The following is a 61,268-nucleotide window of genomic DNA, read 5'->3' as shown; positions in this document are numbered from 1 at the left end:
TGACAACAATTACATTAGAAATCTGGGATATTTTGAAGAAAAAAGTGGTTTATTTTTATTTGGTTTTTTACTCTTTGCCTCTTTCCAATGGACAGAAATGAACGGGCTTGTTTGGCTTGATGGTTGGACTGAGGACCTGGGTTAAATTTGGATTTTTTTTTTTTTTTTTGATGTTAAACTTCGACTTTGTTTATTTATTTATTTATTAAATTATTTATTAAATTTTGCTTGAACTTGGGATTTTGGAGGGATGAAATATTTCTTGACGGTATTTCATCGTATGTCGTACGACCTCAGATATTCATCCGCCGTTCGTTTAACGCAGCTTTAAATGCAGAGAAGTCCAGGCTTCAATGATAACGGAGTCATTGGAGGAGAGGAATGAAGATGAGGTCATTCATGGATCGTATTACTAGCTGCTGAAAAGAACTAGAAATTTCAAGATTCAACTTTCCTGTCAAAAAAAAAAAAAATCAAGATTCAAGTGAATAAATTATGGAAATGGAAGAACGTTTTACTGTGATTGTTAGTGCACATGGAAAAGTTCTACGGGTTCACCTATTGCTAACTTGGCACTTTAACATTCAACAATCTCCTGTGTTAAGAAATTACATCCTACACAGTATGCACCACTTGGTTGTGCATGCTGCCAATCACTGCACTTATTTTTATAACAGTGCATCGGGTGAGCGCTAGATGGATGAGATCTATAAAAATAAATAGCTATAATTGGCAGCATGTATGATCATTTGGTGCACTTCATATAGAATATAATTTCTTTTATATATTTATACTGATTTCAAGCCATTAATGCCATATGATAAGTTGAAATTCTTATATGCATATTAGCACATACCATTTTTAGTTGAAACTCACAAACTATTGAGTGGTTGAATATCAGGACTCGTTGTATTTTTAAAAACGTGGAGGGTATCAATAGTTTCACATTGATTATGAGTCAAGAGGGATTCGTGCTTATAAAGAAAATTTTTTTTTTTTTCATGCTCTTTACTTTTTAAAAGGCAAAATCATGAGACCCATGGGTCAAAGTGGACAATACCTAACGTGACGGGTCGAGCTCTTGTCCATAATAATGGTGCACCAAGAAGAGGTCTTTTAGGACTGAGATCCGTCTCGACTGACGGTAGAGCTCCTCGAACTGTACACATTATAGTCCTCTTTGACTGGAAGGCTCTGTTGTGGTTCTAATAATATGGAGAGCACATCGAAGTTTCTTTTGGTTGAAAGGCTCTGTTGTGGTTCTAATAACGTGGAGAGTATTAATAATTCCACATCGGTTGCAAGTCAAAAAAGACTTACATTTATAAAAACAAAATTTTTTTTTTCATGTGAAGCACTTTTAAAGAGTAAAATCATAAGGTCCATAAAGCAGAACGAACAATGCCTCATTTAACAAATTGAGTTCTTGTTCGCAACATGGCTTATTCTTATTTGTTTCTCCAATGGTCTCAGCATACTTTCTTCACTGTACAATAATTACAAGTTGGACAATTAATGGATATTTTTGAATAATGATAATATTATGTGTTTCTACCAACGTACATGTTCAGGGACACCCATGCGCCAGTAAGACAGAACAAGTTCTTGGCCGTCGAATTTTGAATATTTTATTAGTTGTAATAATATTTTAAAGTTTAAATTCTAAATTTTGTTTTCTTATTTACTGACAATTTAGCCGACATTTCTGGTTTAATTTAAAATTAACTTAAGATGTGTTTAAATTTCCACAACATATTTATTATTCAAGATGCACCGGGTATGGTTCGCCGACTTCATCTACATGCTCATCTCTAAAGTCGGCAATTGGTACCAAAATGCATGTCAAGTCGGCAACTTGAAAAGCATGAAAACCCCTGTGATGCTTCTCCCTCTTCTCCTCCGCCATGTTCCGCAATGGCCATCTTCAAAACCCTAAGGTCCCTCATCCGAAACCCTAACCCTAGATCCCGCCTCTCCTTCCACGGCTCCGAGCTTCCCTTTTCCTCCTCCACGCCCTCTCCTCACTCTCTCGCCGCCTTCTCTCCTTCTCCTACCTCTCCCGCCCTCGCTGTTGCCCCCAACCCCTTCTCCTTCGTCCTTCGCCTGACCTCCTCGCACCCAACCTTATTCTCGCCGCTTTCCCAATGGGTTCCCTTCTCCGGCCCGCTCTTCCTCTCCTCGCCGCCGTGGAAGCTCTCGCAGTCGGCTACCCCTCTGTACTTGCGCGGAAAAGAATCGATCTTTCCAAAGGATTTGCTCAAAATTCGGAGCTTCCCGATCAGATTAGGATTCAGGTCGGCAGGGGAGGTTGGGAGAGGTTTTGTGGATGTGATTGGGTGGAGGCAAGCGCCGAACGTTGATGAAGAGATTGGGAGGGTGGGGATTGGTGAGAGCTTCCTAAATTTGCCGAATTTGATCTCCCTCAGTAGGATGGCATCTGGCCCTTTGATTGGCTGGTACGTGTGTTCTCTCTTTAATTTGATCTCTTTTGCCTAGGGTTTCCGCGTTAACGTGCGTTATTGTCGTTGTTTGGTCTTGTATTGTAGAAGTAGATTATTTATTTTAGAATGATCTCTTAATTTAGGACTGGAGCAAAAACTTTAGGTGCCTTTAAAGGAAAAAAAAAAAATCCTTTTAGCGTTTCTATGAAGTTTCTTGATTTATTAAGAAAGCAGGTCTAAATGGTACAATATCTTAAAGATGTTATCTGGCCCTTTGATTGGGTGGTACGTGTGCTCTTTTTTTAATTTGATCTCTTTTGCTTTGGGCTTCCGCATTAACATGCGTTGTTTGGTCTTGTATTGTCGAAGTAGATGATTTATTTTAGAATGGTTTCTTGGTTTAGGACTGGAGTAAAAAATTTTGGTACCTTTTCATTTATAGAAAATCTTTTTAGCATTTCTATGAACTTTCTTGATTTATTAAGAAAGCAGGTCTAAATGGTACAATATGTTAAAGATGGTAGAATAGTGAACACAACCCGTTGGCTTTTTTAACTCTTAGCTATTTTATATAGTTTCTTCCTTTATTAGTTGAAAGAACAAAATCTGAACATGCTAAATTAATTGAGATATTCTATTTGGCTTTTATGATGTTAGAAAAATTAACATATATGCAACATTTGAATATACGTACATGCATACATGCATACATACACATACGTATTTATGTATGAATATGTGTGAATACATATGCACATGTATAATGCTAGTAGTTGTGTCAAAGGCCTAACATGAAATCCATTGATTTTAAATATTCAAAATATGGAACTTCCACTAGGGATGTCTTTCCCGATCTTTGTCATTTATGGACTTTAACTTTAGGTGGAGCGTACAGCTAACATATAACTGAGCCACCACTCTGTGACATGCACATCCCTTGCGATGTTGTCTTACTTGCACATTTTGTAATATTCCACTACTCTAGCCTCTGTGCGGCTCAAAGAGAGTGATCACGATCATGATGGATGGCGACGAAGCCAAGGACATTAGATTGCCCTGTAGAAAAAACTTAAGGGGGATCCTCCCCAATGCTCTGAATATTGAGCTTATGCTTTCTTTATATTTATGGTAGATGTCCTTCGCAACTGAACTGCTGGATCGGGAAATGAATTAAGTCAGAAGGTAATCCTCAACAGAAGTGAGATTTTTTTGGTAGAGCACATAAGTGAGATAGTTATGCTTCAGTTTCAAACCTTTTCATTCCAAATGCTGGCCCTGCATGCATATTCCTTTTTCATCTTCCACTTGATAGTTTTTCTAGTCATCCACTTTTCTTTATTTTCCACACAAATTTTTTCTATCTAAATACTGTCAATGCCACTTCCTTCTTCAGAAGGTTTTCAAGAGAGTTGATGTCATGTTGACAGCTGCTTGCAGAAGGTCTGATAAGAAATATGTTCTTGTGATATTATCTTATGCTGCTGAGGACTTGGCCCTTGATAGTCATGAACCACAAAGTAGAAAGCTTCCTAGATATCATGATTTGTTGGTTGTCATGGTTGCTATATAGTTGATTTTTATATTCTTCTACTGTTTCTAATAATTGAAGTTTGGAGGCTGCTTCTTCTTCTTCTTGTTCTTCTTTTTCTTCTTTGGTGCATGTGTGTGTGTGTGTGTGTGAGAGAGAGAGAGAGAGAGAGAGCTTATGCTGTTGCAAGTAACAACTTTTGAATCCAAAATACTGACATGCATCATATGTGACACCCATATAGGAATGTTTCTGTTGAGCTTTGCAGATTTAATTAAAAACAGCCTCAACAGAGTAGTCATTTCCTAAGAAAAGAAAAAATATATCGCATTGAAAATACAGAAGTGCTTTTTTTTTTTTCAGAATCATCATTTCTTTCTGTTGTAAGATCTTTTATTTAATAGGAACTTAATTCTACATCTATCATGAACTTGTAATACTTGGTGTCACAATAATGTCTTATGTTCAGATCCCCGTAGAGGTAAAACCCTACACACCACATCTTAGAAAAATTAAAAAGAAAGAATTTTTATATCTGTTTTGATGCCCAATTGGATTTCTAATGACCGATGCACATGGTGTAGGATGATTATGAATGAGTGGTATCTTCCTGCTTTCGGTGGTTTGGTCATCTCTGGAGCAACTGATTGGGTAAGCAATGCTCCTTTTTTAAGACAATGCCAGCAAACTTATCAAAAATCCTCTTCCTGATTCTCACATATTGCTTTTTGTGTTTTTGTTTTCTTATTGTTATAGTTGGATGGGTTCCTTGCAAGAAAGATGGGTATTAATTCTGTGATTGGATCATATCTTGATCCCCTTGCTGATAAGGTCAAATTGGTTGATTAAACTAGCGGTTTATTGAATTCTACACCTTCAGTTGCTAGTGTTGCAGCATAAATCATGTGATCATTTGATGTTCAAATATTTGACATCTTGTCAATACAGGTTTTAATTGGATGTGTCGCGCTAGCTATGGTAGATAAGAACCTTTTACATCGTAAGTACTTTGAACAAACTTGTTTCTGAGATTCAATTAATCTATCATAGTTGAGTGCACATTTTGATCTTTTCTTGTCTTATCGAATTTATTTCAATATGAATATGCCCTTTACTAATGGGCTAGAGCAACTATGCAAACTGATCTAATGTGATTTTTTGAAATTTGATGCTAGCACTGTTTTTTTATTTTTTTATTTTTTATTATCACTAATATGCAGAAAGCAAAAGGGAGCCCTGAGTTGTTTGCTTGTGTTTTCACTCTTCTTCTAATCGATGAAAGTTTTGACTCTGGTGTTTGATTTGATTTCACCTGTACACTTGAGTGGTTTGTTCTGGATGAAAGGTTTGCTTAAAGCAGCACATGCAAATTTTCCTCTTGGCTGGCAGTGTTTATTTTCCATCTTAGTGAATTTCTACTTAAGCATTCTCTCTGATTTTATGTTTTAACTGTCTTGTATCTCAAGAAAAATTAGCATCGGGTCCTAACAAGGAGGTGATAAAGTACAAAAATGTTTTATTTTCAGAGAGGACTTTAGATTGAGGAACTTGGTTTTATCCATCGTGTGCTAATGTCTGAGAATTACTTTGAACAAATAATAGGGGAAAATTCTGATTTGGATTCTGGTTTTTGAAGCTGGGCTTGTTGGCCTAGTGGTGTTAAGAGACGTTGGCCTTGTCAGTGGTGCAATTTACAAGAGAGCTTCTAGCTTGGGGTGGGAGGTGAGGTTCACACATTCAGAGATCAATTGGCCTGCTTTAGTATAATAACATAGTGCCCATCTTTCCTCTTGTAATGTAGTGGAGGAGTTGGTCCGATTTCATTAATGTTGATGCAACTCATCGAGAGAAGGTGGAGCCCCTCGTTATAAGCAAGGTATGCTTTTCTGCTCCAACTTCTGTCACATAGAAAATGGTATTTACTTTTCTTTTCTGAGAGGAGATGACTGTGCAGGTGAATACTGTCTTCCAATTGCTCTTAGTAGCCACTGCTCTTCTTCAACCAGAATTGGGTAGTGAAGAAACCCATCTGTACATAACATACTTGAGGTAATTCACAATTTTATTTATATTTTAATTCTAATATTGCTTCAATAAAGGGCCATTTCTTGGTGAAATGGTAAAACCGCTTTGGTTGACAAGTGCAACAGCAAGGCTTCAAGTCCCGGGGTAGCCACTTTTCTGCAAGAAAGGATATGCCAATGGTTAAGTCTTTCCCCAGTCCGCCCCTCCCAGGACCCTGGATTGCCAGGACTAGAAATGAGTAATGGCCTTTATATTGCTTCAATAAAACTTTAACTCTGCTCCAAATATAAACTCCAGAAAACTTACCTGTAGTTCTGTATTACAACTACAGGCAAATGTTTGGTTAAGCCGGAACTTTTGTCACCATTATAAGCAGCCTACATGGCTTTAAGTGCCCCAATCTAGTACACTATGATCAAGTTGGTGGTGCTGAATCTATCTTTATATTTTTCTTCAGGGGTCTATATAGATGTATCTAAGACTTAGGAATTTGGGTTAAAGATGTATGATTTAGTGTTTGTGTCTAATTTTGTCATGCTGAGTATAAATTTATATACACATACAATTGACTGATATGCCGGGTGAGTCTAACAAGAAATTGTATATTATCAATTAATTTGCTGATATAGCCTATGAAGGTTTACAATAGGACCATGGAGGGTCAGGATTTTGGTCGGTGGACTAGTTGTATGTGTATATGCTATTGATGAATATGCTGGTGAGTCCTGTTAATATGCTGATATAGCTTATGGAAGGTTCATGAATGGAAGGATTGAGGATTGCTCGGTTTTTGTTTGGGGGCAAATTTTGTTAGGAATCTGAGGTTGTCCACGTTCGTTAGTTGATTTCAAATTGAAACAATTGCAGGAAAAAAAAAATGGTCTGAAATCGGAGAAGATGAATAGTGGAAAATATAAATGATCAAGGACAGCATGCTGCATAAATGGTTTTCTTCTTATTGTTTTTTAAGTTCTGATGTGGTGAACTTCTTCAGGAGCATAGATACAAGGTTAGATTATTGGCCATACTTCATGTAAAACTATGCCAAACTGCAGTTGAACTGCGTTGAACCATGTTGAACATGCTGAAACATGCACGAACTGTTCTTGCTCAGCCTATTACACATGTATGCTGTTTAAATGGTTCTGATTATCCAGGAAGCAAGATGCACCAAAAAGAAACAATAAGGTAGCAGTGGATAATTTTGTACTTGTAAATTCCATATTAGTTTGCTTATTGGTGCTCAGTGGTGCTCCAGAGATGAAGACAACCCCATATTCAGAGCTATCATCTTCCCCTCCATTTTCATGTTGAAGGAAATTTTGGATGGTTGCTCCTTCATCCCTTGATCTTGAATTGGGACCTATGATGTATACATGCCTACCCGACGTCTGGTCCAATAGGTTTGATGGGAAGCTCCTCTCTATTATAAAATCTGCTTAATCTTCCTATGGAACCTACTCAATTTTGAATTGTGCTCTATAGCCAACCCCATATTTAATTGGAGAAGGCTTGGATGGATTTGAAAACTTAGGTGAACATATTCTGATATTGATATGCATGGCTCAAAGTATTCATGCATTGTAACTCCAGCTGACACCAGCTAGTATCATTCAATTCTACTTAAGGAATTGATTTACCTGCACCCATGATAGATGGATGACTGTCCTCACTTGGTATGTTACTGGTCTTATTTAACAGGGAAAGACACAGCTATCTACAACACAAAATTCTGATCCAAATTATTTCTGTTTGCAGTTATTTGGTAGCTTCAACAACAGTAGCATCTTCGATAGCTTATGGAGCACAACATCTTTGTAAGAGATCAGCTTCCGCCACAGGGAAATGGTGCAACAGCTCAAGCAGCAAGTCTTTATGATTCCACAAGATCCTTTTCTCAACAATTTAATTAGACTGTTGGAAGTGCGGGTCATGTTTATTGTTCCAAGCCCGTTGCATCTAAAGGTTCTGATATTCGGAACTGTTGTTCTTTAACTGTGTCAACACTGGCCAGCTATGTCTCAAAACAAGGCCTGTACATGTTGCTTGAGGAAATCTCTTTTTTACCTTATTTGATTTGTGAAATTTTGAAGTTCGAGTTCATCACCACAAAGTGGTAATCGAAACCAGGGAAAATTGCAATTTTGATAAATAAGTTTGTCATGTTTTCTGTGAAATAAAATAGTTAATATATTTTGCTTAAGGCTTTTATGGTTACTTGTCTCAGAATTTTATCAAGTAGGGAGCATCTCGTATCTGCAAGGTTGCTTCCTTTGGACGGTAGACCTCTAGCATTGAGAAAATAATAGATTAAATCAGAGTTGAACTCAAGAGGCAGAGATCAAACCGGAGTATTTGCTTAATAATGGGAGGGAGGCTCAAATTTCTATGTACTTCCCCAACCAAAAGAATCATATTTTGTGGGATTTGTATAACCAGCCCTTTAAATTGAAATGCAGTAAATTAATAAAAATTTTTTGTTTGAGTTTAAACTGGAAAGTAATTTCTCATTTAAATTTTAAATAAAAAATATTATTTATTAAAAATATAATTTAAAAATAATTTTTTAAATAGCATAAAATGATCGAATTGTCTCTGTAATTATAAAGTAATATTAAAATAATAATATGATATTATAAAATAATATTATCTTATTCTAATATAGTATTATTTTGATGTAAAAAAAATTATCTTATTGTAATATAAAAATATTATAAAATAATACTGTCTTATTACAAAAAATTTGACTATACATAAGTATTGATTCAATTATGAGTTTTTGTTGTACATATTAGCTTCAATTGATTGAGTTATGTGAGTAAGATGTGTATCTAGAAAGAATTTATTAATCTTGATAAAGAGTAGTAGTCCTATAAGATTTGAGAAGTTGAGTCCATAAGTCTATAACCATTGTAGTATGATTAATAATTTTTTTTTTTTTTGGAATCACTATTGGATTTGAGTTGATCGGATCTATCATATAACTGATAATGAGGTTTGATGATTTATCTATAACCTACCATCTAGGCGAGATTCACAATAAAGGGACTGTATCATACATTAACTATGTCTAGAGTTTCTATTTTGATTCTGCTAGATTGTCATTGCATATTGCTAGATGTCACTGGTGGATTGTGAGAGCTCAATAGGATCATTTTAGATCAATGATCCCTGTCGAGTTAGAATGAAACTGTTCTGACCCACTGAAAGGAGTTTTAGTGATTCTTATGATAGAGATCATGGTATGTCTCATTACCAGACAGAATTGAACTTATGGAGTCACATATTAATGGAAGAAGACCTAGATTGGTTAAAATAGTATTGCCTTATTATAAAATAATATTATCTTATTGTAATATAAGGATATTATAAAATAGTACTATCTTATTATAAAATAGTACTATTTTATTGTAATATAATGGTATTATAAAATAGTACTGTCTTATTATAGAATAGTACTATTTTATTGTAAGGGAATACTATCTTATTATTTAAGGGTATAAGGATATAAGGATATAAAAGTCATTTCAACAAAAAATGGAGAGTTCTTTAATTGATATTTGGAATGGAGAGCTACTTTTATATATATCACACCCCAAATCCAGGATATAATACGGCCATACTATCAAGGAATGCAGTCCTCGATAACACGAAACCAATCAATCATAATCAGCTAAAATTCAACAAATAAAAGATTTAATTCAAATTCTTAATTAAATCAAAATTGATTCAGAGGTTCTAAATTCAAAATCAAATATAAATCCATATCTCTAAGCCTGAATTTTCTTTGCCGGCCCTAGCCTTATTTCTCTGTACAAGAAAAATAAAAAGAATATGAGCTACACTAGCCCAATAAGTAGAACTTGCGCTTCCTTACCGGATCAAACATAAGTTTTTCATGATAATACATTATTTAGAAAATAATAGATAATATAAAATAAAATATTTCATAGAATATATAATAAAATAAGTCATAAACCAATCATGCATGCATAAATCATAAATATTTCATAAACATATTTTATAAATCATTCTTGTCATATGTCCATGTCATATTTTTAAATCTTGCTCACAGATATTCGTACTATGGTCATTTTATACCCATGATAGGGTCAGTGTTTTTAATCGACAAGTTCATATTTCGTATGCCAACTTTATACCTGCTGATAGGACCTATGTTCTTATGGATACTAGCTCCGGATATCGATCTTTCCGAAGGGATTCGTTCATAGCTATCTGAAAGCCTTTAAAATTTTTATATATTTTTTTTAAAATATATATATATATATATAGATGGAAAACAATAAAATTCATGCTTCATAATCATGCTATTTTCATAAGACATATTTATGAAATCAATGCTCATAATAAAAAAATATTTTTCATATAGCATATACTGATCCTTAATTTATAAAAAATATGATTTCATCAATAACAATTCTTTGCATAAAAAATATGATTATTTAAAAATAAATAAAGAGCGTAAGATCTACTTATCTCGATCGCCTTAGATCTTTAGTCTTTCTTAGATAAATCAGATGATCTTATTTAAAATATTAAATCAGGATAAATATTTATTTTATAAATTCAATAAAATTACATAATAACAAAAAATGATTGATTGGGTGATCAGTCCCATAGACCACTCGGGCACTAAATCGATTCGAGGTCATAGATCCCTAAAAAAAAAAGATGGCTTAATAGGAGATCCATAGGTCTTCTTAGAGAGAAAAGAGGAGAGAAAAAATTTTAGAGAGAGAAAATAGAGAGAGAAAGTGGAGAGAGGAGAGGAAAAGAGGGAGAAAGAGGGGAGAGAGGAGAGAGAAAATCCTCTCTCTTCTTCTCTTTTTTTTTTTTTTTCTTTCTTCTTCTTCTTTTTGCTTTTCTTTTCTTCTTCTTCTTCTTTCTTTTCTTTTCTTTTCTTCTTTCCCTTCCTGACCGAATAGAGCATGGACCGAGGGGAGGGGGCTCAATGGCTCGGGCTCCGACGAAGGGCAGCAGCACAATTGGAGGTCTGGTAATAGATGAAGGTGGTGGTGGAGTCAAAGATGGCCGACGATGAGGTTCGATCGGTAGAGATCCGAGAACAACGAAAAATAGAGGACCCACCCTTTTTTCTCAAGTTTTTTGATCATTGGTCGGTCGCCGATGGTCAAGACCTCTGGAGGAAGGAAGATAGGGAGATGGGGGTCCTATCCTAAAGGTGAGACGCCGCAAATGATGGCATCAATGGCCGGAAAGGAGAGGACAAGGGTTCGGCCAAACAAAGCATAGCAGGGCCGCCCCCTTTTCATGAGTTTTCCGACGACATCGACAGCCGACGAGGATGTGCGAGCCACGGGAAGAAGGAGAAGAGGGAGAGGAAGAAGGAGAAGGCTTACCTTAAGCTCCAGCAACGTCGTCGGCTCCAACTTTTGGCGAGCACGATTATGGAGAGGCCACAACTTTAACGGTCGAAATTGAGGAGAAGGATAGGGAGGAAGGCTGATGGAGGTTCTTAGGGAGGGGGAGGACCTATTTATAGAGAGATCTAGGACTTTCGGTGGTTCTAGGACTCCCATCCCATTCGAGATTCACCGAAGAAGAAAACTCCTATCGGGAGTCTTCTTTACGTTTTCTTCTTTTTTTTTTTGGGGCTTAGTGGGCCGCTTTCGGGTGGGCTTGAGGGGCTTTTTGGATAGGGCATTATATTCTACTCCCCTTAAAAAAAGTTTCGTTCTCGAAACTTGGTATATCCTCACTCTTTTATCAATATGGATCTTAATCTTCATATTATCTTTTCTATACTCTTAAATTAAATTCTATCAATCCTAACTTCCTTAAATGAGCAACAAGAATTTTGAGAAAAATTTATCTATTTTTGTTTCATTAAATATGATCTAGCTAAATGAGATCTATCTATCCATTACTAGACTTTAAGTTTATCCTTGATCAAACTTATAGCTCTGATACCATTAAATATCACGTCCCAAATTCGAGACATAACACGGCCATGCTATCAAGGGATACAGCCCTCGATAACACGAAGTCAATCAATTATAATCAGCTAAAATTTAGTAAATAAAAGATTTAATTCAAATTCTTAATTAAACCAAAACTGGTTCAGAGCTTTTAAATCCAAAATCAAATATAAATCCATATCTTAAAATTCATAATTATTTACTATAAGTTCGTGATCATCAAATAACTAAACTTCAGCTATAAAATTTTCAAGCTTGCTTCGCAAATCTCCAAGCCTGAATTTTTTTTGTCGGTGCTAGCCTTATTTTTCTGTACAAAAAAAATAAAAATAATATGAGCTATACTAGCCCAATAAGTAGAACTTGCGCTTTCTTACTGGATCAAGCATAAGTTTTTCATGATAATGCATTATTTAAAAAATAACAGATAATATAAAATAAAATATTTCATAGAATATATAATAAATTAAATTATAAATCAATCATGCATGTATAAATCATGAATATTTCATAAATATATTTTATAAATTATTTTTGTCATGTGTCCATGTCATGTTTCTAAATCTTGCTCAAAGATATTCGTGCTATGGTCACTTTATATCCATGACAGGATCAGTGTTCTTAATCGATAAGTTCATATTTCGTATGCCAACTTTATACCCGCTGATAAAGTCTGTATTCTTATGAATGCTAGCTTCGAATGTCGATCTTCCTGAAAGAATTCGTTCATAGCTATCTGAGAGCCTTTGCAATTTTTATATCTTTTTCTTAAAACATATATATATAGATAGAAAATAATAAAATTTATGCTTCATAATCATGCTATTTTCATAAGATATATTTATGAAATCAATGCTCATAATAAAATATATTTTTTCATATCGCATATGTTGATCTTTAATTTATGAAAAATATGATTTCATTCATAACAATTTTTTATATAAAAAATGTGATTATTTAAAAATAAATAAGGAGCGTAAGATCTATTTACCTCGATCATCCAGGATCTTTAGTCTTCTTTAGATAAATCAGATAATCCTATTTAAAATATTAAATCAGGATAAATATTCGTTTCATAAATTCAATAAAATTAAATAATAACAGAAAGTGATTGATTGGGTAACCAATCCAATAGATCACTCGGGCACTGAATCGATTCGGAGTCATAGATCCTTAAAAGGAGAAAAGATGGCCTAATAAGAGATCCATAAGTCTTTTTAGAGAGAGAAAAAAGGAGAGAGAAAATTCTAGAGAGAAAAATAGAGAGAGAAAGTGGAGAGAGAAGAGTGAGAAAGAGAGGAGAGAGAAAATCCTCTCTCTTCTTCTTTTTTTTTTCTTTTCTTTCTTTCTTTTCTTTTTTTTTTTTTTTTCTTTTTTTTTCTTCTTCTTTTTTCTTTTCTTTTCTTTTCTTCTTTCCCTTCCTGGCTGAATAGAGGACGGATCGAGGGGAGGGGGGCTCGATGGCTCGGGCTTCGACGAAGGGCAGCAGCATGATTGGAGGTCCGACGACAGGTGAAGGTGGCGATGGAGCCAAGGACGGCTGGTGATGAAGTTCGATCGGTAGAGATCCGAAAACAACGAAAAACAAGGGACCCGCCCCTTTTCCTCAAGTTTTTTGGTCGTTGGCTTGTCGCCGGCAGTCAAGACCTCCGGAGGAAAGAAGATAGGGAGATGGGGGTCCTATCCTAAAAGTGAAACGCCACAAACGGTGGCGCCGGTGGTCGAAAAGGAGAGGACAAGGGTTCGGCCAAACAGAGCGTAGCAGGGCCACCCCCTTTTCATGAGTTTTCCGACAACACCGATGGCCTGCAAGGATGTGCGAGCCACGGAAAGAAGGGAAAGAGGTAGAGGAAGAAGGAGAAGAGATTACCTCAAGCTTCAGCAGCGTCGTCGGCTCCAATTTTTGGCGAGCACGATTATGGGGAGGCCACAACTTTAATGGCCGAAATCAAGGAGAAGGAGAGGGAGGAAGGCCGATAGAGGTTCTTAGGGAGGGGGAGGACCTATTTATAGAGAGCTTTAGGACTTCCTGTGGTTCTAGGATTCCCATCCCATTCGAAATTCATCGGAGAAGAACTCCTATCGGGAGTCTTCTTCCCATTTTCTCTCTCTTTTTTTTTTTTTTGAGCTTAGTGGGCCGCTTTTGGGAGGGCTTGAGGGGTTTTTTGGATAGAGCATTACAATATAAAACTCAAGTGGGGATCTACTTTTAATTTAAAAATAGAACTAAGGATTTACCTCTAGTTTTTTATATTTTTTACATTTAAACATATTTTTGTCAGCACATTCAAGAATTTTTTTTTACATATTTTTTATGTTGTAATTTTAGTGTAAGATGTCATTCTTCTCCGAGTGGAGCGGTTGATTTTTCTACCTTCATACGAGATACATATTTACCTATTCTCCTTTCTCATACACGAAATAGCTCTGAAAAAACTGACAGTCTTGCCTTGTTTATTGACATGAGATACAGAAATTACACATTCTGATATTTTTGTTCTTGGGAATGGTAATTGAATTTCAATTCAGAGAGCTTGTCGTCGAAATGTACTACAAATCTGTATCTTTAGACCATGTATTTACACTTTGACATCCAATTGATGACGTTTCAGCAATACAGAGTACGATATCATTACAAAGGTTTTTTTGCTAAATTGTTATTATGAAACTCCTACTTTTTCATTATATTTCGTAAACAAGAGTGAAGAATATTACTGAAACAAAATATGGTGTATTGTTACAAAAAAAAAAAAAAAATGGTGTACACGTTGCTCAAGAAGGATCTTACCACATAACTGTACGGATCCAAGATGATTTGTGCCAGCGTAGGTATAATCTAACGCTTTCTCCCAGTATGACGGGTTTATGGAGCACAAATTTGTGTTCGAAACTACGATGCTTACAGGTCAGATCGGCCAGGGCACCTCTTACGAGGCCAAGGCACCGTTCATTGTATGATTGATGGCCACGACCGAATTTGGATTGGACGATGCACACCGTATACGATCACATGCAACCATCCATCATACGATGAATGGTGTGCATAATACATCAAACCATGTGGTGCATCGCGGATATGTACCAGAGAACCCACGCTGCTGTGATGCATGATCTGATGTGTTACTATTTTAAACACGTGCAAAACAGTTTGCTACAAAAAAAACACATGCAAAACAAAAAAACAGTTACAGATGATTGTAATACAGAGATAAAGTATATGAATAATGGAAATGCTAGAAGAGTAGACCAACAAAATTGCCATACACACAAATAGAAACATTCATCTGTGTGAAGAAATATAGTGTTCTGCAGGATCTGAAGGTACATATGGCATACCTGTTACTCTCATCAACATAGATTGTGTAACAGTTGGCAATATCATATAAAGCTAATCAACTATAAGCTTATCATGTTAGATTAGAATAATAACTAGAGGGCAACTATCAGCAAAGAACTAATTAGATAAGACAGTAAGACACCATCATTGTCTTTGATATTTTTGACATGTTCCTTCCATGGATGAGAACACACATGGCATTGATGATGAAAAGAAAGTGCTCTTGGTGTATAATGGATATGCTTTGTCTAATAATTTTCTTGAGCTTTTTGTTTCTCTAGTACGCCCATGGATCTGTATTGCTGTTGCATGTGGAATCCTGCAACTAGAGGTTCAGCATTACGTCATACATCCTGACTCAGAGAAAGGACTATAAACGCGGCATGTTCATTATGAACCCTTCATAAAATCATCTGCATAAATATATAACCAACAAAAACATTTTGAATAAGCATAGACTAATGCAGGTTAATGCAGGATCCAACTTGCGTGTGCTTTAATCCTACAAGGTACAACTCTTTGCTTCCTCAGTTACAAATCAAGTGTCGGTCCGTTTGCAAATGACTAACACATAGTGATGGCATGGGACCTGGTGGTTGTGTTTTATTTGCAATTAACCATCCCAACAAGTTAAGATGGGCTGCTGGAATAAGCATTAATAATTATATTTCGACGGTTTATATTCTTTTATCATGTTGAGACCAACCATCTGCACTCAATTCTTTTTTTTTTTTTTTCCAAGGGAAAAGTTTTGCATGCAGTTCTTCCTACTCTAGAATCTGCATTCTGTTGCTGAGTCTTAAATGCCTTTTTTTATCAAAAAAGAAAAGGGGGAAGATTCCTCGAACCAGAGAAGAAACCCCTTTTTCTGTGATCAAATCCAGCCCGTCCCATCTTGATGGACGAGCATGCCATGGAAGTCAACTCAAGAGCATGCTTGCTGGTTTCAGGTTTCTAGCCTGAAAGATAAACCAGAGGTGACCGGGCTGCCATGTCAATGTTATGCCAGATCATTATTTAAGAAATTTATTATGCATCATGACTGTCGTTGTCCAAGTCGATGTCATGACCCGCTTTTCCCTCTGCTTTGAAGACGCAAGTTGGGGTACACCGGAGAGAAGCCAAAACCAAAACTTTAACCACTCGGAACCGTAAAAGAATTATATAATATTATTTAAAAAAAATTATAAAATATCTCTTCAATTTTAATTTAATTTAATTTTTATTTTTTATATTTTAAAAAATATCAAATTTACCATTCTACTTATTGATATGTTCTATGACCCAACCATCAGTCTTTGTTGATGAAATGAGGTCATATCACTGTCATTTAATATTATTATTTTATAAAATAATAAAAAGATCATTATCTCCATCTCTTTTTTCTTCCTCGTCGCTGATTGATCTCCTCTTCCTCTATCGTCGGCGTCCCTCTTTTTCCCTCTTCTCTTTTGTTCTCATCTATTTCTTTCCTCTATGACAGCTCCCTCTATCTTCATCCATTCCTCACCGACGACTCCTCTTCTCCCTTCTCCCCTTCTTATCTACTTCTCCTCATCTTTCTCCTCATCCTCCTCCAAACTAGTGCATGAGTCCTCCTCTATAGTAGCTTCCTCCAATTTCAACTATTTTTCATCAACAACCCCCCATCCCTCTCTTCCTCTTCATTCTCATCCATTTTTTCTGATTATTTTTCTCTTTAAAATTGCCCATGAGCCATCCACCTCCATGATAGCCTCATCCATCTCTATCCTTTTTCGCAGCAATCCATTCTTCTTGCTCTCCTTCTTCCTCACCCTTTTCTTTTTCTTGTCATTCACTTCTCTAAAGCCACCTATAAGTCCTCTCCCTCCATGGCAATTCTCTTCATCTCCATCTATTTTTTGGCAGCAGCCCTTCTCTCATTCTCTCTTTCCTCCTTATCTACTTCTCCTCTTCATTATCTTCCTCTTTCAAGTCCACCTATGAGCCCCATCTCTCTACAGTAGCTCTTCTACATCTGTCCTTTCTCACCGACAATCCATTTTTCCTCCTCTTCTTCCTTTTTATCCTCTTCTCCTACTTGTCATCCACTTCTTCTAAGGCCGCCCATGAGCCCTCCCCCTCCACATCTTTCTACCTCCACTCATTAATTGCTGACAATCTCTTTTCTCTCCTCCCCTTTCTTCTTTTCATCCTCCTTCTCTTTATCTTCTAATCCCATCTATGAGGTCTTTGATGCTATCCTCTCTCCTCATGTCAACCTCCACAATTCCATCCTCTTCTTCTATGATGGCTTTTTCCACATGCATCTCTTTTTCATCGATGACCTCTTCCATATGAATGTAGGGTATTTCTATATCATTTGTTGATAAGTGAATAGCTAGACGGTATTATAATATATTGATAATTAGAAGAATCAGTTTGATATTTTTTAAAATACGTAAGACATAAATAACATTAGGCTAAAATTGATGATGATATTTTAATAATTTTTAATAATTAATATAAAAAATTAAAAAAATGATAATATTTGGGATCCCAGGCATATTTCTCAAATCACATCAAACTAGATCCACACGATAAAAGAAATTAGATGGCAACTGATTCTCCTAACGTGAGCCTTCCTGTAAGGATTCGGGTTTTATCTTTCGCGCGTGGTTGATTTTTTTTTACAGTCCCAATCAATATTTCGTGTGTTGCACAACTACCAAAGTATAATTTATTACTTACTTCTATCTACGCTAAAGATTGTAAGGCTGACGTTGTGTTCGGAAGCTATGCAAAAAGTCATCCAATGGTGAAGGTTAGGAAAGGAGGTCAATCCTTCTTTTGCGCCGAAGATACAACCCGCACCCGCTAAGTAACAGTGTTTATCTGAGGGAAACTAATCCCTTGGGTCAACACCTTGGACAGACTTTAGAATTAAGTGCTCGCACCATAGTTGTCTCTAAAATATGCTTTTTCACCAGTCGCGAGATTTTGGTACCTCACACGCAATATTTTATTCAATTGATGCACTCGTAGATGCGGCCTTGCTTGTTTACCGTACCCACAAGGCCACGACTCTTGTGGGTAGGTATCCAAGAATTTCTCTGTGCATAGATTCAATCGTACCGCGTAAAGTTGCAAGCTAGTTGGAAGACCGACCGAGCAAGATCTCTGTCTTCAACTGTGCAACCGGAGTTTCCCGCAATATGGAGAAGATCGGAATGATGGTCGGAGAATTGATGGTATCCTACGTCTTCAGTAGACTGATTGACAAGATGTTACATTTCAAATCCAATATTTAAATCGGATACGTAATGATCATATTTTTTTTAAAGCAAGTTCTAAAAAATATGCAAGATCAAAATAAATCATTACAATCTTAACATCCATAACAATTAATTTCAATAATAATTTATAAAATCTTGTATAGGTATAAATTAAATTTTTTCAATTCTCTGATCAGATACTATGACACTCTATTTATCCTTCTGTTCATCCGTAAATCCAAGCTATAGCCAATCATAAGCATCCTGTAAATCTGAGAAGAAAAAAAAGATGAAAGAGTGCGAGTTTTACAGCCCAGAAAGACTTTCCATATTACATTGATATAGTAATATAATCTAAAAATAAGAATAAGTAATAAAATATAAAATCTCATGTTCAATGTCCAGAATAATGCAAACATCCATAAATTTTCTGTCTTGTTAAAATAAATGTATCATCATATGTTAACAGGTGAACCACTTTTGTTCAACAATTATTTCATGTCTTATCTTTCATTTCTCTTTTCATAATCATATGATTTTTAACATTTTCTTTCTGGCTCTGGACTATCCAAGTCTATACCTCAGTCATCATCCGGATCGAATCCACTTAAAAAGTCTTTCAAGATTGTCCCAGGATGAGCTCCTGGCCGGCTGTCCCACGTACGGAAGCCCGTGAGAGGCTGTCCCAGGCATAAGCTCCTAGCAGGCTGTCCCAGGCATGAGCTCCTGGCCGGCTGATCCACCTGTAAGCCAGTGGGAGGCTGTTCCACATGACAAGACTAGTCCATACTATATATTTCTTTCTTTTCATTTAATCATTATGTATTGATTTCATCAAATCAATTCCGACTTGTATTATGATCAACTCAGATATGTCATATCTATATAATCATGCCATCAATCTCTAATACATATATATATTGACATAACATACTCATGCTCAAAATCAAATAACAGTATCTCAGATATAATAAATTCATCGATTTCAAATCCGACAATGCAAAATCAATAATGCAAGACCAACAGTAAAATAGCATATATATAATAGTGATCATGTACAGAAATTCTTACCTTTACCAGTGACTGATCCAAGCACAGAAATCAATGTTCTTCTTTGATTTATGAATTTCTCTAATAAAATATTCCACTCGATATCATATGCAGACAATCATCTCTTCATAACTCTGATCAAACATAAAAATCATATACAGAGAAAATTACCGATAATCGATCCTAATAACACAGATCGAGGACCTCTCTTAGGATTAACCAAAATTAGGACTTATCTATGTATCAGGATCTTCCACTGACCTATAAGACTTCTAGAGAGAGAAAATTCATGAAGAGAGAGAAAATTCTAGAGAGAAAAAATAGAGAGAGAAAGTGGAGAGAGAAATCTTCGTATCCTTCAGATGAGGTAATCATGGTCGAGATCATCAGAGGTCCTATCAGTGTGACTCAATATGAATCAAATGTTATAAATTTCGAATAGGATCGAGCTGTAATCAAATCTACTGCATAAATTTCGGAGTAATCTCAAATTATCTTATTTTTATTTCAAATTTATCCTACGGTCTGTGATGTAATCAGAGAGAGAGAGTAGAGAAAGATTCTAGAGAGATAAAATTCACAAAAAGAGAAAAAAATCTAGAGAGAGAAAATAGAGAGAGAATCTAGAGAGAGAAACTGGAGAGAGAAGGTAGTGAGAGGAGAGAGAAAATTTTTCTCTCTTCTTCTTCTTTTTATTTTATTTTTTTATTTTTCTCTTTCTCTTTTTCTTTTTTTTTTCTTTTTCTTTTTCTTTTTTCTTTTCTTTTTCTTTTTCCTTTTTCTTTTCTTTTCTTTTCTTTTCTTCTTCTTCTTCCTCCTCCTTCTTTTCCCGTGGGTTCTTTTGGGGCAAAACAGGGGCATCGTCCCCCTCCATCTCCTCTCACCCTCAGGCGGCCAAGGAGGGCCGACTCCGGCCACCCTCCGACAGCAGCCGACGGCGACGCATCCACAGCCCCGGTGACAGCCCCAACGGTGGCTGTTGCCGGTGGCACACGGGGGAGAAAAAAAAACAAAACATAAACAGGGGTGTCCTTGTTTGAACCCAAACCGGCATCTCGCCGGCTTCCAAGCACCCAAAGGCTGGAGAGATTAATCCGAAAGGGAGGAAGAAGGAACGTACCTTGTTCCGACGGCCAAAAACAGCTCTGGCTGTCCTTCTCTTCCGATCAACCCTCACGGCGCTCTCTTTTGCCAAAAATCCTTCAAATCCCTTTAATTTCTTTGAAGTTTTGTTGTAATATTCTAAGGGAGGAAAGGGGGGTCTTTATAGAGGAGGTTTCCTACCCTAGCCGGACTCCTCGAGTCCGATTTCGTCAGACACGGAAAGGAAGAAGACTCCGGCTAGAAGTCTTCCTCCTCCTCTGTTATTTTTTATTTTTTATTTTTAAATCTGGATTATTACACAAGGTTTTGCTGCTTTTGGAGGACCGGTACGATCAGTTCACTGCTGATAAGACCATGGTGGAGGATGTGAAGGCTAGACTTCCTCGTATCCGTGCCGTGATCCAGGCAGCGGAGGGGAGGCCGATCAGGGACCAAGCTCTGGCCACATGGTTGAGGGAACTCAAAGATGCTGCCTTTGAGGCTGACGATGTGCTGGATGAGCTTGAATTCAAAGAGCTTCATTATAAGCTGCGCCACAAGAGAAAGGTGAGTGACTTTGCATCCTCTGCTGTTAAGCTTCTCAAGCATTTTATAATGTCCGATAATGAGCTGGAAAACTTGAAGAATCTTGTGGGAAATCTTGACAAGATTTATACCAATATCAATTACATAGAGGAACAATTAAAGGACTACGACTCAAAGCAGAGAAGTGTGACCAGAGAGACCAGCTCGGTTATCCAGGACATTGTGTTTGGGAGAGACAGAGAGAGAGACCTGATATTGGATGTCCTGTTGCCTTCAGCGGATGAACCGGAATCTAGCATGACTTGTGGAGCTGGGACTAGTAGCTACCCGAGTCTTGGTGTTCTTCCTATAGTAGGCATTGGGGGTGTTGGCAAGACTACTCTGGCTCAACTTATCAATAATCATGAAAGAGTGGTAAAGCATTTTGAGCTGAGGAAGTGGGTGTATGTGTCCGACAATTTTGATGTCAAGCGGATTTCTAAAGAGCTGGTAGATGGCTTTGTGCATGCCCAAATTTGGGATGATATTAGTTCGGTATATGCCCCAGTTCGGGACGATCTTAGTTTGGATGGCATTCTAGGGACACTTAAATATGCTACGGGGAACAAGAGGTTTTTGTTTGTCCTTGATGATGTGTGGGATGAGACTGGCAGCAAGTGGAAAGAACTGCATGGTGTCTTGACATCTGGAGCAAAAGGAAGCATGGTTCTTGTCACGCCTTGAACCCAACACTCGGGTCGAATACGTGATGGCCGCACACTCCTTAGAGCAAGTCCTAAAGAATATGCAAGGCCAAAATAAATATTACAACCTTAACATCCATAACAATTAATTTCAAATATAATTCATAAAACCTTGCATAATTATAATTTAAATTTCTTCAATTCTCTGATCAGATACTATGACACTCTATTTATCCTTCTGCTCACCCGTAAATCCAAGCCATAGCCAATCTAAGTCATCCTGTAACTCTGAGAAGAAAAAAAAAATGAAGGGGTGTGAGCTTTACAGCCCAGTAAGAATTTTCATATCACACTGATATAGTAATATATCTAAAAATAAGAATAAGCAATAAAATATAAAATCTCATGTTCAACGTCCAGAATAATGCAAACATTCATAAATTTTCTGTCTTGTCAAAATAGATGCATCATCACATGTTAACAAGTGAAACACTTTTGTTCAACAATTATTTCATGCCTTATCTTTCATTTCTCTTTTCATAATCACATGATTTTTAACATTTTCTTTCTGGCTCTGGACTATCCAAGTCTATACCTCAGTCATCATCCGGATCTAATCCACTTAAAAAGTCTTTCAAGACTGTCTCAGGATAAGCTCCTGGCCGGCTGTCCCACGTACCAAAGCCCGTGAGAGGCTGTCCCAGGCATAAGCTCCTGGCGGGCTGTCCCAAGCATGAGCTCCTGGCCGGCTGATCCACCTGTAAGCCAGTGGGGGCTGTCCCAGGCATAAGCTCCTGGCGGGCTGTTCCACATGACAAGGCTAGTCCACACCATATATCTTTTTCTTTTCATTTAATCATTATGTATTGACTTCATCAAATCAATTCCGACTTGCATTATGATCAATTCAGATATGTCATATCCATATAATCATACCATCAATTTCTGATACATATATATTGACATAACATACTCATGCTCAAAATCAAATAACAGTATCTCAGGTATAATAAATTCATCGATCTCAAATCCGACGATGCAAAACCAACGATGCAAGACCAACAGTAAAATAGCATATATATAATAGTGATCATGTACAGGGATTCTTACCTTTACCGGTGACTGATCTAAGCACAAAAATCAATATTCTTCTTTGATTTATGAATTTCTCTAACAAGATATTCCACTCGATATCATATGCAGACAATCATCTCTTCATAACCCTGATCAATATAAAAATCACATATATGGAAAAAATTATCGATAATTGATCTAATAACACAAATCTAGGATCTCTCTTAGGATTAACCAAAATTAGGATTTACCTAAGTATTTGGATCCTCCACTGATCCATAAGACTTCTAGAGAGAGAAAATTCATGAAAAGAGAGAAAATTCTAGAGAGAGAAAGTAGAGAGAGAAATTTTCGCATCCTTCCGATGAGGCACTCATGATCGAGATCATCAGAGATCCTATCAGGGTGACTCAATATGAATCAAGTGTTACAAATTTCGAATAGGATCAAACTGGGATCAGATCTACCACACGAATTTCGGAGCAACCTCAATTCATCATATTTTTAATTAAAATATATCCTAGGGTCTGTGATGCAATCAGAGAGAGAGAGTAGAAAGATTCTAGAGAGATAAAATTCACAAAAAAAGAGAAAAATCTAGAGAGAGAAAATAGAGAGAGAAAATAGAGAGAGAAAATAGAGAGAGAAGGTAGAGAGAGGAGTGAGAAAAGAGAGAGAAAGAAGAGAGAAAGGAGAGAGAGGAAAAATTCTCTCCTTCTTCTTCTTATTTTATTTTATTTTTTTTTATTTTTCTCTTTCTCTTTTTTTCTTTTTTTTTTCTTTTTCTTTTTCCTTTTTCTTTCCTTTTTCTTTTTTCTTTTCCTTTTTCTTTTCTTTTCTTTTCTTCTTCTTCTTCCTTCTTCTTTTCTTCCCGCGGCCTCCCTTGGCTGAAACAGGGGAAGAATTAGAGGGACGTTTGTCCATGGTCCGACGGACTGCGGTGGCATGGCTGGTGGTCGGCCAGCAGCAACCAACGGCGGTGGAGCCAGAGATGGCCGGCGATGAGGTTCGGCCGGTGGGAAAATTAGAAAAATTGAAAAACAAGGGACCGTCCCTTTTTTTCTTAAATTTCTCCGATTATTGGCCGATCATCGGCGGCCATGACCTTCAGGAAACATAGGCAGAGAGGTGGGGGTCCAAACCTGGGGGTGCGGCACCATGGATAGCGGTGCTGGTGGCCGAAAAAGGGAGGGAAGAGTCTGGCCGAAACAGAGCAAAAACAGGAGTCATCTTATTCAGGGATTTTCCGACGATCCTGACGGCCGGCGAGGGTGCACGAAGCCGTGGAAAAGAGAGGAAAGAAGAGAGGAAGGAGAAGACGGGTTTACCTCCGACTCCGGTGAGGTCTCCGGCGAGTATTTGAGATGAACACGATGAGGACATCCGCGGCTTCAACGAAAAAATTCAAGAAAAATAAAAGAAAAATCCGGTGCTCGTCGTGACCAGCCTTAGAGGGAAGGAGAGGGAGTTTTATAGGGTGTAGGGGAGGTCGAATCCGCCTCGGATTCAACCTCTCCACCGGTGATTTGGGTGGAAGAAGACTCCCAGCGGGAGTCTTCTTCATTCTTTTTTTTTTTTTTTTTTGTAATGCTTTGGGCTTTTTGGGCTGATTTGGGCCGGGGTATTACATTCTCCCCCCCTTCAAATAATTTCGTCCTCGAAATTAAGTTGTGCTGTTCTAGATATCTATTTCAAAGTATACATTCTTCATGTCATTCTCAAGCTTACAATAATATCTTATATATTATTTATTTCTCATGATCTTGTTATAACAAAAATTATTTGAAATTTCCAACTCATCCCTTCTTATTGATTTCTCAACTTTTTGAAGAACTGTAACATTTTAGACTTGTATTAATATACCACCATTATTTGTCTAATCATTTCACTCGAAATTCATAATTATCTCAGACTATCCTTGATAGAAAAATAATTAAAGGTCAAACATCGGGCACTCTTCACAATCATCGATTTTTTTCCTTCTCTTGACCTTCCAACAAATTTTATATGTAGACTCTCATCTTAAAAAAAATCTCAATCTTTTATATCAGTTCAAGTAATAATATTAAATTTAAAAAAATATATATGAGATCTATGTCAGGACATTCTAAGTTTGAGCTAATATCAGAACTATCAAGCTGTTAATAAACTTGAGATATTTAGAATTTCTTGGCATTATCTACAATGAAGCAAACTACTGACAAAATTATCCGGCTATGATCAGATTAGATCAAAATTTATAGTATCCTTTCATTATCAATAAAATCCTTCCTTGTTTGCAACTAATATATTTCATCATAATATCTTTTGATTTTAAAGATTAATATTTCTAATCAATTTAATCCACCACGCTTTTGCTGCACACTCTGATCTTAATTTATCAAATTATATAAGTCTATCAAAGATAAAAATATCCTCATATGTTAGATCAATCCAGGATAGATCTAACCTTCAAATTTCATATAAGACTTAGGGCAAAATTTTAAGTTTCTTTATCTTTACTACCTTTGGGTATAGCATATAAAAATTAAATCCTGATCCACTTTCTATGTTTGAAATCATTGCATAAGTTTCATCACTCTTCAAGAATCCAACATATCTAGAATCAATTAGAGTTAACCTTAGATTTACCTTACAATCATTTAGATAATTTCTAAATCAATCTTCCTTTTTAAAAGAATTAATTCTAACTTGACAACTAAAAGAACTTAAGCCAACATCCTTAAGTAGAATCAACTTGATTATTTCTTATAGAGCTCTCTTCATCACAACCCTTAATATTAATCGATACATCCATACAAAATCTTGTCCCTTGTATAAGTCATTCAAAAATTAGCACTAGCAAGATGTCTTAGTTCAATTAAAAAATCCGAACTTTGACTTGAACAATTAGTACACTTCACCATCTTCAACAATCACAAGAAAAATTTAAAAAAAATCTAATACAAAGATGGTAATACGAATTATTAAAGATTTCATCATAACCTGTATATCATACTCTGATAAAATAAATTTTTCTTCTTTAATTTAACAATAATATCAAAATACTTTTGATCTCCTTAGAAAAATAAACTATTGACTTGAAATTCAATGCAACTTGAAAGATCAAGAAATCATATTCAGAATATGATATTTTGAGCAACCAAAGATTTCACCAAAATGTGTATCTCATATTCTCATAATAAAATTCAAGTATATATATATATATATATATATATATATATATATATATATATATATATATATATTCATCTAAATTGAGTTATATGACCTCTTATAGATTCAATGTTCAAAATATTTCTCTCTCATATGATGTAATTTCTTCTTAGACCATACCCTAATTAACTTTCTTTTGATAAATCCAAAATTCATAACGCGTCAGACAATTATCATCGAAATTAGAAAAGTATCATGATCTTCAATCATATAAGTTTTACATTCCAAAATCCTCTAGTATACTTAACATAACTTATCAATACCTCCCACTTTATTCCAAGGTCAACTCCTTTCATACTTAGGTCAACCTTACTAATTGAAATCTAAGATATAACTCGTCAACTCTATTATAGACAACATATGCCACTTATGCATAAATTTCATCTTAATATCTATTGATTCGAAATCTAAATATTGAATCTTCTCTTTTATATCTATCATGTTTCTCATGATTATAACCTAAGTTTAAATATCACTAAAGCCATAATTTCAAATAATTATAATCTTAAGCTTAAATACCACTTAAATCATATTCTCTAATGATCAAATCCTAAATTGTAATACCATTCTATCATACTTTTAATAATCATAATCTTAAACTCTGATATTATCAATCATACTTTATCGATTATAATCTCAAAATTTTGATATCACTTATATGACAATCCCTAGTGACCTTAAACTTGGGCTCTAGTACTGTTCTGTCATATCCTAATCACTTGTATCATTATCTCCAAATAAACATAACCTAAGCTCTAAGCTCAGATATCACTCTGTCACATCCTACTGATCTTACATAAAGTTTTAATATTTTTTTATAATCTCGGGTGACCTTAAATCTGAGCTATGATATTATTCTATCACATCCTAATCATTTATATCATAATCTCCAATGTTCATAACCTAAGCTCTGATACTATTCCATCATATCCTATCACGTATATCATAATCCCTAAAGATCATACCCTAAGCTCTGATACCATTCTGTCATGCCCCGAACCCAACACCCGGGTCGGATACGTGATGGCCGCACACTCCTTAGAGCAAGCCCTAAAGAATATGCAAAGCCAAAATAAATATTACAACCTTAACATCCATAATAATTAATTTCAAATATAATTCATAAAACCTTGCATAATTATAATTTAAATTTCTTCAATTCTCTGATCAGATACTATGACACTCTATTTATCCTTCTGCTCACCCGTAAATCCAAGCCATAGCCAATCTAAGTCATCCTGTAACTCTGAGAAGAAAAAAAAAATGAAGGGGTGTGAGCTTTATAGCCCAGTAAGAATTTTCATATCACACTGATATAGTAATATAATCTGAAAATAAGAATAAGCAATAAAATATAAAATCTCATGTTCAACGTCCAGAATAATGCAAACATTCATAAATTTTCAGTCTTGTCAAAATAGATGCATCATCACATGTTAACAAGTGAAACACTTTTGTTCAACAATTATTTCATGCCTTATCTTTCATTTCTCTTTTCATAATCACATGATTTTTAACATTTTCTTTCTGGCTCTGGACTATCCAAGTCTATACCTCAGTCATCATCTGGATCGAATCCACTTAAAAAGTCTTTCAAGACTGTCTCAGGATAAGCTCCTGGCCGGCTGTCCCACGTACCAAAGTCCGTGAGAGGCTGTCCCAGGCATAAGCTCCTGGCGGGCTATCCCAGGCATGAGCTCCTGGCCGGCGATCCACCTGTAAGCCAGTGGGGGCTGTCCCAGGCATAAGCTCCTGGCGGGCTGTTCCACATGACAAGGCTAGTCCACACCATATATCTCTTTCTTTTCATTTAATCATTATGTATTGACTTCATCAAATCAATTCCAACTTGCATTATGATCAATTCAGATATGTCATATCCATATAATCATGCCATCAATTTCTGATACATATATATTGACATAACATACTCATGCTCAAAATCAAATAACAGTATCTCAGGTATAATAAATTCATCGATCTCAAATCCGACGATGCAAAACCAACGATGCAAGACCAACAGTAAAATAGCATATATATAACAGTGATCATGTACAGAGATTCTTACCTTTACCGGTGACTGATCCAAGCACAAAAATCAATATTCTTCTTTGATTTATGAATTTCTCTAACAAGATATTCCACTCGATATCATATGCAGACAATCATCTCTTCATAACCCTGATCAATATAAAAATCACATATATGGAGAAAATTATCGATAATTGATCTAATAACACAAATCTAGGATCTCTCTTAGGATTAACCAAAATTAGGATTTACTTAAGTATCTGGATCCTCCACTGATCCATAAGACTTCTAGAGAGAGAAAATTCATGAAGAGAGAGAAAATTCTAGAGAGAGAAAGTAGAGAGAGAAATCTTCGCATCCTTCCGATGAGGCACTCATGATCGAGATCATCAGAGGTCCTATCAGGGTGACTCAATATGAATCAAGTGTTACAAATTTCGAATAGGATCAAACTGGGATCAGATCTACCGCACGAATTTCGAAGCAACCTCAATTCATCATATTTTTAATTCAAATATATCCTAGGGTCTGTGATGCAATCAGAGAGAGAGTAGAAAGATTCTAGAGAGATAAAATTCACAAAAAGAGAGAAAAATCTAGAGAGAGAAAATAGAGAGAGAATCTAGAGAGAGAAACTGGAGAAAAAAGATAGAGAGAGGAGAGAGAAAAGAGAGAGAAAGAAGAGAGAAAGGAGAGAGAGGAAAAATTCTCTCCTTCTTCTTCTTATTTTATTTTATTTTTTTTTTATTTTTCTCTTTCTCTTTTTTTTCTTTTTTTTTTCTTTTTCCTTTTTCTTTTCTTTTTCTTTTTTCTTTTCCTTTTCTTTTTCTTTTTCCTTTTTCTTTTCTTTTTTTTTCTTCTTCTTCTTCCTTCTACTTTTCTTCCCGCGGCCTCCCTTGGCTGAAACAGGGGAAGAATTAGAGGGACGTTTGTCCATGGTTCGGCGGACTGCGGTGGCATGGCTGATGGTCGGCCAGCAGCAACCAACGGCGGTGGAGCCAGAGATGGCCGGCGATGAGGTTCGGCCGGTGGAAAAATTAGAAAAATTGAAAAATAGGGGACCGCCCCTTTTTTTCTTGAATTTCTCCAGTCATAGGCCGATCACCGACGGCCATGACCTTCAGGAAACATAGGCAGAGAGGTGGGGGTCCAAACCTGGGGGTGCGGCACCATGGATAGCGGCGCTGGTGGCCGGAAAAGGGAGGGAAGAGTCCGGCCGAAACAGAGCAAAAATAGGGGTCATCTTATTCAGGGATTTTCCGGCGATCCTGACGGCCGGCGAGGGTGCACGAAGCCGTGGAAAAGAGAGGAAAGAAGAGAGGAAGGAAGAGACGGGTTTACCTCCGACTCCGATGAGGTCTCCGGCGAGTATTTGAGATGAACACGATGAGGACATCCGCGGCTTCAACGAAAAAATTCGAGAAAAATAAAAGAAAAATCCGGTGCTCGTCGTGACCAGCCTTAGAGGGAAGGAGAGGGAGTTTTATAGGGTGTAGGGGAGGTCGAATCCGAGGCGGATTCGACCTCTCCACCGGTGATTTGGGTGGAAGAAGACTCCCAGCGGGAGTCTTCTTCATTCTTTTTTTTTTTTTTTTTGTAATGCTTTGGGCTTTTTGGGCTGATTTGGGCCGGGGTATTACAGTTCTGGTGACAACTCAAAGTCCAATAGTGGCAGAAGTCACGGGCACGATGGACCCGATAGAATTGAAGAGCCTATAGGAAGATGACTTCTGGAAACTTTTCGAACATTGTGCATTTGGTGAAAACAATCTTGAGGAAGAGCGAAGGGAAAAATTGCAAACAATAGGAAGGAAAATATCTGAAAAGCTGCGTGGATTACCTCTAGCTGGAAAGGTAGTGGGAAGTTTATTGGAGTCCAAACTAAATGAGAAGTTCTGGAACATGATCTTAGAAAGCGAGTGGTGGGAACATGAATATGTTTTAGATAGTATCCTTCCATCTCTGGCTTTAAGTTACGAACACTTGAACGCAAATCTAAAGCAGTGCTTCGCTTACTGCTCCATATTTCCCAAGAGCTATGTTTTCGAAAAAGATCGGTTAGTCCAGATGTGGATGGCTCAAGGTTTTATCCAGAACAAGAATCGGATAAGAACGAGAATGGAGGACACCGGGGGTCAGATATTTGATGAATTAACTAGCAGGCACTTCTTTCTACCAACTCTGAATAACAACTACGTGATGCATGATCTGATAAGAGAATTGGCAGTTTGTGTTTCGTTGGATGAATGTTTGGTCATTAGTGATGAGAAAGCCTGCGTGTTTTGGATTTATCTTGCAGTGACGTGAGGCTAAGCAGGCTACCGGATTCTATCGGTGGGTTATCACATCTACGGTACTTAGATGTGATAAAAAGAAGGATTGTTCATCAATTCAGACTGCTCAATTTGTATCTTTTTAAATTAAAAGCTTGCAAACAATGATAGATAGAGCATATAAAAATGGATCTCTGTATTTTTAAATTTATTCTTTATTAATTTTTTTGATAAAATTTTAATTTTTTGGGGTAGACCTATAATTTATTCCATTGACGGACCCGTAGATGCGGTCTTGGCCACAATATTTGATCAATTGCGAGATTTCGGTACCCAACCGCGGTCTTGGCCACAATATTTGACCAATTGCGAGATTTCGGTACCCAACTGGCTATATTTATTGTGATAGGCGCGGTCTTGTCCGCAGTATTTGACCAATTAAGAGATTTCGTACCTAACACGTAAGTTTTTTTTTTCCATTGATGCACGGGCAGACGCGGTCCTTGCTGCGAGGTAGCAACCTTCCTGTCTTGAGCTCATAAAGAGGAAGACTACCACTGTGCAGCACGAGTGTGAGTCTCATCCAATATGGATATGGGGAAGATCGTAATGACGGTCGGAGGATGGTTTGCATCCTACGTCGGAAATAAACTGGCTGATAAGGTTTCGCAGCATTTGGAGGATCAATCCATGGCTGATATGGTGGAGTATGTGAAAGCTAGACTTCCTTGTATCCAAGCCCCAATCCAGGCAGCGGAAAGGTGGCCGATCGAGGACCAAGTTCTGGCCGCATGTTTAAGGAAACTTAAAGATGCTGCCTACGAGGCGGACGATGTGCTGGATGAGCTTGAATTCAACGAGCTTCATGATAAGCTTTTCAAAAAGAGAAAGATGAGTGACTTTGCATCCTCTGCTGTTGAGCTTCTCCAGCGTTTTATAATGCCCGACGATGACCTGGAAAATTTGAAGAAGCTTGTGAGAAATTTTGACGAGATTTATCTTGATATCAATAGTAAGGAAGAACAATTGAAGGACTACAATGCAAAGCAGAAGAGTGTGTCCAGAGAGACCAGCTCGCTTATCCAGGATAGGCCGGTTGGGAGGGAAAAAGACATGATTTTAGATTTGTTGTTGCATTTAGCCGATGAACCGGAATCCAGCATCAAATGTGGGACTGGGACTAGTAGCTACCCGTGTCTTGGTGTTCTTCCTATGGTAGGCATCAGGGGTGGACTCTGCACAGCTTTGTCCCTTGAAACTGCGTTGCACGGACCAAAAAGTGATTTCTAAAGGGCTGGAGGGTTTCGAAGTCTTATAAAATAAGATGGTCTGACTGAACGATCGATGTGAGACTAAAGTCCTACTCCCTCATATCTTTCGCATAAAAGAATGGTTGATTTTCTTTCCCAATCTCGTATTTTAGACAACACATCACATCTCTCTGTCCATTGTACAGAATATAAAGTTAACGTTGCTTTTTGAAGCTATGTAAAATACGATCCAACGATTGAGGTTACAAAAAACGATCAAGTATTCTTGTGCCAAAGGTACAACATGAACCCTCTGGGCAATAGTGTTTTTCTGAAGAAAACTGTAACACCCCGGCCCATTTGGACCCTGGATCAAGCCCAAAAACCCAAAGCCCATACAAAAAAAAAAAAAAAACAGAACGGGAAGAAGACTCCCGATGGGAGTCTTCTTCTCTGATGAATTCCAGACGGAGAAGAATTCTGGGATCCTTAAAACTCTAGGGCTCTCTATAAATAAGACTTCCCTCTCCCTTAAGAGCCTCCACCAACGACCGTTGAGCCCGATTCCTCCCCTTTTCTCCGTAGAAACCGCGGTAGCCTCTTCTCGTGTTCATCAAAAATCGAAGGTCGAAGAGGCCATCGGAGCTTAGGTAAGGCTCCAAATTTTCTTCCTCTCCCTCTTTCCTTTCTCCCCATGGCTTTAGATCCTCATCGGCCGTCGGGATCGTCAGAAAATCCATGAACAAGGTGAACCCCTGTTTTGTTCTGTTTCGGTCGGACCCTTTCCTCTCTTTTTCGGCCACCGATGCCGTCGGTTGTGGCGTCTCATCCCTAGGATAGGATCCTCATCCCTTTATCTCTCTTCTCTGAAGGTATTGGCCGTCGGTGACCGGCCAATGACCGAAAAACAAAAAAAAAAGTGGCAGTCCTCTATTTTTCCGATCTCTTCTTGATTTCTCGCCGGCCGAACCTTGCCGTCGGCCATCCCTTGCTCCACCGCCGCCTCCACCTGCTGTCGGACCTCCGACGAAGCCGTCGCCCTCGCCAGAGCCAAGCTGGAGCCCCTCGTCCGTCCCCTGTTTCGGCCCAAGGGAGGCCGTGGGAAGAAAAGGAAAAAGAAAGAAGAAGAAAGAAGAAGAAAGAAGGAAAAGAAAAAAAAAAGAAAAGAAAAAAAAAGAAAATAAAAAAATAAAAATAAAGAAAATAAAAAAAAGATGAAGAGAGAGAAATTTTCTCTCTCTCCTCTCCCTCTTTTCTCTCTCTTTCCTCTCTCCTCTCTCTACATTCTCTCTATATTTTCTCTCTCTAGATTCTCTCTCTAGACCTTTCTCTCTCTTTATGGATTTTATCTCTCTAGTATCTTTCTCTCTCTGATTTTATCACGAATCCTAGGATAAAATTGATATGAAAATATGATGACCTGAGATTGCTCCGAAATTTATGCAGTAGATTAGATCCCGATTCGATCTTTATTCGAAGTTGCTAAAATCAATCATGGTTAATCCAGATTGAATCATCCTGATATAATCTCTGATGATCTCGACCATGATTGCCTCATCGGAAGGATACGAAGATTCTCTCCACTTTCTCTCTCTAAAATTTTCTCTCTCTTCATGAATTTTCTCTCTCTAAAAGTCTTATGGATCAGTGGAGGATCAAGATACTTAGACAAATCCTAATTTTGGTTAATCCTAAGAGAGATCCTAGATTTATGTTATTAGGATTGATTATCGATAATTTTCTCCATATATGATTTTTATATTTGATCAGGGTCATGAAGAGATACGATTGTCTACATAAGATCTCGAGTAGAATATTTTGTTAAAAAAATTCATAAATCAAAGAAGAACATTGATTTCTGTGCTTGGATCAGTCACCAGTAAAGATAAGAATCTCTGTACATGATCACCATTATATATATGCTATTTTACTGTTGGTCTTGCATTATTGGTTTTGCATCGTCGGATTTGAGATCGATGAATTTATTATATCTGAGATATTGTTATTTGATTTTGAGCATGAGTATGTTATGTCAATATATATGTATCAGAGATTGATGGCATGATTATATGGATATGACATATTTGAATTGATCATAATGCAAGACATAATTGATTTGATAAAATCAACACATAATGATTAAATGAAAAGAAAGAGATATATGGTATGGACTAGCCTTGTCATATGGAACAGCCGGCCAGAAGCTAATACCTGAGACAGCCCGTCAGGAGCTTATACCTGGGACAGCCCCCACTGGCTTACAGATGGATCAGCCGGTCAGGAGCTCATGTCTGGAACAGTCCGTCAGGAGCTTATGCCTGGGACAGCCTCTCACGGACTTTCGTACGTGAGACAGTCGGTCAGGAGCTCATCCTGGGACAGCCTTGAAAGGCTTTTTATGTGAAAATTGATTCGGATGATGACTGAGGTATAGACTTGGATAGTCCAGAGCCAGAAAGAAAAGGTTAAAAATTATGTGATTATGAAAAGAGAAATGAAAGATAAGACATGAAATAATTATTGAATAAAAATATTTCACTATTAACATATGATGATGCATCTATTTTAACAAGACAGAAAATTTATGGATATTTGCATTATTCTGGATATTGAACATGAGATTTTATATTTTATTGCTTATCCTTATTTTCAGACTATATTACTATATCAGTGTGATATGGGAATTCTTACTGGACTGTAAAGCTCACATCCCTTCATCTTTCTTTTTCTTCTCAGAGTTACAGGATGTTTATGATTGGCTATGGCTTGGATTTATGGGTGAGCAGAAGGATAAATAGAGTGTCATAGTATCTGATCAGAGAATTGAAGAAATTTAAATTATAATTATGCAAGGTTTTATGAATTATTATTGAAATTAATTGTTATGGATGTTAAGGTTGTAATGATTTATTTTGATCTTGCATATTCTTTAGGGCTTGCTCTAAGGAGTATGCAGCCATCACGTATCCGATCTGGGTGTTGGGTTCGGGGCGTGACAGAGTGGTATCAGAGCTTAGGTTTAAGATCATCATAGATTATGAAGAAATATTAAAACTTTATGTAAGATCAATAGGATGTGACAAAATGGTATCAGAGCTCAGGTTATGATCATTAAGGATTATAATATAAGTGATTTAAATATTACAGAGTAATAACAGAGTTTAGGTTATGATCATTGGGGATTATGATATAAGTGATTAGGATTTGATAAAATGATATTAGAGCTTAAGTTTAAGTCACTAGGGATTATGAAGTGATATCAAAACTTTATGCATGATCAATAGGATGTGACAGAGTGATATCAGAGAATATGATAGAACAGTACTAGAGCTCAGGTTTAAGGTCACTAAGAATTGTCTTATAAGTGATATCAAAATTTTGGGATTATAATCAATAGAGTATGATTGATAATATCAGAGTTTAAGATTATGATCATTAAAGGTATGATAGAATGATATTAAAGTTTAAGTTATGATCACTAGAAAATATGATTTAAGTGGTATTTGAGTCAGAATTATAATTTTAGTGATATATGAACTTAGGTTATGATCATGAGGAACATGATAGATATAAAAGAGAAGATTCAATATTTAGAATGATATTAGAGTTTAGGTTATGATCACTAGAAAATATGATTTAAGTGGTATTTGAGTCAGAATTATAATTTTAGTGATATATGAACTTAGGTTATGATCATGAGGAACATGATAGATATAAAAGAGAAGATTCAATATTTAGATTTTGAATCAATAGATATTAAGATGAAATTGATGCATAAGTGGCATATGATATCTATAATAGAATTGACGAGTTATATCTTGAATTTCAATTAGTAGGGTGGCCTGAATATAACAAGAGTTGACCCTAGAAGGAAGCGGGAGGTATTGATATGTTATGTTGAGTATACTCGATGATTTTGGAATGCTAAACTTATATGGAAGAAAATCATGATGATTTTTTTGATTTTGATGTTAATTATCTGAGCATTACAAATTTTAAATTTATCAGAAAGAAGTTAGGATATGGTCTAAGAAGAAATTTTATCATACGAGAGAGAAATATTTTTGAGCATTGAACCTCATCATATATGAAACTCAATCTTAGATGAAAAAAATATACTTGAATTTTATTATGAGAATATGAGATACACATCTTGGTGAAATCTTTGGTTACTCAAAATATCATATTCTGAATATGATTCCTTGATCTTTCAAGTTGCATTGAATTTCAAGTCAAAAATTTACTTTTCTAAGTGGATCAAAAGTATTTTGATATTGTTGTTAAATTAAAGAAAAAAATTTATTTTGTCAGAGTATGATATATAGGTTATGATGAATCTTTAATAATTCGTATTACTATCTTTGGATTAGATTTTTTTTAATTTTTCTTGTGATTGTTGAAGATGGTGAAGTGTATTAATTATTCAAGTCAAAGTTTGAATTTTTTTAAAAATTGAACTAAGACATCTTGCTAGTGTTAAATTTTGAATGACTTATACAAGGGACAAGATTTTGTATGGATTTATTGATTAATGTTAAGGGTTGTGATGAAGGAAGCTCTATAAGAAATAATAAAGTTGATTCTACTTAAGGATGTTGGCTTGAGTTCTTCTAGTTTGTCAAGTTAGAATTAATTCTTTTAAAAAAAAGAAGATTAATTTAGAAATTATCTAAATAATTGTAAGGTAAATCTAAGGTTAACTCCAATTGATTCTACACATGTTGGATTCTTGAAGAGTGATGAAACTTATGCAATGATTTCAAACATAGGAAGTGGATCAAGATTTAATTTTTATATGCTATACCTAAAGATAGTAAAGATAAAGAAACTTAAAATTTTGCCCTAAGTCTTATATGAAATTTGAAGGTTGGATTTATCCTGAATTGATCTAACATATAAGAATATTTTTATCTTTGATAGACTTATATAATTTGATAAATTAAAATCAGAGTGCACAGCAAAAGCGTGGTGGATGAAATTGATTAAAAATATTAATCTTTTAAATCAAAAGATATTATGATGAAATATATTAGTTGCAAATAAGGAAGAATTTTATTGATAATGAAAGGATGCTATAAATTTTGATCTAATCTGATTATAGCCGGATAATTTTTGTTAGTAGGTTGCTTCATTATAGATAATACCAAGAAATTTTAAATATCTCAAGTTTATTAATAGCTTGATAGTTCTGATATTAGTTCAAACTTAGAATGTCCTGACATAGATCTCATATTTTTTTTTAAAAAAAAATTTAATATTATTACTTGGACTGATATAGAAGATTGAGATTTTCTTAAGATGAGAGTCTACATATAAAATTTGTTGGAAGGTCAAGAAAAGAAAGAAATCGATGATTGTAAAGAGTGCTCAATGTTTGACCTTTATTTATTTTTCTATCAAAGGTAGTCTGAGATAATTATGAATTTCGAGTGGAATGTATTAGACAAATAACGGTGATATATTAATACAAGTCTAAAATATTACAGTTCTTCAAAAAGTTGAGAAATCAATAAGAAGGGATGAGTTTGAGATTTCAAATAATTTTTGTTATAATAAGATCATGAGAAATAAATAATATATAAGACATTATCGTAAGCTTGAGAATGACATGAAGAATGGATACTTTGAAATATGTATCTCGAACAACATAACTTAATTTTGAGGATGAAATTATTTGAAGGGGGGAGAATGTAACACTCCGGCCCATTTGGACCTTGAATCAAGCCCAAAAACCCAAAGCCCATACAAAAAAAAACAGAACGGGAAGAAGACTCCCGATGGGAGTCTTCTTTTCTGATGAATCCCGGACGGAGAAGAGTTCTGGGATCCTTAAAACTCTAGGGCTCTCTATAAATAAGACTCCCCTCTCCCTCATGAGCCTCCACCGGCGATCGTTGAGTCCGATTCCTCCCCTTTTCTCTGTGGAAGCCGCGACAGCCTCTTCTCGTGTTCATCGAAAATCGAAGGTCGAAGAGGCCATCGGAGCTCAGGTAAGGCTCCAAATTTTCTTCCTCTCCCTCTTTCCTTTCTCCCCATAGCTTTAAACCCTCATCGGCCATCGGGATCGCCGAAAAATCCATGAACAAGGTGAACCCCTATTTTGCTCTGTTTCGGTCGGACCCTTTCCTCTCTTTTTCGGCCACCGGTGCCGTCGGTTGCGGCGTCTCATCCCTAGGATAGGATCCTCATCCCTTTATCTCTCTTCCCTGAAGGTATTGGCCGCCGGTGACCGGCCAATGATCGGAAAACAAAAAAAAATGGCAGTCCTCTATTTTTCCAATCTCTTCTTGATTTCTCACCGGCCGAACCTTACCGCCGGCCATCCCTTGCTCCACCGCCGCCTCCACCTGCTGTCGGACCTCCGACGAAGCCGTCGCCCTCGCCAGAGCCAAGCTGGAGCCCCTCGTCCGTCCCCTGTTTCGGCCCAAGGGAGGCCGTGGGAAGAAAAGGAAAAAAAAAGAAGAAGAAAGAAGGAAAAGAAAAAGAAAAAGAAAAGAAAAAAAAGAAAGATAAAAATAAAAATAAAGAAAATAAAAAAAAGAAGATGAAGAGAGAGAAATTTTCTCTCTCTCCTCTCCCTCCTTTCTCTCTCTTTTCTCTCTCCTCTCTCTCTACATTCTCTCTATATTTTCTCTCTCTAAATTCTCTCTCTAGACCTTTCTCTCTCTTTATAGATTTTATCTCTCTAGTGTCTTTCTCTCTCTGATTTCATCACGAATCCTAGGATAAAATTGATATGAAAATATGATAACCTGAGATTGCTCCAAAATTTGTGCAGTAGATTAGATCTCGATCCGATTATTATTCGAAGTTGATAACATCAATCATGGTTAATCCATATTGAATCATCCTGATATGACCTCTGATGATCTCGACAATGATTGCCTCATCAGAAGGATACGAAGATTCTCTCTCCACTTTCTCTCTCCAAAATTTTCTCTCTCTTCATGGATTTTCTCTCTCTAGAAATCTTATGGATCAGTGGAGGATCCAGATACTTAGACAAATCTTAATTTTGGTTAATCCTAAGAGAGATCCTAGATTTATGTTATTAGGATTGATTATCGGTAATTTTCTCTATATATGATTTTTATATTTGATCAGGGTCATGAAGAGATACGATTGTCTGCATAAGATATCGAGTGGAATATTTTGTTAAAGAAATTCATAAATCAAAGAAGAATATTGATTTCTATGCTTGGATCAGTCACCGATAAAGATAAGAATCTCTGTACATGATCACCATTATATATATGCTATTTTACTGTTGGTCTTGCATTATTGGTTTTGCATCGTCGGATTTAAGATCGATGAATTTATTATATCTGAGATATTGTTATTTGATTTTGAGCATAAGTATGTTATGTCAATATATATGTATCAGAGATTGATTGCATGATTATATGGATATGACATATCTGAATTGATCATAATGCAAGACAGAATTGATTTGATGAAATCAACACATAATGATTAAATGAAAAGAAAGAGATATATGATATGGACTAGCCTTGTCATGTGGAACAGCCGGCCAGGAGCTTATGCCTGAGACAGCCCACCAGGAGCTTATGCATGGGACAGCCCCCACTAGCTTACAGGTGGATCAGCCGGTCAGGAGCTTATGCCTGAGACAGTCCGTCAGGAGCTTATGCCTGGGACAGTCTCTCACGGACTTTCGTACGTGGGATAGCCGGCCAGGAGCTCATCCTAGGACAGCCTTGAAAGGCTTTTTATGTGAAAATTAATTCGGATGATGACTGAGGTATAGACTTGGATAGTCCAGAGCCAGAAAGAAAAGGTTAAAAATCATGTGATTATGAAAAGAGAAATGAAAGATAAGACATGAAATAATTGTTGAATAAAATTGTTTCACTGTTAACATATGATAATGCATCTATTTTAACAAGATAGAAAATTTATGGATGTTTGCATTATTCTGGACATTGAACATGAGATTTTATATTTTATTGCTTATCCTTATTTTCAGACTATATTACTATATCAGTGTGATATGAGAATTCTTACTGAGCTGTAAAGCTCACACCCCTTTATCTTTCTTTTTCTTCTCAGAGTTACAGGATGCTTATGATTGGCTATGGCTTGGATTTACGGATGAGCAGAAGGATAAATAGAGTGTCATAGCATCTGATCAGAGAATTGAAGAAATTTAAATTGTAATTATGTAAGGTTTTATGAATTATTATAGAAATTAATTGTTATGGATGTTAAGATTGTAATGATTTATTTTGGTTTTGCATATTCTTTAGGGCTTGCTCTATGAAATATACGGCCATCATGTATTCGATTCGAATGTTGGGTTTGAAGCGTAACAGAACCATCCCTTTGGCCAACACCTTGGACAAACATTTGAAATACTTGCTGGCACCAATATTAGATTGACGTAAGCTTGCAATTTGGAGTCCAGACATATCTGTAAAATTTGCTTTCGACTCGTTGCGAGAGTCTCGCACCTAACGCGCTATATTTTATTCAACTGACCCTTATCCATACGTAGACCAAGTCTGTGGCCAAGAATTTCTCCGTGCATAGATTTAGTCGTACCGCGTAAAGTTGCAAGCTAGTTAGAAGACCGACCGAGCAAGATCTCTGTCTTCAACTGTGCAACCGGAGTTTCCCGCAATATGGAGAAGATCGGAATGATGGTCGGAGAATTGATGGTATCCTACGTCTTCAATAGACTGGCTGACATGGTTTCGGTGCGTTTGGAGGAGCGGTACGGTCTATTCACGGGTGTTAAGCCTGTGGTGGAGGATGTGGCGGCGAGACTTTCTCGTATCCGAGAAGTGATCCAAGCAGCGGAGGGAAGGCCGATCAGGGACCCAGCTCTGGCCACATGGCTGAGGGAACTCAAAGATGCTGCCTACGAAGCCGACGATGTGCTGGATGAGCATGAATTCAAAGAGCTTCATCAGAAGCTGTTCAACAAGAGAAAGGTGAGTGACTTTGTACCCTCTCTTGTTAAGTTTCTCGAGCATTTGATAATGTCCGACGATGACCTGGAAAAGTTGAGGAATCTTGTGGGAAATCTTGACAAGATTTATACTAATATCAATTACATGGAAGAACAATTGAAGCATTACAGCTCAAACCAGAGAAGTGTGACCAGAGAGACCAGCTCGATTATCGATGTCCTTGTGTTTGGGAGAGACAAAGAGAGAGACATGATATTAGATAAGTTGCATTTAGTTGATGGACCAGAATCTCGCAAGACATTTGAGGCTGGGAGTAGTAGCAATCCGAGTCCTGCTGTTCTTCCGAGTCTTGGTGTTCTTCCTATAGTAGGCGTTGGGGGTGTTGGCAAGACTACTCTGGCTCAAATTATCTATAACGATAAAAGAGTAGCAAGGCATTTTGAGATGAGGAAGTGGGTCTATGTGTCTGACGATTTTGATGTCAAGCGGATTTCCAAGGAGCTGGTATATGACTCGATAGACCACCTAACCTCCACTCATATTAGTATGGATCATATTCTAGGGAGACTTAAAGATGCTACGACGAACCAGAGGTTTTTGTTTGTCCTTGATGACGTGTGGGATGAGACTGGTAGCAAGTGGGAAAAACTCCGTAGTGCCTTGACATCCGGAGCAAAAGGAAGCATGGTTCTGGTGACAACTCAAAGTCCGGTTGTAGCAAAAGTAATGGGCACAATGGACCCGATAAAGTTGAACTGTCTACAGGAAGATGACTACTGGAGACTTTTTGAACATTGTGCATTTGGTGACCAAATTCTTGAGGAAGAGGGAAGGGAAAAATTGCAAGCAATAGGAAGGAAAATATCTGAAAAACTGCACGGTTTACCTCTAGCTGGAAGGGTACTGGGAAGTTTATTGAAGACCAAATTAGATGAGGATCACTGGAAGATGATCTTAGAAAGTGAGTGGTGGGAACATGAATATGTTTTAGATAATATCCTTCCATCTCTGGCTTTAAGTTATGAACACTTGAATGCAAATCTGAAGCAATGCTTCACTTATTGTTCCATATTTCCCAAGAGCTATATGTTTGAAAAAGATCAGTTAGTCGAGATGTGGATGGCTCAAGGCTTTGTCCAGAGCAAGAATCAGGAAAGAATGAGGATGGAGGACATTGGGAGACAGATATTTAACGAATTAACTAGCCGGTACTTCTTTCTACCTACTCAGACTGGCAAGTATGTGATGCATGATCTGATAAGAGAAGTCGCAGTTTCTGTTTCATTAGATGAATGTTTGGTTATTAGTGACGAGAAAGCAGAAATTCCCGCAACAATTCGCCACTTGACTCTGAGGACTTCTAACACGAATGCATTTAGCGAGATGTGTAAACCTCAAAATCGACGGTCCATTTTATTCTTTGCTGATTATGGTTCTAAAAAATCATACAACGACATGTTAGAGAAATCAAAAAGCCTGCGTGTTTTGGATTTATCTTGCAGTCAGATGAAGCTGAGGAAGCTACCAAAGGCTATCAGTAGGTTGTCACATCTACGGTACTTAGATATCTCCCACACCATGATCCAAGAGCTGCCAAATTCATTTGGTGAGCTTTGCCATCTGCAAGTTCTGAACATACGATCCTGCTACATCACAAGTTTTCCAAAAAGCATGAACAAATTAATCAACTTGCGCCATTTATATGGAGATGTGGACACGATTTCAAAAATTATTGGGATTGGAGATCTTATCAATCTTCAAGAATTAGAGGAATTCCGAGTCAAAAAGGAGCAGGGACATGAGATTCGAGAGTTGGAGCGCTTGAAAAATCTTCGGAGACAGCTTTGCATCAAGAATCTCGAGAATGTTGAGAGTGAGAAGGAGGCCATGAAGGCGATGCTGAAAGACAAAGAGCACCTAACCATATTGCATTTAGAATGGAACTCTGATGCAGGAAGTCTTCCTGAAGTGGAGAAGGAGATATTTGAAGGACTCCAACCACATCCCAATATTGAAGAGCTGGAGATCAAGCGCTACGGGGGTATCAGATTTCCAACTTGGATGGTGGAAAATAAGTTTCTAACCAATCTAGAATTGATTGGTCTAGAATCTTGTGGCAGGTTGGAGAGTATCCCGCCACTAGGGCAGCTGCCTTCCCTCAAGGATCTTCATATTGAATACATGCCTGCCATAAGAAAAATTGGTCCTGAATTTTATGGTGACAGTGGTGTGGCATTTCCATCCCTGGAGGTACTAATATTTAATGTCTTCAATGAATGGGAGGAGTGGTTGGGAGCAGATGGCACACAAATTTTGCCTCGCCTCCGTAACCTCTTCCTCCATGATTGCATTAAGCTAAGGAAAGTACCTCTCCTCTTCCTGTCCTCATCGCTGGTAGAGCTCGATATCAAAGACTGTTGTGACTTCGGCAGTGCACTGCCCGGATGTCTGCAAGGTCTCACCTCTCTCATCAATCTAAGAATCATTCGTTACGCCGCCCAAGTGTCTCTTTGCTTATCAAATTTGCACGCTCTCAGACATTTGCACCTTGAGGATTGCCCAGAGATGAAGTTAGTTGGTGGGTTACAGTTCCTTACTGCTCTTGAATTACTGCATCTTACAGGATGTCCTAAGCTCATCGACTCCTCGGAGCGTGGGCAGCTGCACGAACAGCAAGGACCGCGAACTCTCAATCGTCTCAACATGGACGACACAATCCTACTTCAACATCTGTGGATTCTGTTGGGAAGCCTCCACTCGCTACAGCATTTGTGGATTCATCCTGGTCATCGTATGACGAACTTTACAGAGGGACATGAGCTGTGGTTCCGGCAGCTGACATCCCTTCAAATCCTGGATATTGAAGACAGCCGAAGCCTTGAAAGCCTTCCTACTTCTTTGGTAAATTTTTCCACTATCAGGACGCTGACTATGCGCACCTGCCCCAACGTTAGCTCATTGCCAGAGAATGACTTGCCTACTTCGCTCAAAGAATTACATATCATGGGATGCCCTTTGTTGAAGGACCGATGCCTGAGAGGAGGAGCTGATTGGCTAAAAATTGCTCACATACCTTTCATATGTATTGATGGCGAAAAAATACAACAACCATGAAAAGAGAATTTGATGCCACTCCTACATCCATTCTTCAGGTAACCTTCAAGCTCTTTCCATGCATGGTACGCACGTATATATCCTAGTTACATTTTGCATTGTTTTAGTTACTCCAGACTCCGACCATATACAAGGATAATAGCTTCACAAAGTCCTTATTTCCTGGCTTTTTCCTTCGTTTTGTGTCGTCTACACACACACACACACGCACACACACACAATCTCATACGGGATGAAGTAGAGAAGAAAAGCTTCGAGCACCCCCATAAAGAAAAACACTAGTGGAAGATGGGTTTCTGTGAGTCAATCGCTTGAGTTGTTGAAGCAAAAAAGAGAAGTATATGGTGTGTATCCATATGGAAATTATAGTCATATTGCGAGATGCTGCTAGAAAGTTGTTGATTGTATCACGGATCATAGTTCAGCAAGTTAATTCATATGAAAGTTTACATAAGGAGACATCTGCAACGGACATGTGAAGTTAATTCTCTTTGAAAAATTCTTTTTCTTTTATGTTTGTTTTGTTCAGTTCTGTCCATAAATTGTTTTGTTTCTAGTCAGTCTTAGTCATTTCAGTTTTAAGATTTTCTTTGCCATTGCCATTCTTATTTTGGATTTATTATCCACATTAGTATATTGTTCTCTAGGGGTTGTTTATAAAATTTTTTTAACATTCCTTTTCTGTGCAATCTTGTCGCTTTCCCCTTGCTTTTCAATATTCAGCTGTCAAAACATGGACACAACTTAAAGAGTAATATTGGAAGCTTTTGCTTGTATTCAAAACACTTCATTTGTTCTTTTGTGAATCCTAAATCATGATTGCTGTGGCTAACATGGGTTACTGTAGAATGGCATATGTTGGGTTAACTGTGCCAATTGATGTGCCTTGTGGCATTGCCTCTAGTGATTGGCTGTTTTACTAAAAGATACTCATGTAAAATCTGAATACTCCCAGTTTTTTATCTTTAATTTGCTAATTACTTTAACATAAGTGATAGTTTGGCAGTTTCCATGTAAGTTCAATGCCACATTCCATCAGGAAACTTGGGATTTCTGAAAGTTTACATTTAATTCTGGGAAGTATCTTAAACGAATTTAAAGGTGTTATGAGTTCCAATTGAAATCATGTTAAAGCACTTAAATTCTGTTACATGTGAAGGGAACATACAACTACAATATTTTTATGTCAAACAAACCATGGAATGGTCTAAAGTTATATAAATTTCGAAAATAGACTCCTTTCTTCTTCCTATTTTTTCTGATATCCTCTGTTTTGCTTATAAATTCATCCAATGGTTCTGTGGCATAAGTTGCTTGCTGGGAGTTTTCCCATTTGGAAGGCTTAATTAGTGCATCTTAGTTTTAAATGAGGGTTCGAACCCTTGGCTCTGCTTATATTTAAAAATTCTTTCCTTATCACTCGTGATCCTACTTTCTCCAAATAAGCACTTTTGGTGCGCCACATCAATTTTCTTAAAAAGGTTTGAACCTTAGATAAAGGTTGCAAAATCCTCAGTTTTCTCCCCAAATATACTTCCATGTATCACGGAGTCCTCGCTGGGATGTTGACTTAAGTGCAACCTGCATAAAACCTCAGTTTCACACTTGCCTCCATGATGAAGCCTGATCATCGCACTTTCTTGCACGAACAAGCATACCTAAAAAGAATGCTTATAACGCACTGCCTATCTGCATTGTCGCCAGCTTATTGCTTGACCCTGTAGAATTTAATTGTCAACTATATATTTTACTTCAGGAGCATGTAAATTCAACCTACTGCTCATTTCACACTTCATATAGATTCTCCATTTGCACTTGATGGTAGGAGGGAAAATTTTCAGGTTTCACCGATAAAACATTACTCTTCATTTTTCAGTTCCATTTTTTACTTCATAAAATGAAATTTTGGACAATTATTAAGAATATGAGGGGACGATCCCTTGCATCATGATTGGATCCTGTTTACATGTCCACCAAATCATACACTGCTAAAAATACCAAGGACCTAAGGGGGCTTGCATATTCAAACAACTGACCTCCATAATATATGCTGTTGGCACAATCTTTATAAGGAATCAACTCACCTGGTTTTTTCCTCCACAAAGACCTAAAAGAAGTCCATGGTTTGCTAGCCATGCATCTGTGATGTGCTTGTTTTGATTAGGACACCAGAATATCGAACCATGAATGAAAAAAGGCATGAGAGAAAAGCATATTGGCTAGTGATTGTGAGGCCCCAATTCTTGATTGGAAGGGACACCAAAGAGGTTCGCTAGCTCAGCTATTTCTATTGATCTCACCTAGCTGCCTATGTCTTTGCATCTGAGCATATGCTATTAATATTTACTACGTTTCTTGAGTTCTGACCGTACTGTGGGGTATATTCGCATGCAGAACGCCTATAGCCATCATCCTCCCTATATCACTATAAAATGAACATAGCACATGTACATGGTTGCTTCATTATGCTGCTAACTTCATGCTGCATTAAATTTTCTCCAATCCTTTCACCGGAACCAGTTCTGAATATTGTAATGCAGGTTCCTTTCGTCAGTCACTTTCAATCCCTGCCTGGCCAACTTGGGGTCTGCAGATCTTTCACTAGGTCCCCTTGTGGATCTTCTTTCTATTTGGGAACTTGACAGCAAATGAATTCTTTCCATGGAAGCCGAGCCCTCCATGCAAGTCGAGACTTATCTGAATCCACCATAGTTGTTTCAAACTGTCCCTTGTCAATGCATCTGCCTCTGAAGAAGCCACAGCTGAGTGCAGCATATTCAATTTCGCATCGTATATTTGGAGCTGCTGGAGCCTCCTATATCCTGTTTATCCTGTTAATTCATGCTGCTATGAAGTTTAGCCTTTTGTATGATATGTGAAAGCCAATTTCTGTAGTTGCTTCTGAGAGTGCTTTTTCAAGATCTGCAAAACCAAATATCTGGATCTCTTTGCAGATGATAAACCTAGAGTATGGCATTCATACTGGCGTAGGTTCATGTTTTATTTGCAAATAACCATCCAGAATAAACAGGAACGTACTGCTAAGGATATCATTTTTCTAATTGTTTTTTACTTTGGCTATTTATGTTTATCAGTGTGTTGAAATTAGATTGTATTCATTTTGTGAAAACTGTGGTGATGCCATTTTCTGCCTTCAAATCCGGAACCTTTCCTCAGTGCAGGCTGACAACAGAGTGAGATGCCAACAAGCAGATCAAAGTACTGTTGGCTTTGGTCTACCCTCACCTTTTGTAGTTTTTCCCTCTCTAGGTATGTTTGCAGGTGTAGGGTTTGTGGATTAATGCAGGATATCAAAGATTTATTACTTATATGACCTTTTGGGAAGAGATTAATCCGAAAAAAAAAAAAAAAGAGTTATGGTACATGAGGAAATCCAAAAGAAGTAAATTTTTGAGGGATATTAAAATATAGTACATTATTATTTTTTGAAAAAAATTTATAGCAAATACATTATTTAACTTGCAATGCCGCATCCATAAAAAATGTAAGGAGGTTAGCTTTATATAAATCATGTTTTGAGCTTTTAAATTGTAGCTAAATATTTAAATTTAAAATGTAAAATTATCTTTGACAAGTATAAATGCATTCCTAGATCCATAATTAACCATGGACGAAAAATTACAACCTGGATGCCCTTCCCCCTCCTCCCCCGACCTCCTCTATCTCGTGGGCCACCAAAATAGGATCATAACTATGTGATTGTGCTATTATACCTCACTATTTTATTGTTATACCAGAATATTATTTTAAAAATTTATTATGGTCATTGTCTAAGTGGATAATAATCATAACCAGCTTTCCTCTCTGCCTCGAAAAGACACAAGTAGGGATGTCAATGCGTAGCTTATCCGGTTGGTATCCATCTCCATCCATCGGGTTGGGTCGAGTTTTTTTTTTTTTTTGAAAAACCCACCATACGTTGGGTTAGAGTCTTGATTTTGAAAACCTGAAGCAGGTAGAGTTAGCTTGTGGATTTACCCTTAAACCCTATCTTATCCGACCTATTATATATATATATATATATATATATATATATATATATATATATATATATTTATTTATTTATTTACTAAAATACCCTCTTCATAATAGCATACCTACAAATATAACACATATATATACCGAATCTGTTAGAAATTTAAGGTTTCTTTTGATTTGTCTACTCTCTAATCTTTCTCCCCCCTTGACCCCAAGTAGCCACTGCTGCCGCCACAACTCTCTAATCTTCTCTCTCTCTCTTGAGTCAAGGGTTTCTGTCTCACTGTCAGTCATCACCATCATGCGAGCCTGTAACAGCCCAGGTTCTTGGGCCCGTAAACTTGTGACGGCCCAACAACAGAAAAAAAAAAAAAAAACTGGAGGAAGACTCCTAATCGGAGTCTTCTTCCTTTCCGTTTCCGACGAAATCGGACTCGAGGAGTCCGGCTAGGGTAGAAAACCTCCTCTATAAAGACCCACCTTTCCTCCCTTAGAATCTTACAACAAAATTTCAAAGAAATTAAAGGGATTTGAAGGACTTTGGCAAAAGAGAGCGCCGTGAGGGTTGATCGGAAGAGAAGGGCCGCCGGAGCTATTTTTGGCCGCCAGAACAAGGTACGTTCTTTCTTCCTCCCTTTCGGATTAATCTCTCTGGCCATTGGGTGCTTGGAAGCCGGCGAGATGCCGGTTCGGGCTCAAACAGGGACACCCCTGTTTACATTTTATTTTTTTTCTCCTTCCGTCGTCGGCAGCAAAGGGGGGTGGGGCTGCCACTGAGACGGTAGCCTCGCCATCGTCGAGTCATTACCGGAGAGGGTGGCCGGAGGTGGCTCACCTGGCCGGATGAGGGGGAGGCGCTCGGAAAGAGCGCGGGTCCCCTGTTTTTGACCGTGGGGAAGAGAAGAAGAAGCCTCTTCTCTCTTCTCTAAATAAAAAATATATATATATATTAAATATATATATATACATATATATATAATAAATAAATAAAAATTAAATTATATATATAAAAAAAAGGAGGGGACATAGGTAAGAGTTTCGATAAACCTCAATATATAAATTTTAAAAAAAAAATTTGGTTAAATTAATTTATTTTGTTTGATAGGAGAACAGTCCAACGACTAGGGGGACAACAAGTAGGGTTTGATTTTCTGACTATAAGACTGTGAATTTGAATTCTTATTTATCGAGGTAAGAATCCTGTACATGATCATCGATAAATATATGATTTTTATTTGTTAGTCTTATATGTTGAATTTGCAATATCGAAATTATAATCGATGAGTTTTCTATGCTCGAGACATTGATATATAGCTTATATGAATTTTTTTTTATATAAGTATATTATGAAAAGATTTTTATGATTGATGGTATGAGTCTTATGGATATGACTTATCAATTTCATCATTTTATAATTTAAAATAATTTAATAAAATCAAGAATTAAATAAAAAGGATATATTTTGGACTAGTCTCGATATATGAATCAGTCGGCCAGGAGCTCATTCTGGGACAGCCCGCCAGGAGCTTATGCCTGGGACAGCCTCTCACGGACTTTCATACGTGGGACAGCCAGCCAAGAGCTCATCCTGAGACAGCCTTGAAAGGCTTATATGAAAGAATAATTAGATTGGAAAGAGATTGAGGTATGGTCTGGGTTAGTCCAAAGCCAAAAAGGGATAAAATATTGACAAACCGAAAATGTGAGAAGACACAATATTTAATATGTAATTCAACAATGAATGAAGACTTCACTTGATGATATTTGATGATCTATATTATTAAATGCATATTTATGATAATATTTTAGTTATTATATACATATGAGTCTTTATCAATTGTATTGATTTCAGAAATATTACTTTTAACTACTGGCTTGATGTACATGTGCAGTGATTCTTACTGAGCTGGAGAAGCTCATATTTTTCTTCTTATTTTTTTTTTCAGACTCACAGGATGCTTAGTTGGATGGTTTGGGCGAGAGCAAATGAGAACTGAAGCCTTTAGTAATTTAGTTAGCTTAGATTCTCTGATACCAATGAACATTTGAATAATTGTATTGAATAAGTTTACATTTGATTTGAAGTTGTGACTCGGTTGATTGATTTGGTATTTAATTGGTTATTTAAAATTTTGAAGTGTTAAATTATTAGGCCTTACATGATCCTCAGGGCATTGCTCTAGGGTTGTGTGGCCGTGTCTCATGCCCAACTCAGGTGCTGGGTTTGGGGCATGACAGAGTGGTATCAGAGCCTAGGTTTAGGAATCCTAAGGTTCATTTCAGAGGAAGAGTATATGGGTAGACTTTTAGATGGAAATTGACTAATATGAGATATTTTTATTAAGTTTCTGACTAAAGTGAAACTGTGTAGGTTGTCATGGCACGAGGGACTGAGCGTGGGCGAAATCGAAGACCTACTCATTTTGCGGATGGCTCTAATGCTTGGGAGCCAGCTATACAACAAGAAAATGCTCCACCCTCATCAGATGATGATGCACCACAACAAGAACATCCTACTGAGCCTGCAGAGGTCACTCTCGGGGAAGAAACTCCAAGAGAACCTGAAATTCAACTTGGGGAATAAATTACTGCAGCTCAGTTAATGCAAGTACTGGTTCAACAACAAGTGGCTGCGAGGAAAGATATGAGGAGGATATTGGAGGTGCAACAGGGACAACAACAGCAGATCATACAACAAATATTTCAGGAGCGACAATCCCAGCAGCAACAAAGAGCTGAAAATCAGTATGAACGTCAGATCAATTTATTAGACTTCAAAAAATATACACCACCGGTATTCTCAGGGACCTCAGATCCTATGGAAGCTGAAAGCTAGCTAAAAGCAATAGAGAAAGTTTTCCATGCTTTGAGATGTCCTGCTAAAGATAAGGTCACTTTTGCCACGTTTATGTTACAAGGTGAGGCAGCCGATTGGTGGGAGATGGAAATTGAAAAGTTAGGGCCAAATGATGTACCTTTTACATGGGAAAAATTTAGAAAGATTTTCTATGAGAAGTATTTTTCCCAGAGTATCCGACTCCAGAAATTTTGAGAGTTTGATCGACTGGTACAGGGCCACATGACAGTTGCTCAATATGCAGTCAAATTTGAAGAATTGTCGAGATATGTCCCTGCATTGATAGCTGAGGAAAATGTTCGAGCCAGAAAATTTGAGAATGGGTTAAGGGAGAGAATCCAACAACTGGTGACTGTTTTTGAGCTGTCCACTTATAAAGAAGTCGTAAACAAATGCTTAATAATAGAAAAAGGACTCAATGATGCTCAAGCAGCAAGAGAGAAAAGTATGAAGAAAAGGGGTCGAGCAATTGATTCCCAAGGTCAAAGTAGCAGAGCCTTCAAACCAAAGACCCCAAAACCAAGTCAGACTACCGTTGAAAGTAAAGCTCAATCTCAGGGGAGCATTATATGTTATAGATGTGGAGGATCCCATCTTAAACGAGATTGCACATGGCCTAGGGGACAATGTTACAAATGTGGACGAGATGGCCACAAAACAGTTGTATGCCGCAGTGGAGGAGAATCACAGAGACAGCAGATCCTCAAAATCCTCAAAATACCCCCACGAATCGGGCACCCCAAGATGTACAAAGACAAGATGCAGGACAACAAAAATCAAAGACCCAAGGACGAGTCTATGCACTTACACAACAGGATGCTAATGCTTCTAACTCAGTGGTGATAGGTACTGAACCGATCTCCTAAAAGTTCTTGTATATATATGTCATGAAATATTATATGCTTAGATATATAAGGACATATAGCTCTGAATGATAAATGAATATCTGACAGGTATAATTAAAATTGCATCCAACGATGTCTATGCTCTATTTGATCCTGGAGCTACCCACTCTTTTATAGCAACTAGTTTTATTAAGAAGACCAATGAGATGTCTCCTACACCTTTAGAAAATGATCTTTGTGTCTGCATACCAAGTGGAGAGGTGATCTTGGTTAACTCAATTTGCAAAGATTGTATACTGAGTATTGAAGATAGGGAGATGAAAGCAGACTTATTAGTCTTAGAGATGAAGGACTTTGATCTAATCTTGGGGTGGATTGGTTAGCAGCATATCATGCTACAGTTGACTGCTTCAAAAAAATAATAATGTTTCAAATTCCAGATCAGTCAGAGTTTAGTTTTGAGAGTACTAAATCCTTCTTTCACCAGAAGTTCATCTCAGCTATCCATGCCCAGAAATTTCTTAGAAAAGGATGTGAAGGATTTCTAGCTACTGTATTAGACACTCAAGATAATAAGCTCAGGTTACAGGATATTCCTATTGTGAAGGAATTTTCTGATGTTTTTTCAGATGACCTGCCTGGACTACCTCCTAATCGAGAGATTGAGTTTTCTATTGACTTGATCTCTGGTACGAGTTTAGTTTCTAAAGTCTCTTATCGAATGGTTCCAGCAGAATTGAAGGAATTACAAAAGCAATTACAAGAGTTGTTGGACAAAGGATTCATTAGACCTAGTGTGTCACCTTGGGGAGCTCTAGTACTTTTTGTGAAGAAAAAAGATGGTAGCCTTCGACTTTGCATAGACTATCGAGAATTAAATAAGGTAACAGTGCGAAACAAATATCCTTTACCACGAATCGATGATTTGTTTGATCAGTTGCAAGGGGCTTAGGTCTTCTCAAAAATTGATCTTCATTCTGGCTACCATCAGTTGAAGATACAGCCTGAAGACATATCAAAAATAGCTTTTCGGACTAGATATGGGCATTATGAGTTTTTGGTCATGCCTTTTGGTTTGACCAATGCACCGGCAGCCTTCATGGATCTTATGAATCGAGTGTGTGCATCATACTTAGATCGATTTGTAGTTGTATTTATTGATGATATTTTGATTTACTCGAAAAGCTCACTCGAGCATGAAGAACATTTGAGGATTGTATTACAAACTCTGAGGAAAAAGAAGCTGTATGCAAAGCTACAAAAATATGAATTTTGGATGAACAGTGTTACTTTCCTCGGGCATGTCATCTCCAAGGATAGTATCTTAGTTGACCTAAGGAAAGTGGAGGCAGTAGTTGACTGGAGCCGACCTACTAACGTATCAGAGATACGTAGCTTTTTGGGATTAGTTGGCTATTATCGAAGGTTTGTGGAAGGTTTCTCTAGTATTGCCATGCCTCTATCTCGTCTAACACAAAAACAAGTAAAGTTTGAATGGACAGATGAATGCGAGCAAAGCTTTCAAGAGTTAAAAAGATGATTAGTGACTACTCCAATCTTAACCATTCCATCCGGGACAGAAGGTTTCACTATCTATAGCGATGCTTCTCGTAAAGGTCTCGATTATGTTTTGATGCAAAAAGGAAAGGTGATAGCTTATGCCTCTCAATAATTGAAGTCATATGAGCGAAATTATCCTACTCATGGCTTAGAATTAGCAGCTGTGGTGTTTGCTTTAAAAATATGGAGGCATTACTTATATGGAGAGCATTGCGAGATTTTCACGGATCATAAAAGTTTAAAATATATCTTTACTCAAAAGGAGTTAAATTTGAAACAAAGAAGGTGGTTGGAACTATTGAAGGACTATGACTTGACAATAAATTATCATCCCGGAAAGGCGAATGTTGTAGCCGATGCTCTAAGTAAAAAATTTTCTGATGAATTGGCTGCTCTAAATACCTCACAAAAGCCTATATTGCTAGATTTGGAAAAATCAGGAATTGAAATACGACTACATGATTCTCAAGTTCAGCTTACAAATCTTGTACTACAGCCTACTTTGATTGAAAAGATTAAGGCAGCTCAAAAGGAGGATTCAGAGTTATAAAAGGTCATAGAAGCAGTGGAATCCAGTATATAGACAAAATTTTGGACACATGAGGATGGGTCATTGAGATTTGATAACAGACTATGTGTTCTCAAGATTTCAGGATTAAGAGACGAGATCCTAGAGGAGGCTCACTGTTCGGCTTATACTATGCATCCTAAAAGCACAAAAATGTATCAAGATTTGAAAAGAAATTTTTGGTGGTCTCGTATGAAAAGGGATATTGCACAATTTGTAGCCCAATGTTTGATATGTCAACAAGTAAAAGCTGAACATCAAAGACCAGCAGGACCATTGCAGTCTCTTCTTATTCTTTAGTGAAAATGGGAGCATATTACTATGGATTTTGTGACTGGATTACCTAAAATACTTTGAAATAATAATGCTGTATGGGTAATTGTTGACCGATTGACGAAATCAGCACATTTCTTACCCTTTCGGATTGGTCTTTCCTTAGAAAGATTGGCAGGCTTGTATATAGAGCAGATAGTACGACTGCATGGAGTACCAGTTACTATTGTGTCAGATCGAGATAGTAGATTTATTTCTCAATTTTGGAAGAGTCTTCATAAAGCCCTTGGAACCAAGTTAAATTTTAGTACAGCTTTTCATCCTCAAACTGACGGACAATCAGAACGAACCATACAGATCCTAGAGGATGTGTTAAGGGCTTGTGTCATGGACTTAGGCAGAGCATGGGATAATCACTTATCATTAGTTGAGTTCGCTTATAATAATAGTTACCAAGCAAGCATTCAGATGGCTCCTTTCGAGGCATTATATGGAAGGAAGTGTAGATCGCCCATTTGTTGGGATGAGGTGGGAGAAAGAAAACTGTTGGGACCAGAAATAGTGCAATAGATAGTGAAAAAAATACGCATGATTCAGGAATGGCTTCGTACAGCTCAGAGCAGGCAAAAGAGTTATGCTGATAATAGAAGAAGAGAGCTGAAATTTCAGGTAGGCGATCATGTTTTTCTGAGAGTTTCTCCCACTAAAGGTGTAATGAGATTTGGAGTTCGTGGTAAGTTGAGTCCAAAGTATATTGGTCCTTTTGAAATTTTAGACAGGATTGGAGAGGTTGCATATCGATTAGCATTACCACCGACTTTATCGGGCGTACATAATGTGTTTCATGTATCAATGTTGAGAAAGTATATTCCAAATCCAAATCATGTGGTGAGTTATGAACCTTTGCATCTTCGGAAGGATCTGACTTATGAAGAATATCCAGTACGGATTGTTGACAAGAAAGATCAGGTATTACGACATCGAATTATTCCTTATGTGAAGATCCAATGGAGCAATCATAGTGAGAGAGAGGCTACATGGGAACTCGAGATAGAAATGAAGATCAAGTATCCACAACTCTTCGAAAACTCAGGTATGTAAATTTTGAGGATGAAATTTTTTCTAAGAGGGGGAGATTGTAACAGCCCAGGTTCTTGGGCCCGTAAACCTGTGATGGCCCAACAACAGAAAAAAAAAAAATTTTAACCGGAGAAAGACTCCTAATCGGAGTCTTCTTCCTCTCCATTTCCGATGAAATCGGACTCGAGGAATCCGGCTAGGGTAGAAAACCTCCTCTATAAAGACCCCCCTTTCCTCCCTTAGAATCTTATAACAAAATTTCAAAGAAATTAAAGGGATTTGAAGGACTTTGGCAAAAGAGAGCGCCGTGAGGGTTGATCGGAAGAGAAGGACCGCCGGAGCTATTTTTGGCCGTCGGAATAAGGTACGTTTCTTCTTCCTCCCTTTCGGATTAATCTCTCCGGCCATTGGGTGCTTGGAAACCGACGAGATGTCGGTTCGGGCTCAAACAGGGACACTCCTGTTTACATTTTGTTTTTTTTCTCCTTCCACCGTCGGCAGCAAAGGGGGGTGGGGCTGCCACTGAGACAGTAGCCTCGCCGTCGTCGAGTCATTGCCGGAGAGGGTGGCTCACCTAGCCGAATGAGGGGGAGGCGCTCGGAAAGAGCGCGGGTCCCCTATTTTTGACCATGGGGAAGAGAAGAAGAAGCCTCTTCTCTCTTCTCTAAATAAAATATATATATATATATATTAAATATATATATATACATATATATATAATAAATAAATAAAAATTAAATTATATATATAAAAAAAAGGGGGGAACATAGGTAAGAGTTTCGATAAACCTCAATATATAAATTTTAAAAAAAAAAATGGTTAAATTAATTTGTTTTGTTTGATAGGAGAACAGTCCAACGACCAGGGGGACAACGAGTAGGGTTTGATTTTCTGACTATAAGACTTTGAATTTGAATTCTCATTTATCGAGGTAAGAATCCTGTACATGATCATCGATAAATATATGATTTTTATTTGTTAGTCTTATATGTTGAATTTGCAATATCGAAATTATAATCGATGAGTTTTCTATGCTCGAGACATTGATATATAGCTTATATGAATTTTTTTTATATGAGTATGTTATGAAAAGATTTTTATGATTGATGGTATGAGTCTTATGGATATGACTTATCAATTTCATTATTCTGTAATTTGAAATAATTTGATAAAATCAAGAATTAAATGAAAAGGATATGTTTTGGACTAGCCTCGATATATGAATCAGCCGGCCAGGAGCTCATCCTGGGACAGCCCGCCAGGAGCTTATGCCTGGGACAGCCTCTCACGGACTTTCGTACGTGGGACAGCCGATCAGGAGCTCATCCTGAGACAGCCTTGAAAGGCTTATATGAAAGAATAATTGGATTGGGAAGAGATTGAGGTATGGTCTGGGTTAGTCCAAAGCCAAAAAGAGATAAAACATTGACAAACCAAAAATGTGAGAAGATACAACATTTAATATGTAATTCAACAATGAATGAAGACTTCACTTGATGATATTTGATGATCCATATTATTAAATGTATATTTATGATAATATTTCAGTTATTATATACATTTGAGTCTTCATCCATTGTATTGATTTCAGAAATATTACTTTTAACTACTGGCTTGATGTACATGTGTAGTGATTCTTACTGAGCTGGAGAAGCTCATATTTTTCTTCTTATTTTTTTTCAGACTCACAGGATGCTTAGTTGGATGGTTTGGGCGAGAGCAAATGAGAACTGAAGCCTTTAGTAATTTAGTTAGCTTAGATTCTCTGATACCAATGAACATTTGAATAATTGTATTGAACAAGTTTACATTTGATTTGAAGTTGTGACTCGGTTGATTGATTTGGTATTTAATTGGTTATTTAAAATTTTGAAGTGTTAAATTATTAGGCCTTATATGATCCTCAGGGTATTGCTCTAGGGTTGTGTGGCCGTGTCTCGTGCCCAACTCAGGTGCTGGGTTTGGGGCGTGACAGAGCCACCGCACAAGCCATCTGCAAGAGCCACGTCTCTCTCACTCCCTTCAAGCCACTGCCACCGTGAGTCCTGAAAAAATTTGAAACAGGTTTGATTTGATAGTGTTTGTATGGTGCATTTACTTTGATAGGTTGTAGATAGAATAAGGATTTAAAATTCTTATCCGCCATAGTGAGTAGGATCAGATGGTGGATCGGATTTTAGGAGGTGGATAAGGTATAGATTTAATGAAAATCTATACCCCATGAATCCTACCCATTGACATCCCTGGATGCAAGTTAGGGGAGAGATGAGAAAGCCAAAACGTCCACCAACCGGAATTGTAAGAAAAGCATATAATATTGTAACAGAGAAGAAAAGAAGCTTGTACTGGGATTCTAGACATATTTTATTCAATCGATGCACTCGGTCTTGTTTCTTTTTCCAACCACGAGACCACGACTCTTATGCATTGGTTTAATCGATCACACCGCTCAACTTGCAAGCTAGGAAAAGGCCGGGCGAGCAAGCTTCCGGTCTTCATGTCACGAAGAACAAGACTACCACCGTGCAGCCGGAGTTTCCTCCAATATGGATATGGGGAAGATCGGAATGATGGTCGGAGAATGGTTTGCATCCCCCTTTTTTTTTTTCTTTTGATTGAAGTGGGAGGTTATACCGCCCTTATATTAAATAAGATAATGTATTTACATAATAACAAATGGATCGTGTTGAGAAAGTTCGATTCCATGCTGACTAGAGAGTATGAATGCTGTAGTTACAGGTTGCAGCGCCTCTCTTTTCAGTCTTTCAGAACACGTTTTTAGATTGCAGGCATTCAGCATTCCGTGTTACAAACTCTATATGTTTTATAATTTCAGACTTTCAGAACATGTAGTTTCTGGCTGGAATCAATTCAGATTTATAGAATCTTGTGTCTTATGAGCGCCATTGACTTGGCATGTCCAGTATTGCCCAATTTAGAATGATTTCAGGTTAATGGCTATTCCATATAGACTGCTCTTATGAGATTAAAATAAAAGCTCTAGAGCGTGGATCGTCTTCTCCAGCAGCTCTGAACCAATCTCTTAGCATTACCATGGTAGTTTCAGTGGTCTTGCTGAATGAGTTAGCTTCAACACAGAAAATACTTCTATTTCGTTCTTTCCACAAACTCCACAGTATAGCGCAGAATACCCAACATATTGCCTGCTTTGGTGTGTCACTGCCCAGATTGTTCTTCCCTAGTTCCAGGAGATCTTGGATATTATGCGGTGGAGGAGGCATCGAAAGTTGTTGAGTAATCACGTTCCAGATCTGGGAGGAATAATGGCATTCTATGAAGAGATGGTTTATGTTTTCATCTATAGAGTTGCAGAGGGGGCAGTAATCAGGTGCAGGAAAGTTTCTCTTTCGAAGATTGTCCGCTGTGAGCAATCTGTTGTGATATGCAAGCCAGATGAAGATCTTAATTTTTGCAGGCATGACGTGGTTGCGTTGCATTTGGGGGACCAGCATGATCTGTTCACTCGTGTCAAGACGATGGTGGAGGATGTGAAAGTTAGACTTCCTCGTATCCGAGCCATGATCCAAGCAGCTGAGGGGAGGCCGATCAGGGACCCAGCTCTGGCCACATGGCTGAGGGAACTCAAAGATGCTGCCTACGAGGCCAACGATGATGTGCTGGATGAGCTTGAATTCAAGGAGCTTCATGACAAGCTGCACAACCAGAGCAAGGTGAGTGACTTTGCATCCTCTGCTGTTAAGCTTCTCAAGCATTTTATGATGTTCGACGATGACCTCAAAAGCTTGAAGAATCTTATGGAAAATCTTGACAAGATTTGTACTCATATTAATTGCAAAGAAGAACAACTAAAGGACTACAACTTAAGGCAGAAGAGCGTGACCAGAGAGACCAGCTCGATTGTCCAGGATATTGTGTTTGGAAGAGACCAAGAGAGAGACATGATGTTAGATGTGTTGTTCACGTGTGGGACTGGGACTGGTAGCTACCCGAGTCCTGGTGTTCTTCCTATGGTAGGCATCGGGGGTGTTGGCAAGACTACTCTGGCTCAACTTATTTATAATGATGAAAGAGTAGTAAGGCATTTTGAGCGGAGGAGGTGGGTCTATGTGTCTGACAATTTTGTTGTAAAGCGGATCGCTAAAGAGCTGGTATATTCCTCGACAGATGATCGGATCTCCCACGATATTAGTTTGGATGGCATTCTAGTGAAACTTGGAGATGCTACAAGCAACAACAGGTTTTTGTTCGTTGTTGATGATGTGTGGGATGAGACAGGTAGCAAGTGGAAAGAACTCCGTGGTGTCTTAACATCTGGAGCGAAAGGAAGTATGGTCCTGGTGACAACTCAAAGTCCAGTTGTAGCAGAAGTCATGGGCACGATGGACCCGGTAGTATTGAAGAGCCTACAGGAAGATGACCACTGGAGAGTTTTCGAACGTAGTGCATTCGGTGAAAACATTCTCGAGGAAGAGCGAAGGGGAAAATTGCAAAAAATAGGAAGGAAAATATCTGAAAAACTACATGGTTTACCTCTAGCTGGAAAGGTACTGGGAAGTTTATTGAAGTCCAAACTAGATGAGGAATACTGGAAGCTGATCTTATAAAGTGAGTGGTGGGAACATGAATATGTTTTAGATAATATCCTTCCATCTCTGGCTTTAAGTTGCGAACACTTGAATGCAAATCTCAAGCAATGCTTCGCTTATTGCTCGACATTTCCCAGGGGCAATATTTTCGAAAAAGATCGGTTAGTCCAGATGTGGATGGCTCAAGGTTTTATCCAGAATAAGAATCGGGCAAGAATGAGGATGGAGGACATTGGGAGTCAGATATTTGATGAATTGACTACCAGGTACTTCTTTCTACCTACTCTAAATGACAAGTATGTGATGCATGATCTGATAAGAGAATTGGCAGTTCGTGTTTCGTTGGATGAATGTTTGGTCATTAGTGATGAGAAAGGAGAAATTCCGGCGACAATTCGCTTCATAAGGTAGATGTACCCATAACTTGATAGATCGTTTGTAAATATAATAAAGTAATAGTATCCTCCTCTGATTTTTATGTTCATGGGTCCACATATATCACTATGTATTAGACCTAAAACATCACGGGTTCATTCATCTTTTTTCTTAAAAGTTGATTTGGTCATCTTACCAAGTAGACAGGATTCACAAATCGATAATGATTCACAATCATAATTTCAAAGACATTCACCTTGATTAATCTGTCTATCCTATTCTTATTCACATGACCTAGTCTATAATGTCAAAAATAGAAATTACTGACATTATCTATCCTAGGGCATTTGTTCAATGTGTATATTACACCAACAGATTGTGATAATATTATATGCTATATTTTAATTGTCCATGCATAATTGTAGTATCATTCATAATGATATCACAAAAATTATCTTTTATTAAAAATTTAAAATCAAGTTTGGCCAAAAGACCTACAGAGATGATATTCATCAAAAAGGAAGGACAATAATGACACTCATCTAACATGATACTATTAGATTCAAAAACAAGCTGCATAGTTCCTAAAGCTAGAACTAAAATAAGGCTTCTATCTCCAACATTCAAGAACCACTCGTCTTCTCTAAATTTTCTACTGTCTTACAGTCTCTGCAACAAATTATAAATATTAATCAGACTTTCGGTATCCAATACCCAGATAGTAGTATCACAAACAGAAAAATTACAAGGAGTAATCATATAAGTACTTTGCAAAGCAACCGATTGTTTGATTCTCTTGTTCTTAGGCCTGTTTGGGTCAAGGAAAGCTATATAAGCCGGACAATTTCTTTTTCAATGATCCAGCTTCTTACAAAAGAAGCATTCTGTCTGGTTCTTATCAACTTTTGACTTTTTGTTCTACTTTGGCTTAGGATCGTCGGTACCTTTTTTTTGCACCTTCTTCTTCTTTTCTCTCTTAGAGGATTGACGATCTACAGATGAACCTCTCACTATATGCATCGATTCCTTTTAGAGCTGATGGTCCTTCTCAAACATTTACAGTAATCCTAGCAAACTATGGTAGTTCACTACAGGCTTGGTCATTCTATAATGACTCAAGAAGGATAGGTAGGATTTTGATAGCGAATTAAGGATAGCATCCTTGCCTAACTATTCATGTAACAGAAAGTCAAGTTTGCTTAAGCATTCAATCTGCTCAATCATATATAATACATGATCAGTGACTGGTGCCTCCTCTTACATATGGGTATTAAACACTGCGTAGGAGCTTTTATATCTCTCTGCATCCTCAGGGGTACTGAAGGATTCATTCAACATTTGAATCATATCCTCTAGTTGTGCA

The 61,268-nt window shown here is 37.3% G+C and overlaps 4 protein-coding genes and 1 long non-coding RNA gene across 7 annotated transcripts; 4 read left to right on the top strand and 1 right to left on the bottom strand.

Annotated features, from left to right (window-relative positions):
* Window positions 1-1,871: 1,871 nt before the first annotated feature.
* On the top strand, window positions 1,872-8,079 carry LOC105051568 (CDP-diacylglycerol--glycerol-3-phosphate 3-phosphatidyltransferase 1, chloroplastic). Its single transcript, XM_010932075.4, has 8 exons — window positions 1,872-2,456; window positions 4,554-4,620; window positions 4,726-4,800; window positions 4,918-4,969; window positions 5,606-5,691; window positions 5,771-5,845; window positions 5,924-6,018; window positions 7,753-8,079. Exons 1-8 carry the CDS (start codon window positions 1,915-1,917, stop codon window positions 7,871-7,873), a joined length of 1,113 nt encoding a protein of 370 aa, XP_010930377.1. The 5' UTR covers window positions 1,872-1,914; the 3' UTR covers window positions 7,874-8,079.
* A 6,418-nt stretch (window positions 8,080-14,497) lies between these two features.
* Window positions 14,498-20,844, bottom strand: LOC140855724 (uncharacterized). Of its 2 annotated transcripts, none has more exons than XR_012138791.1 (3): window positions 20,698-20,844; window positions 19,599-19,711; window positions 14,498-15,105 (listed from the first exon to the last, which is right to left on the bottom strand). It is a non-coding gene; the product is annotated as an uncharacterized lncRNA (long non-coding RNA). The 2 variants fall into 2 exon arrangements; XR_012138790.1 differs by lacking the exon at window positions 14,498-15,105 and adding an exon at window positions 15,123-18,799.
* A 141-nt stretch (window positions 20,845-20,985) lies between these two features.
* LOC140855327 (putative disease resistance protein RGA4) lies at window positions 20,986-21,929 on the top strand. The gene has a single exon (XM_073251205.1). It carries the CDS (start codon window positions 21,036-21,038, stop codon window positions 21,927-21,929), a length of 894 nt encoding a protein of 297 aa, XP_073107306.1. The 5' UTR covers window positions 20,986-21,035.
* A 9,127-nt stretch (window positions 21,930-31,056) lies between these two features.
* Window positions 31,057-46,871, top strand: LOC105051558 (putative disease resistance protein RGA4). 2 transcript variants are annotated; one of them, XM_010932061.3, is made up of 3 exons: window positions 31,057-31,185; window positions 40,466-43,818; window positions 46,321-46,871. In XM_010932061.3, the coding sequence occupies exons 1-2, from the start codon at window positions 31,072-31,074 to the stop codon at window positions 43,778-43,780; spliced, it is 3,429 nt and encodes a 1,142-aa protein (XP_010930363.2). In that variant the 5' UTR covers window positions 31,057-31,071; the 3' UTR covers window positions 43,781-43,818; window positions 46,321-46,871. The 2 variants fall into 2 exon arrangements, with proteins under 2 accessions (XP_010930363.2, XP_073108383.1); XM_073252282.1 differs by lacking the exons at window positions 31,057-31,185; window positions 46,321-46,871 and adding an exon at window positions 45,537-46,312 and having other exon boundaries at window positions 40,299-43,818.
* Window positions 46,872-58,246: 11,375 nt separating this feature from the next.
* LOC105037784 (disease resistance protein RGA2-like) lies at window positions 58,247-59,941 on the top strand. Its single transcript, XM_029262376.2, has 2 exons — window positions 58,247-59,498; window positions 59,580-59,941. The coding sequence occupies exons 1-2, from the start codon at window positions 58,247-58,249 to the stop codon at window positions 59,939-59,941; spliced, it is 1,614 nt and encodes a 537-aa protein (XP_029118209.2).
* The last annotated feature ends 1,327 nt before the right edge of the window (window positions 59,942-61,268 follow it).

This window comes from Elaeis guineensis, chromosome 2, assembly GCF_000442705.2.
Source record: "Elaeis guineensis isolate ETL-2024a chromosome 2, EG11, whole genome shotgun sequence".
NCBI lineage: Eukaryota > Viridiplantae > Streptophyta > Magnoliopsida > Arecales > Arecaceae > Elaeis > Elaeis guineensis.
The sequence above is the reverse complement of the archived record's forward strand: the minus strand, read 5'-3'. Positions and strand labels throughout refer to the sequence as shown.

Excerpts from the sequence above, each read along its gene's own strand:
- LOC105051558 (XM_010932061.3), top strand. The coding sequence starts at position 31,072 with ATGGATATGGGGAAGATCGTAATGACGGTCGGAGGATGGTTTGCATCC. Across the intron at positions 31,186-40,465 it reads ATCAATCCATGGCTGATATG|CGGTACGGTCTATTCACGGG; the intron begins GTGGAGTATGTG and ends CGTTTGGAGGAG.
- LOC105037784 (XM_029262376.2), top strand. The coding sequence starts at position 58,247 with ATGGCATTCTATGAAGAGATGGTTTATGTTTTCATCTATAGAGTTGCA. Across the intron at positions 59,499-59,579 it reads AGCTGGAAAGGTACTGGGAA|ATAATATCCTTCCATCTCTG; the intron begins GTTTATTGAAGT and ends AATATGTTTTAG.
- LOC140855327 (XM_073251205.1), top strand. The coding sequence starts at position 21,036 with ATGGTGGAGGATGTGAAGGCTAGACTTCCTCGTATCCGTGCCGTGATC.
- LOC105051568 (XM_010932075.4), top strand. The coding sequence starts at position 1,915 with ATGGCCATCTTCAAAACCCTAAGGTCCCTCATCCGAAACCCTAACCCT. Across the intron at positions 4,621-4,725 it reads TCTCTGGAGCAACTGATTGG|TTGGATGGGTTCCTTGCAAG; the intron begins GTAAGCAATGCT and ends TTATTGTTATAG. Across the intron at positions 4,801-4,917 it reads TTGATCCCCTTGCTGATAAG|GTTTTAATTGGATGTGTCGC; the intron begins GTCAAATTGGTT and ends TTGTCAATACAG.